Below are 72,089 nucleotides of genomic sequence, written 5' to 3'. Positions count from 1 at the left end.
TGTACTAGTAGAGGATGACACAGTATGCGCCCTGTGTGGCTGCATTTGAACTATGTAAAGCGCCTTTGAACGTGAAATTGATCATGAAAAGGGCGCTATATAAATCTGGTATAATAATAATATAATAATCATACCTCGAGGAGCATCCATCAGTTTTGCCGATAATTTCTTGTATTTTTCTAATGATTTGGCTTTAAATTGTTTATGACGTCCCATTTCATTACATTACAACGTTATAACATTAACAGTTTTAGATCATATGAGTATATGTTTATAATCTTGGGACTATATGACATTAATTATGTGACTTTGTTAAGACCAGTAGATCTGACTATAAATATAGGTTATATAATATATTTGTGATAAAAGTATTGCACGGCGTCTTCACCATGTCTGAGCCAAAAACTCCTGGGTTTAGTAAACGAATAAATGCAGCGAATCTAGGGAACCAGAAACTGGAATAATATATTTTCTGCATGCAAATGTTTTATGCAGACATGTATTTATCAGCTTTTACATTTCCTTGATCACACAATCTGATAGTTCGTCAACCTACTTCGTTAACGGGTTATTGAAAAACTATTTTTATAATGTTCTATGATGATAAGCATTATTTAACGCAGGCTTGATATAGGGTTTCTGCATGCAAATGTTTTCTGCATGCAAATGTTTTATGCAGACATGTATTTATCAGCTTTTACATTTCCTTGATCACACAATCTGATAGTTCGTCAACCTACTTCGTTAACGGGTTATTGAAAAACTATTTTTATAATGTTCTATGATGATAAGCATTATTTAAATGACGACGATGTACGTGTTGTACAGATTTTACATAAATGCATAATATCAACGCAATAAAACTCCAAAAATTCGGAGACAACTATGTAAATGATCTGAAACAAACATTTTGAAGAAACACACGCAATCATAAAAAGTCGCAATATTGCATTAAATTTTACAAAATGTAATAGTGGTATAATATCAGGAAAATAATCACTAATAATATTGTAATATTAAGGGACAAGTGTCCATGATTTTTGGTTTCTAGCATTATGTTCGGTTTGTTTTACAGAAACGTCTTATCTTAGGACAAATGAACAAGATACAAACAAAAGTGTGCCAACCACAAATGCAAAAAGGACAAAGATCATATCACAGCCGCCGTGTCCAGAAAGCATTACGTTCAAAACAAAACTCTATAGTAGTATAGACGTGTACAGTGTAACTTCTGAAACCGAACGACCTCCGGACCAGCCTACAAGTCCGGTATTTGGAAGTTTTCGGAATTCAGAAGTTGTACATAATAAATAAAATGTGGTCGAAGCAAAACATAAACATAACGTGGGTAAAACATACACCAAAATAAACACAGTGGGGAACCTGCCTAGGAACCATCAGAAGTAAAACCACTGCTTATTTCCGCGCAAACAGTTATTCGGAATTTACTTCACGTTTCACCGTAAAAAGTAAAATATCGCCGCAAGTTAAATTCCTCGTACAAGTAATTGTACAGAAATGCTCTATACAGAAAAACAAAAATTTTCGTGTAATTTATTTCAAGAAAACTTAAAGAACCGTATCATCACAAACACCCAAAGCCTAGCAGAGAGAAGCCAGAGAAACATATTTAATGGTCCGACGGAAGAGGCAAGCAGACAAATATTTAAGCAGCATAGTCCCAGTGGACTTTTTGAACTGCCAATCACGTTAGTTGTTTTATCAGACAAGATATGCAACGCTAACGAGTTATCAATATAAATCAAATATTTAAATTGTCCTGTTTTCCCTGTGGGTCATGTTTTCTTCTTAACAAATGCAACTTTATCCCTTCCTTCTATAAATTCAATCTGATAAGCGGACACCGAAACGATCTGAATGACCTTTTACATATACAGGGGATGAAATATTGGTGTCTGAACACACATAACCAGCAATCTGTTGATTATAAAATATTGATTTTGGTCTCAGATTTTACACAGCTTGAATTTTCGATCTGATTAGGTATTCGACCGCATCAGCTGTCATGTTTTTCTCACATCTGTGTGAATTTAATATTTGTTAATCATTCGAAAAACAAAGATGACACATTGAAAATGTGTTTATGATGGTATCTGTGATTAATATCACAATACAAACTTGTGAAATTTCGAAATATATGCATTCAATATGACACAAACACCAGTTTCCATAAAACAGACAAATGAATTACCATTGAGCTAAATTGTATTTATTTTGATCTAGATGATATTATGGTTGCATTTTTATGTCCTCAAATGTCTTTGCAATTTACTTCACATACGTATCTTATATAAATATAATTGAATATAATAACAAAGAACAAGCAGCAGTGTAAGTTTTATGAAAAGTTAAGCAAACGGATAAATACATTTTAGCTGTTAAATATGACTGATCATAGGTAAATCTTTTCATTAAAGTGTACATTCAGCAATATTTTCTGTTTGCAAAAAGATACACGGTTATCCTGTAGAAGGACCGGAAGAGTAATGTATCAGGCACACGGCCATATAAAATTATTTTATGTTGGCTGACAATCCTTCAGCTTTAATGATGCGTTGAAAAATACAGTTTGATAAAAGTGTACATTGATTATCAATATTTGTTTCCATCTTGCAGAACTTCCTAAATTAGACATCTTGATACAATTTTATTCAGGTAGTTACTTTAAAAACAAAACTTGTTTGTGTACTCACGTGCGCTATGTGGATTAGTCTTGCACTTCTGTCTTCAAAATAATCCCATTTACCTAAATGGCTTTTAGGCAAATTTCACTACCACTCATAAACAAATTAGATAAAAAATAGTCTGCAGTCATTATGATTAGTTTCATTCCATGCATCCAAGGCATCTCATAATAGATTTGATTAGAACAATAAATCACTGAAACGTAAAGAGAGTATATCTAGATTAAAGGACTCATTGCAGTGGATACGTTCAGTTTGATGCATAAGTCAGGTGGACGGATAGCTTAGTGGTTTGCACACTGGCCTTCCAATCCTGATGTCGGTGGTTCGATCCTCGGCAGCTACTCGGGAATTTTCAGAAACGCTTTTCAGTGTTTCCCACCCAACTAGAGGTGTACTGGTCAGCAACCCAGGCAATCCTTGCGTGTATCAGTGCTATACACTGGGCACGTTAAAGAACCAGGCTGTCTATTCGCAACAAGCTAGGCTAAGTTAGCCGGACAAGCCTTATCTGATTTCTGATCTCTCTGTCGTGGGGACTTTGTCTCGCTCTGTCCCTCTGGTCAGATCGTTCTGTGTCTGTACTAGTAGAGGATGAATTATGCGCCCTGTGTGGCTGCATTTGAACTATGTAAAACGCCTTTGAACGTAAAATTGACCATGAAAAGGGCGCTATATAAATCTGGTATAATAATAATAATAATAAGTTTCTATATTGAGAAACGTAATGAATTCCTTATGAGGTAGTTGCATGCGTGAAGAGTTATGAAAAATATCTAAGAGATGTATGCACCTATTTCCTATTTCGACAATTAACTGCAGTATATGTTCGTGTTTAAAACTGAAATCTTAAGATGACTTATAACCTTTATGTTGGAAGAATATGATTAGTTTTGGCAAGATCTTTTAAATTTCTAATGTGACGCTAAAAATATTTGGGTATCCCCAACCTGTAAACTTAGGTCCAATATAATTGATGATTGTTAAAACATTGTAACATGCGTTTAATAACCCATATATGTTTGCTGGTATAAGCACTGTGATCAGTTTAACAGAGGTCTGTTTTATTTTTGAATTTCAGCAGTACATCTATTGTAGTCTTAAATATTGTCTTAAATAAATCATGATACATCTTCAATTTTAGTGACATTTTTGAAGACACAACGAAGAAATTACACAGTAAGAATAAACTGTTATTTTTGTTTACACAGGCTACAACTGAAACATAAATAATCATATTAAAGCACTCGAATTATATAAAAAGCAATAATCAATTGTAGCAATTGTATCGTTGCCTGAGCGTTTATACTTTATACACATATACGAGGGGTGATCGGGAAGTCCGTATACTGTTCGTATAACACCCTTATTATTTGTCGCATTACTATGAAACATTTTCTGATAAGCATGCAGTTGAAATGCAAATGCATTTTTTAATTATCAATGTCCATAGCAACGTGCATCGGCATACCCGGAGCACGTAAAAATATGCACTTTTCAATATTATTTTAATTGATTACTATCGCATTTGAATGCGTTTTCTTTTGCGTAAGACTCCGCAAAATCGTCTGCTGTCCAACGTCATTTTTGACAACATTACAGGAAATTGGACGCCTGTCTTTGTTTCCGGTTGAAAGATATAAGCATTTTTAACGGCGTCATCACTAACCAAAATTTCAAAACCATGACGTCAACGGGCGACTTCGAGTTAAGGGCAGCCGTCAAATTTTGCGTGGGAATAGACAAGACACCAAGTGAAACGATAAAGATGTTACAGCACAGAGTTCAAGTACGATCAAGAAATGCAGTAGGGTGCTTGTCTTTCGTCATACGACAGTGACTGGTGCAGTGATACCTACGCTAAATTGTTACAGAGACATATAAAATACATCCAAATCCGCGGTGATTACGTTGAAAAAGTGTGACTAAATCTTTAACGTTATCATGACGACACTTGTTACATACGCTGGCGTGCTCCGGGTACGCCTTTCTGTGTTATTGTCATCTGCTGTAACTTATTTATTGTTGAATATTTTTACCTGATATTTATTATACATCGTGGACAAAATATGTCAACTTTAAAAATATATATATAATTTCAAATTATATAGAGTTCAACTTGCATTTTTATTTCCTAACAACAGTCTACGAACTTCCGGATCACCCCTCGTATAACAATAATGCAAACATATCTAATGGGAGCAGGTTTTTCTATATCAAGCCCTGCTTACGGTCAGTTTGAAAAAAAGGAAAACCACAGGTCGCCCAACATGCTGCAGGCTCGGTTTGTTCATAGACGACAGTTGAAATGCAAGCTACCGTCCTTTTAGCATAAATGTGGCATTTCAGTACACCAAAGAATTTCTAATAGGTCACAAAACCCTGGAAGATCTAAATTCATATTCTGGTGTAACATTTATTCCAAACACTTAAAAATAACGAGTAAGGTATATTTTCAATAAACGTTTTAATTGTGTATCTTTATTATCATTCAACTCAGCAGATACGTTATTTGGTATCAGTTTCTTCTTTAGTCTTATTTGAAAGAAAACACTTTGCCAAGATTTGCAGTTTCATTCTAGTTTTGTAGATTTTATCTGGCAATTTTGGACATTATATTGATCTAATACACATTCTTTGGATGAAATATTGGTTTCCTGGATGTAAACAGAATTTGGTCTCCTTGATGCTCATTTTATAACGCAGGCTTGATACAGGGTTTCAACAGGTTTTACTTGAATGGGCTAGCAAATCGCACTTAAATACACAAAATCACTTATACATTGACATCAAGCAGACAATATTGCCTGGTGTAAATAAGTTTTCTGTGGTTCAAAAACTAGTTATGACCTCAGATAACCGAGTTTCAAACTAGACCTAGATTTTATACATACAAAAAGCATTCTCACCAATTTTTTATATAGAGCAGGGGGAAAATATGGCCTTAAATCCAGAGGATAAAGTTCCGAATATTTCTGAGAATTAATTAAGACAAAGATTTTGATTATGTTTCATATAGACCAGGAAAACTGTATTGCCTTAGGACTGTTAACAAGTCCTTTCTATTGTTTTTTTTTTCGGCTGAGTGACCTAAATCTTGACCTGAGATAAGGAGGTATCAAAATCAACGTACACGGGATAAAGGCAAACATCATGACCTAGTTTCATAACGATCCCGCAAAAATAGTCCTCCGTAGTGTTAGCAATATTTTTCTGTGATATAACTTCGTGACCGAACTTGACATCCAAAATAATTAAGTTTCAAGCTATATCTGATGTAGATATTTAAGAATCAAACATTCTTACCAGGATTCATAACACTCGAATAGAAATCATGACAACCAGAGTGTTAAGAAGGTTATTCCATTATTTGCCCTTGCCACCTAGCTTTTTCTAGCTAAAAAGACCAAGATTTATAAATTTATATATATGCAATGGATTTACCATTCGTGCTTGTGCGATAATAAAAGTTCTGCCCTACTTGTGCGAGTGATTCCAGTGTATTGACTGACAAGAAAAACTGATTGAATGGTACTTGCGAATGGGCATAGATGTAATTGAACATTCGGGATATTTTCATAATGAATTTTTGTAACCTTCATGATTAATACGTATTATTTGTAGACGAAGAAAGGAAATGGGTCAGGTTCAATTGGATGTCTGTGAAATGATTGCGCCCTAACAAGTTAGTAATTGCAGCAGCTTCGCTATTAAATGATCACGATTAAATGTTAGATTAGGTAAATAATACGAAAACATATTTATTATTCGGATATAAACAATATGTTTTTCATCCATAACATGTAAATAACAACATACAAAGTCTAAGTCATATTCATATATTGAAATCAAAGATATTAACGGAATCTAATTACATTTAATACTACGAATGATATCATGAACATAATACAAACCATGCTAAATACACAGTAATCTATCATTCAGTTTAAGCGTACAGTGGAAAGTTTTTGAAACAACAGTAAATTACTCCATTCAAATTATTTTAACTATCTAAACGTTTGTAATAATGTAGAATATCAAATGCAAAATTTTATAGTTTTTTACATACATTTTTAAGCATCACCATTATATTACACCTTGACCTACACAATTGAGTGTGATTACTAATGACGCTAGTCAACCTCATTGTTTAACAAGACCAAAATTAAGATGAGATGCAATCCTCAATACACGAGTAGAAATTATTCATTTTCTGATGTGATTCTTTCAAACGTTTTTCTGAATTAATTTATTGCATGGAACGTGTACACTGTTTTATTTAATCATTCGAAATGTTCTAATAGGTACCAATATGAACAATTTTAACTGAAGATTAAAACTAACAAATAAGTAAACTCTCTAATGACTTGGGAAACATTTGTAAATGCAGTCGTCATCAGTCACTTATAAGCGGAACGCATGTGCAAATACTGAACAAGAGCACCACCTACCGGTGCTATCGCTCGTCTGCAAGTGCTGGACAATATGTAAGAAAAGAGTTATAGTTCAAATTGTCTACGTACAAGAAGGGCCATAATTCTGACAATATGCAGGTTAGAGTTATGGTTCTTGGCTTACATAGTCCCCCATTGATGATAAACAAGTGTGCAAAGACTCAAAGCTGTAGCTTCTATAGTTTTTGAGAAAAGGTGGACGTAACAAAATATTCAACCTAGAAAGTCAAATTATCTAAGTACAAAAAGGGTCATAATTCTACCAAAGTACATATCAGAGTTAAAGTTCTTGGCCTACGTAGTCCCCTAATGATGATAAATAAGTGTGCAAAGTTTCAAACCTGTAGCTTTTACAGTGGTGTTTGAGAAAACGTGGACCTAAACAAACATTCTAACCAACGCCGACACCGACGATCAAGTGACAATACCTCGGTAGATTAACAAAGCTATCTACAGTACAGACTGGAATGCTGCAATCATTAATTTTGTTTGGTCATCATGTTTTGTTTATAGTTGATTAACACCAGCCATGAAATGCACAATGAACTGTATTCTGACCGAATCACAAAACACAAAAGCTCCTTTATACAGATTACGAACTGGTTTTGATCAGAAACACACAAAATATTTCTGTTCCATACTTTCAAAAAGCATCAGATTTCACGATGTCAGAAATGTCATGAAACTTCGGCTCTCATCCCGTTTCCTGTTAAATCCTTTATTTTGCACGTAGATTAAATGATCATACAACAAACTGCTGAGTAACAAATATGTTAATTCCTTTGCTTTACGATTATTTAACTCGAAACAATATTTCAATGGCTGTGTCTCCCATACAGAGCTACTTTTCTTCTACTTCTGCTTCTTACGGCTAATTGCACGAGCCTGAATGAAAACGGCACGAAAACACTATTTACTGTCGGAAACGATATCTAGAGCTGGAGCTAAATAATCTGACTTGAGCTCAATAAAACCGAGCCTTCAACATTTTCGTTTTGTCGTGTTGAGCGACCTGTGGAGTTTCCACTCGATTACGCCGGCGATGCGGCAGCAATTTCGTTTTATTCAAAATTCATATCAGGATATGGAATATATCCTGTCTACACGTGACGTCTATTGACCAATAGAAATGCAAGAAACTTAAATAATTTATTAGAAAAAAATCACTATGGAGTATCGTCCCTCAAAATGAAATTGATTTCATATAGCACTTGTCCCTTTTATCGTCCGAAACCATTTAAACTGCTTAGAGAAAAAAAGATAGCATCGAGTTAAATACATCAAACATGTTCTCGTAGTCAGCAAAAATATTAAATTTTGTATAAGGTAGATCTATAACTGTAATATCGTACATTTTAAGGAATCAAACATAATTATGATGTAGCTGGTTTCAGATATGTATATAATTACGTGACTGCATGTATGGAATTCAATGTTTTATTTACAGTACTACGTTATTTAACACTTGAAATAAAATTACAATTAAATATGATATGGAAATACAAACTGTACGTATTCTGTTGGACGCATAACAAAGCCACATGTATAAGATCATACTTAAACTTCCGAAACATGCATTGGATTCCTAAACTACATAAACAACCATATAAACCTTGTTTCGTTACTAATACAAGCTACTGTACTACTACCAATATAAGGTCTAATTCCTCCAAAAGCCCAAAATGAAAAGATATTGCAATACAATAGGCGAACACTCTGCTTAAGGAGGTAGGTAACCTTGTTACAAGGGTAAATTCAAATTAATTGAACCGCAGCATTCTTTTGTATTTCGTGTAATATGAAGTTTTAACTGCTACAATCTCAATTTCGTTTGTCTCTGTCCCTTCAAGTTAAATTTTTATCCAGGTTTGAAGGTTTGACCTTCCAAAGGTATTTCATGTTGAAAGAAGAAGAAAAATACGGATATTTAACACTTTTCAGTGTATTTTAGTTTCATCGATATCCGTAGAAGTCTGCATAATTGATAATTTTACTAATATGCACGTTAGCTTTCTAATACAAGCTTAAAATGTATATGTCGCGGGGCTCGTGTTTCCATGGTAACGAATTTTCTCTCATTTTTAAACAACTATGTATAAATATAGGGGTTTTCGACAGCCTCAGTGCCATTCTGTTAATGACCAACATGGAATATTTGGGTAATATTATTAGCAAAATACTAAGCACTTTACATGGTACCCTATTTTTTTTAAAGTTTAAAGTAACCATGGCAACAGAGATGTTTAAAAGAGCTTATATCTTGCTTTTTGTCCTAATTTTTTATAAAAAGTATTGAATAAGATTATCTTTCTAGTTGATGTAGCTTTAAAACATATTATTTCTAACGTAAGTTATATTTTCCTGTTATTTGCATTAATTCAAACTAATTTCACAGCTTAGAATACTTACAGCAGTACCCCTCGTCTGGAATTTTTCATGGAAAAATCGTTCAGCATGCTGCTTTTATTCTCATGGATATTGTTGAAATGAAAATAAAAAGCCGAAGCTGTGTTTCTTAAATAGACCAGTGTCAACGCTTTTAAATTTTACATTTAGATACATAGGTCACGGGCTTCGTTTTCATGGTAACATCAATTAAATTCAAGAACCCACAATTTTCTACTGATATTGCAACAATTTTAGATCTTAGTTTTAGTACATAAGTAACAAATTATCAACGGAACCTGAAAAATAAGTATTAGAAATCAAACTGCTAGATTTTTTATTTGAAAATGGCCGTAACAAGTTACCTTTCACCCAACTATATTCCAAATAACATTGCTTATCATCATCCATTTTCTTACATTCCGCATAACATTTCAATATATCTACATAAAAGAAGCAAAATATTGATTATCATTCAGAGCAAAAGACTCATAAAAAATATTTCAGCAAATAATGGTTATTTGAAAATACTTAAAGTAAAGAGAATGCACAGAATTACGTACTTTCATGATAAAAGCTATTAATTTTGCGCGGTAACTGACATGAAACGTCATGACGTCAATGACGTCATTTTAAGGCAACATTGTTTTGAAGCGTTTCTGTGGCAATTTATTCATTATTTCTGCATTATTAAACCATAAAGCATCAGATCGAGGACAGGTTCATGATTAATTTTCAGAAGAATGGATATACAGACACATTTAGTTTGTCGTAAACGCCGTCGTAAATCGTCACGTTAGCTTCCGGTTGGACATGCGCACATACAAATATGAAGGTAACCTACCTCCTTAAGGACGCTCGCTACAGTTTCGTAATTTTTTTCTCAATAATAGATTTTGATGAAACGTTTTGTATTAAAAGATCATGTTATGATGTATTGAAAAATGAAATAAAAATACTAGGTCACCAGCTTTGTTTCAATTTAATTTGCCCCTAGATATGGTGCTATTTTAAACATTTTTCAAAATTTCTGTAATCCTAAAATATATTTCAGTAAAGTACAATAATCAGCATAAATTTGATTATCTAAGCATTTTTATAACGGTAAACAATATATCTATTTGAAACATGCTCAGAGAAATCAAAAGAACATGATTTTGTAAAGAAAGGAATACTTGTTCAGCAGACCCAAGGGCTATTTTTGCATATTTTTGTCAGTTTTAAGTTGGTACTTCTGCTATTTTATCTAGTTTCACATAATATAATTTAATCAAACTCTGCACATACCTTTGGTTATGTCTACCTAATCTAAAACAAAAAGAAAATTGATAGTTCACCATATTAGATTTCGCTTAAATCAAATTACAACGAGGTGGGGTGTGGCGAGCATTTATACCCCGCATGTTGGCACGAAATACCATTTCAGTGTTTGACCAAATGACTTAGAAATGTATATATAAAATTATCAAACGGCAGATTTCTTAATAATCGGATTTTAAGGTGTTTCTGAAGCATTTTGATGGCATAGAACGATGAAAGTTTCCGCCTTTTTTTAACAAAACCTATAGTTTACGAATGTACGGTACGGGTACGGTACGGGATTAGAAACAGCTGTGACTCAATGCAGAGTTGGAGCGTTGGTATAAAATAACAGACTCCAGTATATGTCGGATTGAAGCAATTTGAACTAAAAGTACTTTAAATGTATATATTTTGTAACCATGGTGATACTTACCCTAACTTTTAGTCAGTATATTATACATTTTGTACATTAAATGCATGCGAACGCCAATAATTTGCGAATTTTTGCCGTTCGCGACATTAGATAATCACTTCCGGGCATGCGCAGAAGACCGCACTAACACTGCAGTGAGCTACATAGAAACCAAATTGGCACGGTGTTGGGGTAAATATCGACCCGTCCGGAAAAACTGTAGCGAGTGTCTTTAACACTTATTTTGTTTTGGTTTGCTTTGCCTTTGGCTGTGCGTGTGTTTGTCTTTGTTTGTAAGTCTTGTGCACATTAAAACGTGTTGCGGATTGCTCGTTGGAGAGGCTGTGTCTTTGGAACGTGGCATTACCTGCTCGATATTCATCCTTGCTTATTTTTAAAAAAAACTGATTGTAATCTTGTTTATTTCCCTGTTTTGCATGATTTAAGGAGAGCAAGCAACATCTCCGATAACAGTAAATACCGAGATGACTTCTGGTAAAATGGATCAATTTCTTCAGTTTTCTCGCTGTCAGCGTAAGCGACAGCCTCACAAATTAAGAAAACATAGTTAATGGAGACAAACAAGCTCTACATGGTTTTTTATTTTCTTGCGAAATTATACCAGTAAATCATGATTGAATAGCGTATTTGTTTTTTTAATGAGCATCTGTAAATCAGAAGATAGACAACGCGAAGTCTTTGATAAATACATAAATCAACTCTTATTTTTGTACCTCTCTGGATACGTTCGTCACAGTAAAATTAAATAAAGCATAGCATACAACTATTCATTTGTTTTACGAAATTGTGGCCAAAAGGTATACGCATTTCATCACTGAACTGACTGACAATAAATTATCTCAGCTTTTTGAACTGATAGACATAATAATTTACGATTAAGCCCTTTCGCAGCATAGTTTATTCAGTCATCAACGCCTCAACGCTGTACGCCTCTTCTCAAAGAAAATCAGTATGTTCGCAAACTGTTGATATGACAAAACAAAATCTTTTTAATATATATTTTAGTTCATCATCATCAGGCGAAAGGTTATGAAAATTAATTTTCTTTTAAAAAGCATTTTATGGAAGATCTTTCAGTTACCTATATTACATGTTTATGTTTGACGTTCACATTTTCAAGACACAATGTGATTTAATAAAGTTAAAAATGGTGAAGTTGAAAACTGCGGCTAATATCAGATTCTGAAAGATGTTTTTATGTCACTGTTTGCTTTTAATAACAAGCGTGTATGGAAACCAATAAGGCACTTTCATATTTAACTTAGCATATAGTACGTACACGTATACTATGTTAGACAGTGAGTTCATGTACCACTTTCTATTGCATTTTTGTACATATGTACTACTGCGACAGAAACCGCCTAGATAATTTGCTTTGGTACATGTGATAGAGCATGTAGAGCATAGAAGGGGCAATTTATAAATGATGCAAATTGATGTAAAAATAATAAAAGATAACAATCAAATTACGAGTTGTATATTCCTAATTTAGTAGAGTGCTTCTTAATTGTTGCTTAGTTATTTCAAAACTAAGAAAGAAAATATCCCGTTGCCGAAGTATTTTAACAGTAATGTTGCTGATGTTCATGTGAGACACATTAGTATATACTTATTTTAACCATGCTAAGTACAGAAATCATGTAATATATATTCCTAGTTATTATTTATTAAGGTAACTGGACAGTTATGTCGTATACCATATAAAGTACCTTAAAAATTGTCTGTTGAAATAATTATTTACATATTGTGTTTAAAATATGATTGCACAGTAAAATGGCTTTTAAGAAATTTAAACCAAACATATGATCTTTTTCTACATGCTTAACTGTCCAATAATTACATGTTAAGACTTTTGCATGTTCTACTATGGCTATTTTAATCACAAATAGCAATAAAAGCCCAGCTAATGTAAGTTAAAATATAGGATGATGCATTAAAGATAAATTTGTTCCTACATTTTGATGAATAACTTCGCATTCTCTAATTGAAATAAATTGCATGTACATAAAACATGATAATGATCATTTCGGCCTGGGTGGTTCCAACACTCCCGCTTTAAAAGCTTTGGGTATTGTTTAATCACCCCTTGGTTATGGTGCCTGCTTTTTAATTTTGTCTTTTGGCAGTTTCTGTGATATGCAGGCTCCATAACCTCAGATCCCTCCTTTAAGTCCAGTTTGTTTAGTACTGCCCATTGTTTTCTCGTTAAGGGCACATCCATTTTATCTGGGGACCATACGCCGCTTTTCATGAAATTGCACTCTGTGCATCATTGAAGGTTCCATGAGCACCACCGTATGAATACACTGCGGATGTCTATAAATTACATTCTGGTACTTATAACATGTGTAAATGTTGCGTTCTGCTCAACCCGAGGCTAGAGGGCATGGACGGTAGCTTTCACTTCCACTGCCGTCCATGAACAGGCTCAATCAAACCGAGCCTGCAATATTTTCGTTTATGTCGTGTTGGGCGACCTGTGGTTTTCCACTTTTTTTTTGTTTTTATTTCTAGCAAAATCAAAGAAGCAGTGAATTATAGGAACTGTAATTTCTCAAATGTAAATTTGTTTATATGTTTTTTTTGTGACAGAAACACTGCTATCAATAAAAAGATCGATTTTTGCTCTATTTTATTCCTAACGGATGCAGAATTGTATTTATTTTAATTGTAGTGCGCATTCCTGAAGACCTTTGTGGTTTTATAGCCAGCTACTTTACTAACAGGTACGCTATTAAACAGTTACTATTAAAATATTACATGGGTAAATTCCCTTTTTAAATCTAAATATGTGTTACAATAACACAAAATCATTATTTCCTCTGTGAGCCTTAAAAAGAAATTTCTACTTGAACCTTTTATTTGGTAAAGCAATATGTTTTGCTCCTATTTATTCCAATATATTTTTATATTATAAGTATTTTACATAGTTTTGCTCTAATATTAAACTCGCTCTTTAATATACACTTCAGACGTTAAGTTTGGTGCGGAAGATTTTTGGATAATGTTGCTGGGATAATATAAGCTTTAAAGTGGCATTTAAAATCTGACAAAATACTGTCATGTGAGACATATTAGTGTAAGTATATAAATGTATGTCAAATCATACTCTGTCTCTTACATTAATTCGGCAATTGCTGCACGCCGAAATGTATTTTGTTGTAGTGAAATATCTAAGGATATGAACAAAACAATAACGCAATCTTATTTAAATGTTATACATTTCTAACTTACGGCTTACACGAAGTTATTTTGAAATTCATCCATAAAGGTTGATCCAGTGGAGATACAAAATGTGAATAAAGGTAACAAAACAACAATAAGTCCTACAAAAGTACCTTAATCTTTTTGCAATAATATTTAAACTTTCATAAAAAAGTATTGCTTAGTAATCGAGATATCGACATGCACAGAGAGCATGGCAACGAAGATCGCCGCGCCTCACTGAGGTTAATTGACGTCAAAAATTGATACGTTTGTAAAGCAATAACAAGCCTTAGCATTACATAACGTTGAAAGACACGCCTTTGTTCGTGCGGCGAAATGTCGTCAAGGGTGAACTATGCAGTTCTATATATTTAAAATGAAACAATCCTAGAAAATAACATTTATGTATGTAATCATAATTGAAATAACTTAGATTTTGATCTAGTTTCTATAACAATACAACGATGAATAAATGCGCACATTACTTCTGGATCAACCTCATAAGTAGCTTTGCAGATATTTTCTGCAAAATGTGACAATTTAACGGAACATATTTATCCTAACTTCGATGTATAAGTAGGGCAATGAACTAATCGATTACACTTTATTTATCTGAATAAAACATTTGTCCCTAAGATTAAACAGAATTTTGTCTTCAGGTTGTTCATTTCTTAACGATAGACTGATACATTTCCCCTACTTGTAAGTATTTAATAAATCAAGATACCAATAAAACGTAGCTCAGCAATATAATACGAGTTAAATTAAATATTTTTAAATATTTTACACCCTTCATGCCATGCTCATTTACGCCAGCCTAAGCAGAACTCTGTTACGAAATAGCGCGGAACAGATATCTTCAATTTTTAAGACCAAGTACCAAACGCTGTATGCATCAATTTCCGTAGACTTTAAAATGCTTATTTTCTATTGGGCAGAAGCAATATTAATTGCACTAATAGCTCATGTCATTTTATGTCTTATAATGTTTGCGTCAATGGTAAAGTGTTTTGTGATATATGACACTGGCAGTGTTTGCTGTTTTCTGTACTTCGGGTAATCTATACTAACATTTAAGCTGTTTTGCACAGAATGTGTTATGGCTGTTCAAATTTAACACAAAATAAAACGTTTTCTTAGTAATACAGATGTAACTATTAAGATACATGTACAAGCGTAATATATGATATGCTTTAATCATTTTGCAACTTTCGTTTTAAAGTAAAGCAACTCGAGCGTATCAAGTAAATTGAATAAATACTTAAAAGTATAGAAGTCGCAACTTGACCGCGATGGTTGACCTTAGGCTGATTATTCATATCGATTATTTCATTGTGGAAATCAAGGGCGCTTAGGGTAGCCGTGTATATTTATATGGAATTAGTTTGTATGCAGTGCAGTATCAAAGTATATATACTTACATTTGATCAGTTAAAACTTTCCAATACACTAATTTATATTTACACAAATTTATATTTCCTTTTTCTCGTGCAACTCGTGTTTTACGTACACTCCTTTTCAATAATAGGTTGTGCCTTATTATGTATTATAATGCAAAGGTCAACCATCGGGGTCAAGTTGCGTCCACTATACCTGGTCTAAGGTTAGAATGTATAACGGCTATTTTTAAGTTCAGATATCCTTATACATACACAAACCACTGGTACCAGACTAGGGAACAAACCGTACATTGTAAAGAATGTGACACCCTTTCCCCTACGTATGCTATAGGAACCATGGTCATGAACGGGAAAACTTACTAACCCATTCTCACCTACAACGTGCTTTTCGGTAAATGGGTACTATGCATATTGATCTTATCTGGTACAAACAATTGAATTGCAATATCATCACTATGTTATCTACCAACAGACAGTTGTCATTGTGCAACGGAATTGCTAGGATGTTAGTGCGACCGACCGGTCATAAATCCTAATCACGTGATACACATGACTGGATATACATAGTTATTATTGAATATTTGAGATATTTTCATTCTAAATATTGGGAAGCCCTTGATTTATATTTATATTCGAATGTTTGCCTCTTTTTGTAGACGAAGAAAGGAACCTGTTTAGCAGACTGGGTGTTAATAACACCGTAACAAGTAACAGTTTTAATTATAAATACAAACATTTTAAAATATCTAGTTACGAGTGAAAAATAAAAACAGTAAATACATACACACATTAAATAATTGATAATTTATTACCTTGTGAAATTTTATCAATAAAAACGAATGATTGAATTATAGCGTTTCAACCGAAAATATATGCTCAAAGATATTGCATCTATTACGGTATGACCCGTGTAATAGTGTACCTCCTTTTGAAGAGTATTCAGTTCCTGCAATTTGTGATCCTCTAGCAAGATTGTTCAAATTATGCCCCTGAAAGGAAAAGAGGCCCCGCCCCGGGGTCCCAAGTTTTACATAGACTTATATAGGAAAGTTTATTTTTTGAATCTTCTTGTCTGAAACTGCAAGGCATAGGCTTTTGATATTTGGTATGTTGCATTGCCTAGTTGTCCTTTATTAAGATTAATCAAATTATGCCCCTGAGGTAAAAAGAGGCCCCATCCAAGGGGTCTCAAGGTTTATATAGTCTCATAGAGGAAAACAATTTAAAATTCTCCTTGCCTGAAGCTGCAAAGGCCTAGGCTTTTGATATTTGGTATGTTGCATTGTCTAGTGGTTCTCTACTATAACTGTTCAAATTATGCACCTGGTGTGAAAAGAGGCTCTGCTCTGGGGGTCCCAACTTTTACATAGTCTTATATAGGAAAAAACTTTTAAAAAATCTTCATGTCTGAAAGTTCAAAGCCTTGGTCTTTGATATTTGGTATAAAGCATTGTTTAGTGGTTCTCTAACAAGTTTTATCAAATTATGTGCCCTGGGATGAAAAGAGGCCCCGTCCCGGGGGTCACATGTATATGAGATATATAGTAAAAATGCTTCAAATATTATCTGATCATATTTCCTAGACTGTTTAATTATAACTACCTGATGACCCCAAGTAATTAGGGGTCACTTGACTGTGATCTTGATTTTCTGACATACTTTCTTGTTTTTTAAGATGACATAATACAGTTTTGCACACCGACCTTATCACTGACTTTCAGTGACCATGAATGTGACCTACTTCTTAATATTTCAGCATCAGTTTGACATTTGAAACATATAGCTCATATTACTCAGGTGAGCGATCCAGGGTCATCATGACCCTCTAGTTTCTAGTAAGGTTTTACTTCTTCAAGACTTGTTATTGATTTATTGTACAAAAGTGATTTTTTTTTCATTTTGTAAGTGATTTCTTGCTGTTAGAAATCTTTTAAAAATAAGTTACATGCGGTAAAAGTTCTCTTTTTTCCCTTTACTCTTTAGATTACATATTGTGAAAGAAATGTAGGTAGGTTTTACTTCTGCCCCATGGTTATTTTTGAATGAAGTGAGCAATATTTAAACGACCTTAATTTTTCAATGTTGGAGTTAGAATTCTGTCTATTAAATCCTTTTACTTGAGGCACCCTAGACAAAAATTATATTCACAGTTTTATTTTGTGTTTTATAATTTATACCAATAGTTTGACGTTTCTTTTATTAAAATTAATGGCATAATGGATTCTCTGGAAACTTTTTGGACAGTGGTCAACATTTTTAAATTTGTTTCTACTTGAGCTTGAGGAAATATCATGAATTATACAAAATTTATAAAAACAAAAGTCACGATAAAAGTTGACAAGTCTCTCTCTGGATACAGTATATTGATGTAATATTGGTTTGAATATTTGAAATATTTGATTTATTCACCATTAGGTGGTCATACTTTAAACAGTTTGCTAAAATGTGAGAAAACTAACAAATGGATAGAGTTCTTAAACAACTGTTGTACTGAATTCAGGGAACATTTTCACAAAATTCTTTTGCTGCTTCCTAGGTAGTTTCGAACAGGTCACGAAAACAATAAGGTTGCAACCTTCGAGGACCAGCATTTCGTTATCTTAGACACCTTTACCATTCGGTTATTCGATGTCTTGTATAAAAAAATTTATAATTATTAAAGAGGGTTTGCCAATATTAGAACAAAACGGATACTGTTAGCAAAGGTCATATTGATTTGACTCATGATTTGTAATTACATTAGCGTAGGTATTATTGCATCAGTCTGACAGATCAATCAGTCTGTCATGGGTTGCTGTAAATATGTACTGATGAGACTTTTAACTATGTCACGCTGTTTCATGTGTTTCCTTGTCCTGGAGATGTTTACACTGCAATTTGTTTAAACACTTTTTTCCTTTCTTATTGCGTTTTTGTAAGCAGCTTGGTAGAAAGTTATAAAACCATATTTTGTGACTATTTCTTAGTGGCATAAGTTTGGAAAAATACAGTCCGCTGTGCAAATGGCAGGTGCTCTACTGGCGTAGTTAACCGGCTGTCATACACATACATTTCTATAACTTGACCAAGTTTGCACCGTGACATACACACCTACAGACTAGAAAGTCATTCTCAAATACGAATGACACGCAATTGCTATGGTCGGACACGACTCCATTTTGGGAGTCAAATGACTACATGCAAGCGAAAAGCACAGGCGGCCCGGGGATCCAATCCGGGACGCCACATTAAAGTGCGAGTTTTCTACCGAGTGAGCTTTCCGACTCTTGAACTTAATCTTACTTCATTATTCTCTAACATGACCAAGTTTGTGGCGTGGCACAAGTAAACTAGAACGCGTCAGATAAGTAGGGCATTAATCTAATCTGAAATGATATTTTATAATATTTCCACAGATACAAACTGACTTCATGTTCAATGTTGTCCACTTTATAGCATCGAATTGATAATACAATTTTGTATTTGGCACAACTTCGGTTAAAGCTAAATTGAATCATTCGTGCTTTAGAGTTATAGCGCATTCTGTAATTGAAATTAATTCGAATGTGCATAAAAACGAATGATAGTTCTGTAGCAAACAGAAATGATAAATAGCAGCAGTTACTGTGATATTTCATATGCGATTTATTTTTGTTCATTCTTGACAGAAGCATAGAAGAGAAAAGCTGAATGATGGTTTGGCGTTCATGTGTTCAGGAATAGTTTTTTTTTATTTTACTAATTAAAATCAAAGTACTTAAGGTTGTACTCTGTCTTCCGTCCGGCGTCTGTCATCCATTTTAGGCGATAAGTTCTCTGAAATCATTTTGTGGAAGTCGATGAAATTTTGCCTGGGTATGTCTTAGACGGTCCTTTTACTTCTCAAACGGATCCCTTGTTAGCAAGCAGGAACAACTAGACCTAGAAATAGAGCAGTCTTCAAACTTCCTCCTAAGCCATTGGTTCTATCTTAAAATAGTTTATACATTTTACTTTTTACCTTCTACTAAGATGTTTGAAATATCTAATTTGTCTAAATGATTGCTGCCAGTAGGCCTGGTCCATTATCCCTCTATATAAATATACAAATGTGGAAACTTGCAAAATCGGCTTTCCAGAAAGTAGTGACTTATTTTTAAAGTAGTTTCATGCAACAGATCTTTGAGTAACCCATACCAGAATTATTATAAATTACGGATAGATTGATAAATAATAGACAGAGCCTAACTTTATCCCCACCACAAAGAGGTGTCACAAATAACCAGACCTTACCAAGATTAAAGGCATGTTTCGTAGCAACACATACTATAATTAAATTGCGTTGAGATGATCCCATCGTCCTAGATGTCTAATAACACTGAATAGCCTCCATGATCCTTAGGCCCTGGAGTAACAATGCCACACAGCCAAGTTGAGATGTGTACTAGCCGGTTTCAGACAGGCTTTACAATGCTACATTACCTATTTGCAAGGTTTAATATGTCATAGCAAATATAAGTGGAACCTTTTATCACAACTGTACGCATAATGACATTTAAGCATATATGCAATGGATTTACCATTCGTGTTCGTGCGATAATAAAAGTTCTGCCCTACTTGTGCGAGTAATTCCAGTGTATTGACTGACAAGAAAAACTGATTGAATGGTACATGCAAATGGGCAAGATGTAACAGAACATTCGGGATATTTTTATTATAATGAATTTTTGTAACCTTCATGATTTATACGTATTACTTGTAGACGAAGAAAGGAACTAGGTCAGGTTCAATTGGATGTCTATGAAATGATTTCGCCCTAACAAGTTAGTAATTGCAGCAGCTCCACTATTAAATGATTAGGATTAAATGTAAGATAATGTAAATAAAACGAAAACATATCTATTATTTGGAAATAAATAACATGTTTTTCATCCATACATGTAAATAACAACCTACAAAATCTAAGTCATATTCATATATTGAAATCCAAGTTATTCAAGGAATATAATTACATATAATACTACGAAGGATATCATGAACATAATACAAACCATGCTAAATACAAAGTAATCTATCATTCAGTTTAAGCGTACATTGAAAGGTTTTCAAACAACAATCAATAACGCCATTAACATGGTTTTAACTATCTAAACGTTTGTAATAATTTAGAATATCAAATGCAAAATTTTATAGTTTTTACATACATTTCTACGCATAACATTACATTACATTTTGACCTACACAATTGAGTGTTATTACTAATGACGCTGGTCCGCAATTGTTTAGTATTAATTAGAAAAAGATGCAATCCTCAAAACACGAGTAGAAAATATTCATTTTCTGTTGTGATTCTTTCAAACGTTTGTCTGAATTTGTCATTTGCGTGAAACGAGTACACTGTTTTTTTCAGTCATTCGAAATGTTCTTATAGGTACCAATATGAACAATTTTACTGAAGTTTTCAAAATTAACGAATAGGTAAACGCTCTAATGACTTCGCAAACATTTGTAAATGCAGTCGTCACCAGTCACTTATAAGAGAACGAAGGTGCAAATACTTAACAAGAGTTATAGTTCAGATTTTCTAAGTACAAAAAGGGCCATACTTCTGACAGTATGCTATTAGAGTTATGGTTCTTGACTTACATGGTCCACTAATGATGATAAACAAATGTGCAAAGTTTCAAAGCTGTAGCTCTTATAGTTTTCGAGAAAAGGTGACCTACCAAGAAACTAAAACATTTTAAGTATAAAAAGGGCCATAATTCTGACAAGATGCATATCAAAGCTCTTATAGTTTTTGAGAAAAAAAATAACCAAGAGAATAAAAGATTTTAAGTACAAAAAGGGTCATAATTCTTACAAAATGCATATCAGAGTCATAGTTCGTGGCCTACTTAGTCCCCTCATGATGATAAAGAAGTGTGCAAAGTTTCAAAGCTGTTGCTCTTACAGTGTTTGAGAAAAGGTGGACCTAAACAAACAAATTAATCAACGCGGACACCATAACCGACACCGACGATCAGTTGACGACAATACCTCGTAGAATGTTTTTTAAAAAACAGACGAGCTAAAAAGAATATGTATTCTATATAGCGATATTTGTCATAGTATTAAATTGTAATAATAATAAACAAAATACCTACCTACATCTCCTTGCGACGCGGCTATTACGCGGCATAGAACTATAATTGGGAAACATTGGAATCATCCATTAAATTGGCACCTTTTAAGGAAGAAGAACTTTTTGACATCCCTTTTTACGTTACACATTCATACTCTCAGTCACTTCAATTTTAATATATTTACTTATCAAATATCAAAGTAAATGCAATGCTGTGATTTAAAAAACACACCATAAAATAGCTCAAATAAAGTATTAGAAAAAAGTCACTACGGAGTACCGTTCGTCTAAATGAAATTTATTTCATATAGTGTCCCTTTTATCGTTCGAAATCATTTATTTATACTGCTAAGAGAAAAAAAGATAGCATTGAGTTGAATACATTAAATATCTTCTCGTAGCCAGCAAATTGATCAATACCAACACTGAGATCTTTTGCCTAGTGTATGACTGTAATAACGTCCATTTTAAGGCATCTAATATATGTTGTAGTTGGTTTTAGATATGTATAAAATTACGTGACTGCATTTGTGGAATTTAAAGTACTACGTTTGTTAAATACTGAAATAATATTAAAATTAAATATGATATGGAAATACAAGTATTCTGTTTTAAGCATAACAAAGCTTACATGAATGAGATCGTACTTAAACTTCCAAAACATGCATTGGATTCTTAAACTACATTAATAACCATATAAAGCACGTTTCATTACTAATACAAGCTCCTGTACTACTACCAATATAATGTCTTATTCCTGCAAAAGTCCAAAATGAAAAGATATTGCAATAAAATAGACGAAAACTCTGCTTTACACTTATTTCGTTTTGGTTTGTTTTGCCTTTGGCTGTGCGTGTGTTTGTCTTTGTGTATTTATCTTGTGCACGTCAAAATGAGGATGAGGATTGCTCTTTGGAGAGGCCCTAACCCTAACCCGGAACGTGTCATTACCTGCTCGATATTCATCCTTGCTTGATCATAAAAACTGATGTAATCTCGTTTATTTCTCTGTTTGCATGATTTAAAGAGAGCAAGCAACATCTCCGAAATAGAAAATACCGAGATGAATTCTTGTAAAATTGATTAATTTCTTCAGTTTTCTCCCCGTCAGCGTAAGCGACAGCCTCACAAATTAAGAAAAACACAGTTAATGGAGACAAGAACCTTCTACATGATTTTTTTTTATTTTCTTACGAAATTATACCAGTAAATCATGATTGAATATCGTATTTGTTTTGTAATGCGCATCTGTAAATCAGAGGACAAACAATGCGAAGTCTTTGATAATTTCATAAATCAACTCTTATTTTTGTAAATCTCTAGATACCTTCGTCTCAGTAAAATTAAACAAAACCTGGCATACAATTATTCATTTGTACTACGAAATTGTGGCCAAAAAGTGTACGTATTTCATCACTGAATTGAATGACAATAAATTATTGCAGCTTTTTGAATCGTTAGATATAATATTTTACGACCAAGCTTTTTCGTAACATATTTTACCCAGTTTACCTAGTCGTCAACGCCTCAATGTTGTACGCCTCTTCTCAAAGCAAATCAGTATGTTCACAAGCTGTTAAATAATATGGCAACAAACAAAATCTGTTTAATACAAATGTTTAAATCGGCATCATCAGGCAAAAGGTTAAGGTAATAATTTTCTTTTAAAATGCGTTTTATAGAAGACATTTCAGTTACTTATATTACATGTTTATGCTTGACGTTCAAATTTGCAAGACACGACATGATTTAATAAAGTTAAAAATGATGAAGTTAAAAGCTGCGGCTAATATCAGCTAACGATCACAGAAATGCAAAAGGTGTGCTTGTTTTATGTCACTGTTTGCTTTTAATAAAACGTGTGTACGGAAACCAATGAGGCACTTTCATATTTAATTTAGCATATAGTACGTACACTTATACTATGTCTAGAATAATAGTTCGTGAACCACTTTCTGTGACATTTTTGTTCATATGTAGCATAAGCTACGGCAAACTATTACTATTTCCACAACGGAGACCACAATATTTGTCATTTACGTCATGAAAATACAGTATGGAGCGTGTAGAAAAAGACTGAATGCTGTCAGCCAAATCAATACAGATCCGGTTGGAGCGATGTAGCTAGCTAAATTTCGAAACCCCTCTAGACCCCTAGACCCTATGATACAAAAGTGTAGTATGTATTTTCATTTTTTATTTAATATGCAATTTTACTGCCTGTATTCATCTTCTCTGCTATATTTTTTATCAGTAACATTGCATACAAAAATATGTTCAAGAAATGAAGTTAAATGAATCAATTTGGATTTGTAGAAATTCATAATCTTATATTTACTGCGACAGAAACCGCCTAGATAATTTACTTCCAAATCGGTACATGTAATAGAACATTTAGAGTATAGAAGGGGCAATTTTCAAATGCTGCAATGCATTAATAATAAAAGATAACAATCAAAATTACGAGTTGTATATTGCTCATTTAGTAGAGTGATTCTTTAGTGTTTCTTCTGGTTATTTCAAAACTAAGAATGAAAAGGTCGAGTGGTAAATGTGAAAGCATTCTAAGTGTTTTGTTTTGTCTACATGCACTTAGACTTCATTCGCATTCACCCATCGAAACTGTTGCGCTTTTGCAAAGTAGAGACAATATTGTTTTCTAACCAGTCAAAATATATAATTTATTCTCATGCCATGCCTACGTACAGGAAACACCCAAAGGCATGTAATATATAATCTTACCTAGTTTCATTATCATTACTATAACAGTTAAAACTGGACAGACTTATGTCGTCTACCATATAACAAGACATAAACCTTGATAAGTTGTCTGCTGAAATAATTATTTACATACTGTGTATAAAGCATGATTGTAGCGAAGACAAAGACAGGAAAATGACATTTAAGAAAATTTAAACCAAAACTATGATCTTTTTCTACATGATTAACAGTCCAATAATTACATGTTAAGACTTCTGCATGTTATACTATAGCTATTTTAACCATAAATAGTAATTAAAGCCCAGCTAATATAAGATAAGATATAAGATGTTGTTTGAAAGATAAATTTGTTGAATTCTCTAATTAAAATAAATTGAATGTACAAAAAACATGATAATGGTTTTGTAGCAAAATCAAAGAAACGATATATTACAGGAATTCTAATGTCTCAACTGTAAATTTGTTTATTTGTTTATTCGTCACAGAAGCACTGGCATCAAAATAAAGATTGATTTTTTGCATTCTTTATTCCTAAAAAGTTTTCCCCGGAAACAGAATTGTGTGTATTAATTTTAATTGTAGTGCGCATGCCTGAAGACTTTTGTGGTTTTATAGCCAGCTTCGTCATCAACAGGTACGCTACGTTCAAAACTATTAACATTTTTCATGGGCAAATTCTACTAAAATTGCTTTTAAATGTTTATTTGTATTACAAATACACAAATGCATTCCTTCCTCTGGTGTCATACTGCTTTCATTTTTTTGTTGGGTTTAACACCACACCGACACAAATGTAGGTAATATGGTGAATTTCTATCATTTAGTGGTAGAAAAAGACGATAAATGTCCTTTACTTATGATTTTGGCGATGATGACTGGAGAACCGTAGGTATAAAAACATGGAAACCAATACATCTAATGTTGCAACGTTTTTGGTATTTATGTAGAATGTATGGATTTCAGGAGAACTCATTTTCTTCGCAGGCGGATTAAGTATAATCAATTCCTGATTCATCTGATGCTTTGACTTGTAAAACCAGGAACTGCGTTTATGTTGTAGTGGACGAGTTCCCAAATGCAATTTGACATTGACACGTAAACGTTAAGGCAAGGATTTAATTCAGGCATCATAAATTAGGAAACGTGTCTTTCTGTCCTCTTTCGTGTAAGAAATGGATGTCGGAAGTTTCAATAAATATTATAAAATAATAGATAAAGACAATCAGCTAATACACCAGTCCAAGGCCAAATTACAACGTCAGTAAACATTAATTAATAACATTATAATGTGTTGCCTTTTCTGAAATTTCCCGGGAAGTCTCTTTGAAACAAGAATAGTATCAAAAAAGCCACATTCCTAATGTGTTTAAACGCGTATCTGTCGTTCTTGTCATATTAGACTCGTTCGTTATTATACACTCCAGACGTTAAGTTTGGTATGCCATTGTGAGTTTTGTTGACAATGTTACTGGGATAAACTGAGCTTAAAAGTTGTTTTGAAATCTGACAAAATACAGTCATGGGAGACATATTAGTGTAAGTATATAAATATATATGTCAAATCAATATCTATCTCTGACATTAGATCGGCAATTGACCTTACGACACAGGCTACGTAGCCACGCCCACCGATTTTCAAGAGGGACTACTCTGCTTAGGTCCGTCAAACAAAATGGAGTCGAAAAACGGATCACTCGCTGATATACCGGACGATATTTGGTTAATTTACCTGAAATGCAGCGTTTCATCGCGCAGAAAACAGAAAGCACAAGCTTTTGTATCTGCTTGCTATGTAGAAAAACTCAACATAACGTTAGAGGACGGTAACATTGTGAGATTACGGGGGGAAATCTACCCAAGTGTAAAGAAGTCCGACAGCCGCCATGTTGTCGACATGGATATCAACGTAAAGGAAAAGTGCGTAACGGACGCTTTCTGTAGATGTAAACAAGGGTAAATGATATAAACTTTGTTTTAAAACATATTTTAAAAGTTTGGCGCATTTCACATTCACATGACACTGTGCACATTTTAATAAATATCGTGACTTCTACACGCCATGTGCACAGGCAAATAGTCAGCACCTTAATAGATAATATTCATGTCATATACCGACATAAAAAGTATAAACAAGAGCATCATCTTTATATGCCAGTGTTTCTGTTTTTCCTTTTTTTTCTTTCTTTTATTTTTTTATTTTTTTATTTTTTTTTTTTTATTTTGCAAAAATTATTTCATTGTTAAGCCTGTGACTAGCAAAAAAAAACAAAATGTGGGTTTTCACCAAATACAGGCTTATGGGTGGATTGATTGCAGTTCCGCAAGTGACCGAATGCTAGGGCTGTCTTGGACTGTTCGAATAGTATATTCAATTCTCATTGTAATCCGATTTGTACTTGCCAGCGATGAAACAAGTATTCGAACATTTGTCCGTTTGCTTACGAGGCAAGTGCTCTTATCGGTGAGCTACCGAGACCATCTGTCCATAACACTATATACTCTATTAAGTATTTGAGCTGTGTCATGAGAAAACCAACACAATGGCTTTGTGAACAGCATCTGCGCAGTCTGGTCAGGATCCATGCTGTTCGCTAACGGTTTCTTTTTAGTAACATTAGGCTTTGTAAGCGAACAGCATGGATCTTGACCAGACTCCGCGGATGTTGGTCGCAAAGCCACTATGTTGGTTTTCTCATGGCGCGGCTCATTTGTTTAATTTATTTGGATATACAGAGTGTTCATTCTTTTACCATGAATATTTTCTTACAACTCCTGTCATATTGTCTTTTAGGAATAGTGGAACTTGCTCACATATGTTGGCTGTACTCTACCTTCTTGAACAGTGGAAGATAGCCGGATACAAGGAGGTCCCTGCATTATTATCATTTTCAAGCCTGCCCCAACTGTGGGATAAACCTAGGGGACCACGATTTAGGTCCGAACCAGTTTCGCACATGATTTTTTTCCAGACCTGGAAATGTAAGCCGGAAAAGGAAACCTGTAATGGCAAATTACACAGACAACCGTTAATTCTTTTACTAGAAATTAGACGTAATTAAGCAAATATATTGAGTGACAAAAATCGGAGATATTTGAATAATTATTCAATTTCATTGTTGTGCTATAGTGGTAGTGTCAAACACATAAGCAAGATAAATGTCTCATAATATTTTATTTGTTACTGTATCATACAATATCAACAACTGTGAGATCATATACAAGTTAATTTTACTAGAAATATACTCTTAAAGTATTGCTATAAATGCATTCCATTTAGCACTAAACTGATTCCATAAACAGTAGCGTAAACAGTAGAAAAATATATTTGAGCTGCTTCATGATAAAACCAGCCAGTATGGATCAAAGCTCTGTATCCACAAAGCATTTTCAGACATCTTTTTAATATTTTGTTATATTTGCATGACTTTTCTTCTTTGCAGAAAAGTACAGGTAACAAATGACCAGATTGCTTGTCTGAAATATCTAACAGCAAGTCCAATTTCCTATTTGACAGAGGAGACAACCCCTGATACATAACATGTTGAAACACCAATTGGTCAGCAAGTTATTGGAAGTGCACTTTCTTACAATGTAAGTTTTTTATTTTCATTTAATTAAAAAGCAACTAAAAAAACTCAAGTCAATTCTATTAGATAGAATTTTGAAACTTTTGACCCGAGCACTTGCACGTTCAACATGCACCCTGTGCCTAGCAATTTTTCGTTAAGGCTATGTCTGACGAGGTCATCTGTGTACCAGTGTAAGCAAAGGGTGGGATATTAAGATTAAGGCCCAGATTTTCTATCTCCTCTCTAATTCGAAATCCTTTGTCAACCATAACAGCATCACCTTCTTGAATTTTGCCACACTCCATAACTTTTTCAAGCAAGGTAAGGAAACCACTTTGATTGTGTTAATTCCTTAACTGAGATGGCCCCAGAAAAACATAGAAACTAATACAAAAATGATAGACCCTCGTGGATCAATGCCAACAAGACCCTTCAAAGTGTTACAAGATTTATAATAAGAATAACACTGACTTAGCCTCGTCATAGAGCTTGGTCTTTGAATTTTAAAATAGAGAAAAGTGGAAACTTAAAGTTTTAAGTTCAGTTCCATCAATTATTATCAGTGTGTTTGGAAATTCTTCGCGGAATTTATCTGGCATCATAGCAATAATAACATCACGATGTGGCCATATTGAAACTGAACCCCACCTGTAAAACATAAACTGGATCCAGTTTGTAAAGAGAGTGCTGGTATCCTGTTGTGAAATTCCAAACAGTTTTCCGAGGTGATTGAAGTCAAAGTTTTGTCTTAATGTCATAAGTAACATCAGCAGCTGGTCTTCCATAGACACTTGCTCAAAACTTGATATGTTTCTTGTCATTTTGAAAGGTTTCTTCGCAGGCACAAGAAATTGAAACAGGGTAGCAAATTGCTCTTTATTAAGTCCTGTGTAATAAACAGATTCATCCTTTTTCTTATTGTCTCTAAATTTCTCTGCACTGAAAAGTGTCTTAGTGTCCTGCACATTTTCTGAATTTCTTTTTGGTGTGCATCTCCTTGTAAGGTCTATGTTTTCTAGAATGAGTTTGGCAATTTGTTGTTTTAACGACTCATTTTCTGCAGTCATTGTCAGCATGTCCAGACATATGTTTTCTGAAATATATACAAATAACATTTATTTAACATATGATTTCAGGTCAATCTAATGGGATCAGTGTATGAACCTCGCGAAGAGTTAGGATGTGGGGATATTCAGCTTCCACGCGATATTAATCTTGATCCTGATACAGAACAGTAAATAACAGGACAGTCAGCATATTGGTAAGCTGTGTCAGTTACCGAACAAGACTGTCAGGAAATAGAAAAACAGACCAGATTGCAAACAACTCTAAAGTGTGGCATGCACAAAGGAAAACACGAATCACTGCTTCAAAATTTGGTGCAATTATGAACCGGAAGAAAAAAGTGAATGATGTATTTCTAAGGAATACATTCAGTCAAGCACCATTTATTTCTAAACCAACAACACATGGCTAGGTTCACGAGAAAACAGCAAAAATTATGTATGTAAAGAAGACCGGAAGTTATTTGCATGATGTTGTCTAATGATAAACCCAAAATTTCCATTTCTAGGTGCATCTCCAGATGCAATTGTTTGTTCAGATAAGACTACAGGGTTGGTGGAGGTGAAATGCCCATATTCTGCTAGATATTACACAGTGTGTGAAGCAGTAAACAAGAATATGAAGGATTTCTGTTTGGTTCGAAAGGATGAGAATATATTTGAATGAATCTCATCTCTACTTCTATCAAGTTCAGGTACAATTCCTAGTCACTGGATTTAGAGATAGATCCTAAAATTTTCAGTGATAGAAACACATTAAATTAAGTCTAGATATTGATTTCCAAGTCCTTGACATAACCAAAAATGGTTTCACAAATGTGAAATTTATGATAGTTTTGTTAATATCAGTTACAGAAGTTTAAATATTTAATTTAAAGTTGTGATCCACAAAGAATGACAACTCTTGCCTTGGGCTAGTACTTATAAGCAGAGATATCTATTAGTTTACTTCCCTTGCAATTACACAAATGAGTGGAAAATGAAAACGGTTTAAGACACAATATGATACTTTTTTGCACAACAAAAACATTTAGGATTTATTCATATGTATTTGATTTACCCCTCAAAACCTGGTTCCTATGATTTTGTCAACTTACTTATGGTGAAAAAATAACTTTTAACAAGCCGATAATAAAATGAAATACTTGTAAGTATTTTATAGTGCAGATAATACAGTTTTGCTTGTATCAAAATGTCACATGAGAATCACTTTTGTAATACAGAACACCTGGTAGGATTAGTAAGGTGCAATTATATTGATCTCTATTTCCTATGCCTACTGGATTGCCATTTTGCGACTTTATTGTGTACACGCATGCCGATGACATATTTATCCAACGCATTTTACCAAACCCCGAAGTTAAGTCAGGTTTACTAAGAAAACTGACGGAATTTTACTGATTTCAAACCATTTGTGAATGACAAATAAAATCAAAGTAACCATCAGTGTGAGAACTGAACAATGTCTCTGTTGAATGGGCAGCCTGATCTGCTGTATTTGCACTTTAAAATTCACTGTACTTGAGAGGTGGATGAACAAGCACCTCATTACCATCTTCTCTGTAAATAGAAATGCATTTTAGTTTAGGCAAATTAACACTAACCGTGCTAAATTTCTATAATGAACATCTGTGCAGTCTGATCATGATCTACACTGGTCACAAATGCAGAATCAGTCATGCCCTTGATAAGGATGAAAGCAGTTGTTGAAGTTTATTAGAAATGAGTAGCTTTATATAGTTTCTGGAGATTGTATTTAAACGCAATGTTTTATTAAATAAAAGACAATCAGCCATGATTTACACAAGTCACCTGCATACGGATAATAAGAATAAGGCAACATATAGTCTCTAAAGTCACAAACTTCATGTATGATATGTTGCACCTATTACGTTTGCTTTTATAATTACGAGTCGTGGATTTTGCTCGGCACAATCATATTTATCCGTATATAGCAATTTATACAGTCAGTGTAAAAAATTTCAAACAATGTGTGTGGGGGTGTGTGTGTGTGTGTGTGTGGATTTCATTTTTATTACCAGTGTATAAAATAACCATGTTGACTGAAAAATAAACTGTAAATAAAGTGAAAAATAAATTCAATTAAAATAAATTACCTGAAAGTTTCAATTAACGCTGTTCTTGCTTTCTTCTTCGGTGGCTCAGACAAGGACCTTAATTTTGGAGGACGTCTGACTGGCGTGCATTTGTCATGAATACAGGCTGGCTGCGGATCAGGATTCTCGGCAGTTGGTTTCCCATCTTTAAAATGCTGAAAATTAAATAGTATTGCATACAGTATTTGTATTCATAAAAAGATCATTGCATATTTGTCAACAAAAGTATAAAGAAATAATGTAGTGTAAAACACATTAATTTGTGTACCATCCTCTTTCCGTGTAAAAGAAGTGTGCTTCCTAACCAATGTACAGGGGTGGGGTCCGAAGCCGAGGTCTAATCTGCATAATCTCTCTAAACGAACAATGATCACAACGCCACATAACTGTTCAGTTTTAAGATAAGTTGAGACTGCAGCGAAATAGTTGCTTATGGGTACTGACAGTTTTGAAAGGTCTGACAGTCAAGAAATATCAGATCTATAAATGAGCCGTACCATGAGAAAATCAACATAATGCGTTTGCGACCAACATGGATCCAGACGAGCCTGCGCATCTAGTCTAGTCTGAATCCATGCCATTCGCTAATGGTTTGTCTAATAGCAATATGCTTTGAAAGCGAATAGTATGGATCCTGACCAGACTGCGCGGATGCTGGTCTCAAAGTTATTATGTTGGTTTTCTCATGGCGCGGCTCAAATGGTGTCAACCCCATGATTTATTACGCTAGGTTTCCTTTGGGTGCTACAGTAACTTACACAATATATACTGTAATATGTTATATAACGGTTTATCCATTTCTGCCCTGTTGTCACGATTCAAGATCAGGCAGCATACCCATTCATCATAATATACATGTAGAAATCTGCACTGTTTTATATTCAGTAAATTTTCAATGACCCATTTTTCAGATTAATAGATGGAGCAGCTATTTTGAGGATTTTTGCAATTAAATGTTAAACTAGCTCGATACATTTTACATACGGATGAAGATTTAGATTCGTGACTATTTCGGCTATGTTCTGAATTTCGGACAATGTATATATCGTCTCAAATTTATTCTTTTTTTTTGATGAAACTTACAAAATCACACAAAATATATTAATATGATTCATGAAGACATGAAAACTGTCGAAAAGACGCACCTTTTTTCGGTCGAAAGTTCTAAAACTCCGGAAATCCCAACGCGGAAGTGAAATAACTGGAAAAATGTTTGAAGGTCAATGTCGTCAAGAACGACAAGCGAATTACTTCTTTTCAAGATTTCTTTCCCTTCACTGAAAAACATCCACCATACCTTAAGTATATATATTCCTTACCTTTGTGCAGACATAAAGATGTTTAGCTTTCTGACGAATATTCAGAATTTCCAAATTAAGCTGTTCATGGGGTCTGCCGCAGAGTCTGATCCACCGCTTGCATTTTTCAAGATTACGGGCTGGTTTCGGGAACGGAACGAAAGAAGATTATCCGTAAATAAAATCTGGAAAGTAGATTCCTCCGAAGCACCGAGAACAAGGCAAATAGTACGTAAGCCTATCTAGATATCTAGTATCTGATTTGCATGTGCCATAACAGCACCTTTTGACCATATTTATTGAAAATTACAAAAAAAACACAATAGTTCTATGTCAGACAGGTCAGTCAGTTTGACGGACAAAAAAGCGGATAACAACAAGGCTTATCAGCTTAGATATCTGATTGGCTAATCAGAACTGTCAATCAGTCTCTGTCGTAAGGTCAATTGCTGTACATTGTAATTTATTTTGTCGTTTTGAAATGTCTGAGGATATGAACAAAACAATAGCGGAATCAGATCTAAATGTAATACATTTCTAACTCATGGCTTACACGAAGTTATTTTGAAATTCATGTACAAGGGTTGATCCAATGGAGATATAGAATGTGAATAATGAAAACAAAACAACAATAAGTTCTACAAACGTACCTTAATCTATTTGCAATAATATCTAAAATATCATAAAAAATTGCTTCGTTATCGTGGTATCGACATGCACAGAAAGCATGGTAGCGAAGATCGCCGCACCTCACTGTGGTTAATTGATGTCAGAAATTGATACGTTTGTCGATATGCAATAACAAGCTTTAGAATGACAAAACAAACTTTAATCCGCGAGGATGCAACTAGTTTTCATGTTACTAAAGACGTAATAACACATCGTTATATTTCATTTGAGTAGGTGTGTTGTTTTGATATGTCAGTTGGTGATTGTCTTTGTTTGGTGGGTTTTTTACTGTTTATGAAAGGCACGCTTTTTTCGTGTGGCGAAGTGTCGTAAAGGGTGAACTTTGCAGTTCTACATATTTAAAACGAAACAATCCTAGAAAATAACATCTATGTATGTAATCATAATTGAAATAGCTTAGATGAATAAATGCGTATCAACCTCGAAAGTAGCTTTGCAGATATTTTCTGCAAAAGATTACAGTTTGTCACAACACTTTTATCCTAACTTCGTTGAATTAATCGAGTACACGTTATTTATCTAAATAAAACATTTGTCCCTAAGATTAGACAGAATTTTGTCTTCATGTTGTTCATTTCGTAACGATAGACTGATACATTTCCCCTACTTTTCAATATTTGATAAATTAAGATACCCATGAAACGTAACTCAGCTATACAATAGCCGACTCGGTTCGAGTCCGTACATGGAAAGAAATTAAATATTTTATGCTCTTTCACGCTAGCCTAGCAGAACTCTATTAAAAATAGCATTGACTAGTTTCCGCGGAACAGAAATCTTAATTTTTTTTGTGACCAGGTACCTACCGTTGTATGCATCAGTTTCCGTAGACCTAAAAATGCATATTTTCTATTAGGCAGCAGCAATGTTAATTGCACTGAAAGCTGTACATGTCCCTGCTAAGGCATACAGTACATGTAACATATGGTTGTAGTTTATTTGTCATTTCCTGTCTTATAATTTTTGCCTAAATAGTAGTGTTTTGTGATTTATGACACTGGCAGTGTTTGCCGTTTTCTGTACGTCCTGGTAATCTATACTAAGCTTTGAACCGTTTTTGCAAAGAATGTGTTATGGCTGTTCAATAGTTCAAATTCAACACAAAATAAAACGTTTTCTTAGTTATACAGACGTAACTATTAAGATACATGCACAAGCGTAATATATGATATGATATAATCATTTTGCCACTTCCATTTCAGTGTAAAGCAACTCGAGCGTATCAAGTAAATTGAATAAATACTTAAAAGTACCTGGTCTAAGGTTAGAATGTAAAACAGATATCGTTATACATATACAAACCACTGGCATCAGATTAGAACTGTACATTGTATATGTTATACCCTTTCCCCAAAGTATACTATAAGAATCATGGTCATGAACGGGACAAATTGCTAAGCCATTTCAATTGTACACTTCTCACTTACAACCCGCAGTTCGGTAAATGGGTACTATGCACACTGGACAAATTTATCTTCCATTGTGCACCGGTCAAATTGCCCCCAGAGACAATCTGCGTAGTTATATCCCTAACGTAGTTCCGGTCTGGATAATAAAAGTTGGTCTGATTGGCTGATATGGAAATGTATGTCAACACGTGTACATGCAACATAAATGTGCAATGTGAATTAAATAAACAATACAAATATATATGATTTCAAATTCAAAATTATTTCTTTGATGATTTTCATCCATCATTTCAACCTTTATTGTATAACTGTAAATATTTTACATTCTGTTTTTGTTTGTTTACATTTACCCTAATATGTGCACATGGGCGTGTCGTCTAGACCGGAAGTTCCTTAGGGAGGTTCATTCAAGTTTTTTTCTGTAACGTAAACGAAAGTATAAATATGCGGAGTGTTTCTTTGATATAAAATATCGAGAAAATGTGACTGGTGCACGATGGAAGATAAATTACCACTTGTTCAATATGCATAGTACCCTTTTACTGAACTGCACGTTTTAGGTGAGAAATGCGCGATTTAAATGGGACAGTACACTAATTTTCCGTTCATGACCATGGTTCTTATAGTACACTAGGGGTAGGATATAACATGTACAGTGGCATCTTCTTTAGCTGGTGCCACAAACAACTGAATCGCGATATCATCCCTATGTTATCTATCAATACACGGTTGTCATTGTGCAACAGAATTGCTAGGTTGTTAGTTCAATTGATTACGGTGTATCATCTAGCCATAAATACTAATCACGTGATAATATATTATTGAATATTTGGGATATTTGGGAAGTCCTTGATTTATATTTATTTTCGAATGTTTGCCTCTGTTCGTAGAAGAAGAAAGGAACCTGTTCAGCAGACTGGGTGTTAATAACATTGTAACAAGTAACAGTATTCATTATAAATACAAACATTTTAAAATATCTGGTTAATTAAATAGTATAGAAAAAACTGTCAAGAATTAAGATAGAAACAGACGAATAACTGTCCAGTTATTCTCACTGTCAGCGTAAAGCCAAAGAGTGAAGAAAAAAGTAAATAAAAACACCAATTTTGTACTTGTCTTGCCTTGTGAAATTGTGTCAATAAAATGTGAATAAAATATAGCAATTTGGTTGTAATTATTTGCTTATTAAAGATATTGCAACTATTAAACAGATTGCTCAAATGTCAGATAGATTCCTTAAAAAAATTTATAATGAATTCAGGAAACACTTTAACAAAATACTGTATCGTTTGCTGATTCTAATAAGCCGGGCAGCAACATTGCAACATTCGAGGATTACCGGTATCTTAGACACCTTTACCATTTTGTCGCAGTTTTATTTGATGTGTTATATAGATTATTTATTTTTAACTGTAACAGAGGGTTTATCAATATTACAAAAAATAACAAAGAAGGAACAACACGAGCAAAGGTCATATGAAATTGACCCATGTATTGTGATTTATTAGCGTTGATGTTATAGAATCAGATTGACAGATGAATCAGTCAAAGTGCCCAATGTGCTGGTGAGATTTTTAATTATGGTACCTGTTTCTTGTGTTACCTTGTCCGGTAATTGTTACACTGCACCATGTTACAACATATTTTTTCCTTTCTTAATGTGTATTTGTAAGCACCTTGGTAGACAGTTATACAAGGCCATGTTTTGTGAATATTTATTAGTCTCTTCAGGTTGGTAAAATACACTCCGATGTGTAAATGGTAGGTGCTCACGGCGTTTACCGGCTGACATACACATACATTTCCATAATGTGATAAGGTTTGTACCGTGACATACACTCCTACAATACAGTCATTCTTAAATACAAACGGCACGCAGTTGCAATCGTCGGACAAGGCAATTAAGCCACGACCCCATGTTGGGAGCCAAATGTCTACGTGCAAAAGAAAAGTGCAGGCAGCCCGGGGCTAATCCGGGACACCAAATTTACTGCGCGAACGTTCTACCGAGTGAGCTTACCGACTCTTGTACTTAATGTTACTTGATTATTCCCTAACATGGCCAAGTTTGTCGCGTGGCACAAGTAAACTAGAACGTGTCTGAAAAGTAGTAATCTAATCTAAAAATCTGAATGATATTTAATAATATTTCCATAGAGACAAACTGATTTCGGGTTCAATGTCGTTCACTTTATAACACTGAATTGATAATACAATTTTGTATTTGGCAAAACTTCGGTTAACGCTATATTGAATCATTCATGCTTAAGAGTTATAGCACATTCTGTTATTGAAATTAATTCGAATGTGCATAAAAACGAATGATGGTTCTGTAGCAAACAGAAATGATAAATAGCAACTGTGATATTTCAGGTGCGATTAATTTGTTCATTCTTGACAGAAGCATAGCAGAGAAAAAATGAATGATGTTTTGGCGCTCATAATTTTTTATGTTCCTGCAAATTTGTGTTTTACTGATTAAAATCAAATGCTTAAGGCTGTTGTATGTCTTCCGTCCGGAAAACATTTTGTGGAAGTTGATGAAATTTTGTCCGGGTATGTCTTAGACGGTCCTCTTACTTCTCAGTCCGCGCTTAAGCAAGCAATGGTCACATGATCTAGAAATAGAACAGCCTTCAAACTTCCTCCTAAGTCATTCGTCCAATTTTAAGATAGTTTACAGATTTTTTTACCTTCTACTAAGACTGTTGAAAATTTGTCTAAATGAGTGCTGCCAGTAGGCCCGATCCATTACCCCTCTTTAACATATATAAATGTGGAAACTTGCAAAATCTGCTTGCAAGACAGTAGTGGCTTATATTTAAAGTAATTTCATGCAACAGACCTTTGAGTAACCCAAACTAAGATAATTATAAAGTATTCTAGTTCGTCAAAAATATGGCTGACAATATCCAAATAAATTCATTACAAGGAGATTATCAGGTAAAATTTCACAATAGGAGTTGATTTAAGTGGATAAATATGAATTATAAATGAATGAATTTTCTTTGAATAGCACACTGCCTTCCCGACATAGATATCACAAATTTCTAACAGTAATAAACTACTGAACACCCATTTATGTTAAAGACTTAAATAGAAACTATAGATCACCTATTATTGTTTAAGTTACAGGACTCATTCTTAACATAAATATATGATGTCATAATGAACGATGTAACCTTGTACAATCAATATTTGTAAACATTTTCCCAAAAACATTTATAGAATGTAAAAAAGGAGAAAATATTTGATTAACATATAAGATTAAACTATCTATCACACGTAAATACACACACAAATTTAATATATTCTTCGTATCTTTGTCAGTTGAACATATATTGTATCTGCATTTCACTCGGAAAAAAATATTTCTGTCAACCCATATCCTCAACAAGTTTATATACTGAATGCAGGAGACCTACACTTGGTGCGAATTTCAAAAATATGTAATGTCCTCTGAAAGTAAGATATGAAATCTCAAAATGCATACTGCAAACATGGAAAATGACCGTTTCACTTCTCGTATACTCTGTTTAGGAAACAAAAGTACCTCCCTTGTTAGAAAAATACGTTCGAAATGTTGTTTATTGCAAGCAGCTCCCGAATCCGTTTAATTCCAGTTTGTTTAGAGAGAAAAGGAGATCATTATAGTAATTTTTGAAACTTGCATTTTCAAAAAAAATATAAAGTTATTAATGCAAATCTTTAACAAATATAGTACAGAAGGCCTTACATCTATATCAATATATAGACACAGTTTGCTCATCAAGTTAATACTAATGCTAATATAACTCTATCTTGGTTGGGCGAAAAGGATAGGAAATTAAAATTTTAACAAGTGCTAAATAAGCATAAAATGAACAGATACGTGTAAGTGATTAGGTATTAAACTGCGAACAAATCCGTTTCTTGACCAACATCTGATCAACTACCGTTAAAAAGAACTTGGTATAAAAATACTATAAAAGTATTAAGAAACGTTTTCACAGCTGTCATGCAGAAATTTAATTTGCAATTATTGGACCTCTTAATGTGAATATACAAAATAATCATATAGATATATACGAACATGTAACCACAGTTTTATTATTTTTGTATTTGAATGACTTACCTTCATTCCTTTGTCAATCATTTCAATATCAATTTGGTATTAAAAACTGTATTTTTGCATAGGCATTATTGAAAGACGAATAATGTCGGAAGTAAATTTTATGCTTGTCATACAGGTGTATAAAAGGGTGTCTTCGTGGCCAACTGATATTGGTTTGAGCCTCATTCGGGTAGTTGAATTCTTCATGTGAGGAAGCCATCCCAGGCACATGGGGTCTTCCTCCACCATCAAAGCTGGGAAGCCGCCATACAACACATATAATTGTGTCGGTGGGACATTAAACCTAACAAACAGATGATTGAATGATACATTTACTATCACTCACAAACATTAAAGACACTATAGTCTATATTTTGAAACCTAATTAGAATATCATACAATAAACCATAATACATTAGCCTACTTTTTCTCCGATGATTGATTATGACAAAATGTAGTATTTATTTTCCGTTTGTTTTCATTTGTTATGTATATTTAATTGTTTTTTGGTGATTTTACTTCCTTCAACTTGCCACATCACCTTTATATGCTTCCCCATTTCTTATTTCTCGCCTTTAATACATACCTTTCTCTTTCTTACCCTCCCACTATTCACAGCATTCCCAAACATTTAATTGAAATGTACTTGCTGATGGTCACTTGAAGCAAAAAATGGTATATGGTTTTTCTACTTTATGATGTGTAGCTATAGCTGCTTTTGTGGTGTTTATTGCGCCAGGATGTTTGGTCTAAAACTTGTAAACGATACCAGCGTACTTATATTGATACAATGTTTATGACTTAAGTAATTAGCAGATATATATAAACTATTAAAGTGTCTTACCTTTTCCTATAGCTCATTGCTTCCTTTACGACTAATAAGCAGACATAACAGTGTATATTCATACAAATCATTTACAATGAATGATATATTGGTGTCTGAGCATACGAATTAATTAGTCTTCACTTCTTAATTTCGTGACATTGCATATGTTCTCATTTTAACAAATCGCAAAAATTTGATATTCTACCATTTCGCATTGACAGTGTCACATTTTGTGACATACCGAAAAAAGAAGAAAAGATACAAATGAGCTAATGATGATACAAAAAGCTGCAAAATGGAAAAATATGAAACTGAATGGATGACGAAATTAGAGACCATATTTATTCAGATTATGAGATTTTGTAAAGCTAGAGGTTGGTTTACACGAAAAAACGCAAATCTTCCACCTCTTACCATGCAGACATTTTAAAATACGAAAAATAAAGGGTCATAACTCAAGACAACATTACTGGACCGTAACATTCATACGATATACTAGACTTGGCAGTGATAACTTGTGTGAAGTTTGATGGAATTTCAACCAGTGGTATAGCAGAAGTAGAACAGATCAAAGAATCTGACCAATCAAGGGTCATGACTCCGCTGAAATTTAATCAGAACATAAAGATAATATGCACAACTATGCTTCACACTAATCACTGGAAAGATTTGGTGAAATACAGCCTAACTGTATACAGCAGGTAGTGTAAACGTTATAAAATATGACAAATCAAGGACCGTAACTCTGCTGAAAAAACACTGAATCTGAACATGGTGATAATATGCATGAAAAAAATTGGCATTGAGCACTCTTGTAAGGTTTGGTGGAAATCCATCCTACTGAAATAGAGATGTGGCTAAAGCATCATAAAATTTGACGAATCAAGGGTCATAACTCTGTTGAAAAACAACGAACTGGAACATGCCAAAGATATGCACATCTAGGCTTGGCAGTGATCACTTTTGTAAACTTTGGTGTAATTCCTCTAGGCGGTATCAGAGCAGTTACCCGGACGATGCAAATACTGATCACACTTGATAGGTTTGGCTGGAAATCTACCTAATAATATAAAAAAGTTACCAAAACATCGTAAAATTTGATAAATCAAGGCCCATAACTCCGCTTAAAATCACCGAACCATAAAATCCGGAAAACATGCACAACAAGGCTTGGCAATGATCACTCCTGTGGAGTTTGTTGTAAATCGGATTGATGGTGTATGAGGAGTTGCGTGGACAACTGTTGTGACAAGGGGACAGACAGACGGACAGCACTAAGTCAATATGTCTCCCCCATTACATGCGGAAGACATAATTACTAAATCAATAGTATTACACATTATGCAAAGAACACGTCTGCTAACTTTCATATAATCTATAAGTTAAGGAAATGTTCATTCTAGGAGATATAGGGTAGCACAGGAAAGTTTCAAATCATTGAAATATTACAGTAAATACCGAGGAAATAAATGTCAAGTTCAATATATTACACTTACTACAGACTCGAGAGTGATTCAAATGCATTACAATCGAGGAAGTAGAATGACTACAAAGACGTATTTCCTCTCAAAAACAGGATTACCGAAACCAATTATATGTTATCATTATGCTTAGTTGCATTTTGTACACTCAAGGAATATTTAAAAGAATCATTATAAAACATGGTATCATGAAAAAACTGAGAATAAAGAACATATTTCTGCAGTTTCGTTCTGTTTATTTTGAATACAATTATAACTTTCTCAGAACTTAGTTGCATGTCTGAAAAAACCTATGAAAATATTCAGAATAACCCAACATAACGTTCTTATATCACAGATTTTCATTTTGTTATTTACTTTCGATTCTGACAATAAGCCCCATAAATAAACTATTTTTTACCTTAAGTTGATCAGATGCGGCGTGACAAAGACAAAATATGTATAGAAGCAAACAACTTCAATTTTTGAAAGTCTAAGCTGCTGTATTAAATCTTTTTTCACCGTTTGACATGATAATTTTGATCTATTAATATAATACAGTTAAATTACATATAATCAGTTTATACATAAGTAACAGTGATATTTTAAAACTTCATATTCATCTTTTTTTCGATCAAACAAAGTATAAAGAACATTCGTCCTCGTTAACACTGTTTTATTTCGTCTATGACTTGTGTGTATATATTGTTAATCATGTTAACATCAATCCACACACTGCCTGGGGTCCTGTTCTAAGAGGCTGCGATCTTGAAAAGAAATTCTTCTATTTGCTTTTTATTTTTGATTCTCACGTTACAGTGGCTAGTTGTCAGGATGTGAAATCTACTGTACATACAATATTTTCAATATATAATATTTCAAAAAGGACTTAAACATAACGCAAATGATTCTACAATTTGCAATATTTAGATCTTATGTCTTTTTATAAATAAAACGAGCCAGTTAAGTAAAGTCAATAAATTAGTGAGATTATAAGATACAAACGCATCGCCTATTTTCATTTCGTAAAATCTTAGATCTAAGAAGGGAAATCTATCTGAAATGGATACAGGCTACCAAAGTTGTGACATTATCTAAATGCAATTTCAGCAGAGCTTTGCAATAACAGTAAATAAAGGGATGACAGTAGAAGCAATCAATTTGTTTGTCTATCTCGCTGTCAGCTCATGGTTTTTTAGGAAGAACGGGCAGATAATAGACTAAATGCTTTATTGGAAGAAGTCACACAAGAGTGCTCTTCAGTATAGCACATTCTCTAATCAGCCTCTGTGTCTATTTTTAGAATGACCTGATATAACCCAGGTTTATGGTTTTAGGATTCGGACAAACATTCAGAGAGATGTGTGTTATTTATATAGACTGAATGAATGTTATGTGATGGTTGAATATTGTTGTACACATTATTTTTTTCTGTTTAAGAACTGTAAATGGATTCAGACATGTCCTAGAACTCTGTTGACTGAATTACAGAAAACATTTACTTTACCTGATGTTATTATAACATGCAGTAAACTGTTTTCACACTAAATTAGATTATATCTTATTCGTATTGAAATTTAATTAGATTGACTATACTGAGAGCTATGATATTAATTTAGTTATAAGAAATAATAATTCAGGAAAACTTGGTGAATTAAAAATAACATTAAAAATTGGTTTTAACTAAGATTATCATAAAATCAAATCACATAATATTGTTCTGTATTATCATTGGTGAATGTAAACAAAATATGACACCGATAGGAAAATAAAACATCTGTTACTGAAGCCTTAGATTGAAATCTATATCAATAAAACAATACATATTAATATGAAATTTACATCATAACAAGAGGTCGTCGAACACGAAATACCCCCTTGATGCATTCAGTAATTGCACAAGGAACAGAAATTATATGCTCACTGTAAACAAAATTTCTACCATTCTGGTTTAATCTGACCTTGACCTTTAACCTATTAACCTAACAAGAGATTACAGAGTGATCCTTGCGCCATCCACTGAGCCATTTTTGAATGTTCCAAATTTCAAGACTAGCTCAAGGTCAAAATCAAGGTCAAATTTCATTTTGGTACAAAACAATGTGTATGTGGTCCAAATTTGAAAGCTGTGGCTTGAGAAATGTGAAAGCAGGTCACTATATCAATATCAAAGTCAAAGTTAATTTCGGTAGACAGAACTATGCATTTGCTTCAAATCTAGAGGTTGTAGCTTGAGAAATGTGAAAGTAGGTAATAGGTAAAAATCAATGTCAAATTTCAATTCAGAACACAAAAATATGCATGTGGTCCAAATTTGAAGCCTGTAGCATCAGAAATGTGGAAGTAGGTCACTAGGTCAATCTCAAGATCAAAGTTCATTTTGGTACACAAAACTATGCATGTGGTTCAAATTTGAAGGCTGTAGCTTGAGAAATGTGAAAGTAGGTCACTAGGTCAAAATCAAGGTAAAATTTTATTTCAGAACACAAAACTATGCAAGTGGTCCAAATATGAAGCCTGTACCTTCAGAAATGTGAAAGTAGGTCACTAGGTCAATCTCAAGATCAAAGTTGATTTCAGTACACAAAACTATGCTTGTGGTTCAAATTTGAAGGCTGTAGCTTGAGAAATGTGAAAGTAGGTCACTAGGTCAAAATCAAGGTCAAATTTTATTTTGGAACAAAAAACTATGCATGTGGTCCAAACTTGAACTTCAAATGAAGTCTGTACCTTCAAAAATGTGAAAGTAGGTCACTAGGTCAATAACAAGGTCAAAGATTTTTTCGGTACACAGACCTAGGCATGTGGTCCAAATTTGAAGGCTGTAGCTACAGAAATGTGAAAATAGGTCACTAGGTCAAGATTAAGGTCAACTCATGTCAAGGTTCATCTTGCCATTCAAAACTATACATGTGGTCCAAATTTGAATGATGTAAGTTATGGACATGAAGATTCTAAGTTTTTCCCTATATAAGTCTATATGAACCATGTGACCCCTGGGGCGGAGCCATATTTGACCCTTGAGGGATAATTTGAACAAACTTGGTAGAGAACCACTAAATGATGCTACATTATAAAATATCAAAGCCATAGTCTTTCTGGTTTGGACAAGAAGATTTTCAAAGTTTTTCCCTATATAATCCTATATAAACAATGTGACCCCCGAGGTGGGGCCATATTTGACCCCAAGGTAATAATCTGGACAATCTTAGTAGAGGACAACCAGATTTTGCTACATACCAAATATCAAAGCCCTAGGCCCTATGGTTTTGGACAAGAAGATTTTCAAAGTTTTTCCCTATATAAGTCTATATAAACCATGTGACCCCGGGGTGTGGCCATACTTGACCCCAAGGTAATAATCTGGACAATCTTAGTAGAGGACAACTAGATTTTGCTACATACCAAATATCAAAGCCCTAGGCCCTATGGTTTTGGACAAGAAGATCAGAAACCGTTTAACTGTTCCTGGCCAATGTGACCTTGACCTTTGACCTAATGACCTCAAAATCAATAGGGGTCATATGCTGGTCATGGCCAACCTAACTATCAATTTTACTGACACTAGACCCAAGTGCTCTTGAGGTATTGCCCGGAAACCATTTTACTGTTCCTGGTCACTGTGACCTTGACCTTTGACCTTTGACATACTGACCTCAAAATCAATATGGTCATGACCAACCTCCCTATCAAATTTCATGACCCTAGGCCTAAGCGTTCTAGAGTTATCATCCGCAAACCGTTTTACTGTTAAGGGTCACTGTGACCTTGAACTTTGACATACTGACCTCAAAATCAATAGGGGTCATCTGCTGGTCATAACCAACCTCTCTATCAACTTTCATGATCCTAGACCCAAGTGTTCTTGAGTTATCATCCGGAAACCGTTTTACTATTCAGGGTCACTGTGACCTTGACCTTTGACATACAGACCTCAAAATCAATAAGGGTCATCTGCTGGTGATGACCAACCTCCATATTAACTTTTATGATCCTAGGCCTAAGCGTTCTTGAGTTATCATCCGGAAACGGACTGGTCTACATTCCGACCGACCGACCGACCGACATCTGCAAAACAATATGCCCCTCCTTCTTCGAAGGGGGGCATAATAATGTGATCTGTCAGTATAAAACAATTTTCCTCTTTTTTTTTTTTTTTTTTGAGAACCAGAGTGGGGAGATCATGAACAACTGTCTTAATTTTTTTTTATTTAAACTAAAACATGATCAGTATTTTAGCCAACTCAGTAGGACCATCCAGATGTTGGGAGTTTGATCTCAGTGACACTTTGACTAGAGAGAGTAAATCAGAAATAACTCGATCTAAATTTTGTATGAAAGTTGTATGACAGTTATTATTACTTCAGAGACTCATGATACATATCCTAAATAGGACTAAAATGATAATAATGCCGCAACAAACAATAATGAAAAAAACAAAAACAAGTAGAATCTGTCAGAACAAATGTTACAAATTTATATATGTAACAAAAATTAAAAACAATATATTTTTCTGCATTTTTTCACTATCATTCAATATTATATAAATAATTATTATGTGTAAAAGTTACTAAATTCAAATTTAATTTTCCGTCTTAAACAAAAGCATTGATTGTTACAAAATATAATCCATTTATTATCATTAACAAATATCATCTAATAACATCGTGGAAAATAATAGTTTAAAAGTTTGTCCAGCACCTTCACTAGGTACATTAATTAAGTAGCTTAAAATGGCCTATAAAATTACAACCAATTATTTTTTTTAAGTTATACTATCGTGTATATATAAATCATGCAGATGTTCTTATTTAAACTACCCTTTTCGCCAATCGTTAAGACATTTTATAAGCATTTTTGTACTAAGAATATTGGCAAAAAGTCTCATAAATATGTATACATGATCAGTTATTACATGTATATTCCGTTCATGATTATATAAAAAGATATGAACAAAATGCACCAAATATTCAACCATCTCAGTTAATATGCATTTTAGTGCCTAAATATAAACAAATTTTGCAACACTGGCCAGGTAATCATTTACTGCGAGATAAAAATGTGCAAATGCGATCCTTACAGTAATTAACTCTATGTGTTATAGAATTCTACTGTCCGAAAATCTCTGAGCCATGAGAGTTTGTTACTAATAATAGGGATGACCGCATTGAGTGTGACGTAGTGATTCCTGTAATCTGAAAATTTGCTATTAGTTTCAAATTACTGAAAGCTTTCTTGCTTTTCAGCTTTCTGGTTCGATGAAATAGAGGTGTGAAATACAGAACTATTTGTGAGCCACTCGCCCACTTGTACTGATGCAAACATTTCATTCTGGCAATAGAAATATACTGATTTCTATCATATGGGACACTCCCATGTTCACTGTTTTTAACTTCCCGCATTTATTCGCGATAATTTTTGAAAATTGTGACGTAAGGATGTGTAGTGTATCAAAATGGTAAAGAAGGGGAGGTTTTTTTTCACTTGCAACGAATGAACAATAAACAGCTAGGAGAAAACACAAATTAGTGTATTACCAAACTGGATGAGGACGCTAATCAAGTTGAAATATCGTAATACGAAAAATCGTTTGCTGAAATATCTATGACAGAATTATTACAGGCAATTCAAAAAGAAGTTATGGACATAAAACAATCATTAAAACACAATGTAGATGATACTAACTTACATTATGCACGTTTAGATAACGAAATAAACAGCATGAAAAAAACAAACATCTCTTGCAAATACGCAAACAAGCGGCAGAATTAAAGGAATGCTAGAACACAAAAATACTGCAGTGAGTAAAGACCTACAGAAATGTGCATGTGAGTGAGTCAGTGAGTGAGTGCAGTTTTACGGCGAATCGCCGAGAAAAAGTTATATTGAAAATGTTAATTGTAAAGCATCCCTAAAATCATTTATGTAAAATGTATATGCATATATAATGTTAAAAATATTAGTTATAAACAAAATAATAATTGCAAAAGATGTGAATAAAAATTTATAATGGTCAGATCTTGTAATAAATGCCTATCCGCTTTAAAAAGGATAAAATATTGCCGAATGAAACTTTTTCAAATAAATCCTTAAAAGATGGAACGTCATACAATGTACTGCACTGTTAAGAAATGTGCAAGAAAAGATTTGTCCCAATCTTTGACAACTTTAAAATCACCTCCGAGAAATGGTGTGCAATGAAATGTGCGCTTCCCTTGTACAGTATTTCACATCATTCAGCTATATGAGCCTGAAAACTCACTCAGTATTACGGTATTAGATCACTAATAGAGAACCTCCTTTTTGAGGAGTATTCAATTCCTATCATAAACCTACTTTTACTGCAATTCTTAGAGGGGCGTAGGTTCAAGCCCTACTGGGACCAAATTTCCACCCCCCCCCCTTATTTTCCTTTTTTTCTAGTAAGTTTTTACTTCTTTCAAGACTTATTATTGATTTCTTGTACCAAAATAGAAAAAGATGAATCTTATAAGCGATTTCTTGGTGTTCAACGTGAATTTACTACTTAAACAGAAGGGGTAGAGTTACACATCTTTAAAAATATTGAGTAACACGTGGCGAAAGTTCTCTGTTTTGCTTTCACTCTTAGATTATATATTGTGAAAGAAATTTAGGTAGGTTTTTCGTCTGCCCTAATGTTTTTTTAAATGGAGTAAGCAAAATTAAAAACAGAAACACAGCATACGACCTTATTTTTTTTTAATGTTGAAGTATGAATTCTGTCTCATTAAATCCGTTTACTTGAGGCACCATAGAAAAAATGATATTGACATGTTATTTTGTGTTTAATAATTGTTTCCCAGTAGTTTGATGTTTCTTTTATTAAAATTAATGGTAAAATGAGTTCTCTGCAATCGTTTTGGATAGTGGCTATCACTTTGAAACTTGAGCTTGAGGAGATACCATATGTTATACAAAATTTATAAAAAACGGCACGGTAAAAGTTGTTTAAAAATTGCAAAATAGTGCAAAACACGGTTACCTTTCAGAATATACCAAGCAAAGGCCATTTTGTAAACATTACTATTAGTGATCTAATACCTTAAACACCTGACAATATCCATATAAACAACCGCGAAAAAAGGTGCATTAATGTCAGTCAATTTGGCAGAAATACGAAGAAGCGAACACAATCTGTGTAACTATTACATTTAAAACTTCGACCAATAATTGCAGACCAGCATGCCTGGCAACACTTAGAAGAAATACCAAACAGATTTACAAGAGATCTCTTCAGAATCAGTGACTTTTTATTTTAAAGAAAACAACACATTTTCCTTCAATGATAAATATCATCGGTATCAAATTTGCGCCAATTTATGCCACACTCGTAATAGGATATAACAGATGGAAGAAACTTTCGAAACAGAATACATGGAAACGTTCAAAGAAGACTCGAAAGTGTTTTTTTTTTATATATAACTGTTTCATTCTTTGGAATAAATGTAAATCAAGAGTTATATTGTCTTGATCAAATATTAAACAACCTGAATGAACATATCAAATTTACAATAGAGTACAGTAATGAACGTCTGCCATTCTTTTTATTGCATGTTAATTAATCACGGCGAAAATATCTAGACTAACATCTATTACAAGCCTACTTACAGCCAGCAAAACATACCTATTGTTACAGCCATGTCATCCAAAGCACACCAAATTCAGTATCACATTCTCAATAGCGAGATGCCTAAAACTCTAAAAATAGCATCCGGTAAAACTTATGAAAAGATTCGATTAACTGAAAAAATACCTACAGATCCGGGAATATCCAGACATTTTGATCACAGTCGGAATTCAAAAATCAAAAGAACTAAACCGTGAAGAAATCTTATCAGAAGCCAACAAAATATCACAGTTAAGATACCATACCATACCTTAGTACGTTTAATACGCTTAATTCTGAAATATTTTGACAAATTAGATATGATTTAAATATTCTGCAACGAGACCCATGGCTGAAAGAAGTTCTTTCACACTTTTTATTTATTCAAAGCAAAAGAAAACCATTGACTCAGAAAAAGAAATTATTAACCAAGGCAAAATATGAAAAAACGTCAGAAAATGCATCGGTGAAACCTAAAGCTTTCGAAACATAGTGTCTTTACAAAACCCGACTTTTATGGGGCTGTGGTTTACAAACTTCGTAAGATTTTGGGGCATGGCAATTTTCCAGTTGTATTTGGTAAAGTTATTTAACGTTTTTTAAGAGGTTAAGACCCAACTGTTTTGGGACACACCGCTTGTTTGGTGTTCAGCCCTTTTACAGTTGGACGCTACGCTTTCTTTGATTGTGTCTGACAGAACAGGTGGAGGACTCTATGGCAGGTACATTTAGTTCTTAAATCTGAACGGGACTAAGATATTTTGATTTCTGTCTTCTGGCCTGTTCCGTCGGGCCCTTAAGAGTGTTTCCCTTTTTGCTCTGCAAGAAAAGAGAAAGAAAAACTTAACAAAGGGAAAAGAGCAAAAGGCCTAAAGTCTCACGGGAAAAAAAACAAAAGTGTGGAAGCTCTGACACTGAAGAAGATGCAAATATGAGTAAGCTTTTTCCGGTTACAGATGACGAAATAGAAGAGGAATTCGAAATGTGCCCGTCGTGCAGTAAGGGCGATCAACATCCATCATGATGGGTGAAATGCGTAGAATGCAAAACCCGATAGCACTTTATGTGTGCAAACCATCCAGAGTAAGAATTGCTGGATCATGATGAAAAGAAGAAATTTGCATTGATATGCCCTTTGTGCGAGTAAACATGACTTAGTGTAACTGTTAAAGAAGTTGTTTTATTTTTGTTTAGTTATTTAAACAGAAACTGGTCAGATATTTTAATATAGATATGCATCTGATATTTTGCAGATTATTTTATGAAATATTCCAAGAAAATGCACTATTACATGCTACTGATGCAATTACAATAAATATGTGTTGTATTTTGTCTTTTTTAAACGTTCTCAAGGTGTCGATAATAGGCATAGGTTGTCGATACTATTTTGTATTTTGTACGAGTTTGTCCTCTGGTGTAACAATAAGTGTGATTGGTTTCGTTTCTCACAATAGAAGGTAATACATGACCAAATTAGCTGCTACATATCAAAATGATACCTTTTGGATTCAAATATATGACCTCTCAAAGCTTAAGTGTCGGTAATTGGCAAGATCTATCAGTATTTCCATATACACTAAGAATAGGAAAATATATAAATTTCTAGTAAATAAGTTTGCTTATGATAGTTAATCACACACCTTACTTCCACAAACTAATACGCTGACCGTTCAATAAAATTAGCACTGGGATAAGTATGATCAATACGCGTTTACTTCAATTTTGTTTCGAGAAGACACATGGCCAGTTGAAAATGTACATCAGTATCTTCAGTCAATTATAATAAATCATTTTAAGTAAATAAATAATTTTGTAGATATTGATACATTTATTATTTTACTTAATGTGACAGTTTGACAGAAAACATCCATCCTCGTTTCGGATTTTATTCTATCTTTTGGAGAAGGTATCTGGTAAGTGGGACATTAAATTGATTTAATAACCTTTTTCAGAGTAAGGCAGCGGCTCCAAAAATGTAAACGGAATTCGGTCTCCACGTTTCTATCTTGTAACACGAGATTGATATATTTGTCCAACGATGAGTCGTTGGATTAAAATATATTCATAAATTCTGTCGATATAATCATGATAATATACGCTATGTTTAAAATACATCGAACATTGCATGTTAAACAGAAAATGATTTTCGAAGTATAAAATGATGGAGACGACCAATTTGTGGCAATTATGTATTATCAGCTACAAATAATGTAACAAGGACGAATCAAAATAAGGATCAAATCGAATTTAGTCCTTATTATAATACGAATACAGTTATATATCAGGAAGGCATCATTTAGAGAAGACCTAAGCTGCGTGTTTAGAACGTAGAGTTCGCTGTTGGATAATTATTATTTATTCTGTTTTGTTTGTTTGTTTTGGGTTTAACGCCGTTTTTCAACAGTATTTCAGTCATGTAACGGCGGGCAGTTAACCTAACCAGTGTTCCTGGATTCTGTACCAGTACAAACCTGTTCTCCGCAAGTAACTGCCAACTTCCCCACATGAATCAGAGGTGGAGGACTAATGATTTCAGACACAATGTCGTTTATCAAATAGTCACGGAGAACATACGCCCCGCCCGAGGATCGAACTCACGACCCCGCGATCCGTAGACCGACGCTCTACCTACTGAGCTAAGCGGGCGGGCATATTTATTCTGTTGATCTTCTTGCCTTGAAAGCAAATTATGGAGGATATGATTATACTTGTTAGACAGACGTTATATTTCTGTTTCAGATTTCTATGGTTTCGGTTTTTGCAATATGAATAGCAATGTATTCAATCTAGAAGGGGTTTCTGGAACAAAGACCAATATGTTATCAAACTTGGTCGAAGTTGTCTATTCATAGTGAAGAGCCCTTAATGCCAGGTTAAGCGGAACTCAATATGAACATATAACATTTGATGGATTCCAGTATACCAAAAATAATCGAAACTAATTTCAGCTCTACGGCCTTGTTCATGCTGCTGTATCCATCGACGGTCGTAGATCATTCTGTTTTTGTTCCTTTTGCTTATATACTTTATAATATTAGTTGATGTTACAATGTTGCAGTATAATGACGATAGAAGCGCCTGGCTGGTATAGACTACATCACTTTGGTGTGCAGCACTAGATGGCATAATATTTCGCTCACAGAGCTTGCTAAATCTTAGTTCTAGAGAATTAGATTATAAATGAGTCTCAGACTGGTTAAGGAAAAGTGACTATTATCAAAATTATGCCGCCAAGTTAATGCTATTTCACTGAAGAATGTTCAGGTGCATCTAAAACTGTTTAAATAAATAAGTGTTAACTTATTTACATTTGATATCGTTTCAAGGAGGAAGCCGACGTTTACTTAACAAATCATTCAAATTTAGTTGTTGGCATCGCAAAGTTAATTTGCTATACATGGAGTTGCTGCACTTTTATCTTTAAACTGGCATGTATGCCTTCCTCCTATTGAGTTAGGTGAGTTTGGCTAAAATGATTTAAAATATCGTAGCTTTCATTATTAAGTTTACGTCTGTGCATACCAGATGATTATTGACTTAAGCAATAATTTTGACAATGACAGGCAGTAAATGGAGTATTCAACCTTCTGTTGTGTCTCGATGATGCGTCCACTTTCTATAAAATGTTACCATTGGCTTAACACAACTTTCAATAGCTTATATTTTGTCCTGAGTCAGCACACATTGCAAGAGCAGAAGTAAAGACATTATATTGCAAAATTTTAATGAGATATAACATAACCAATTACTTACACATTCACTACTGGATTCAGGCCTCGTGTTCACAAAACATTTTTCGGTCTCGGCTGAGTTTGAGTTTGAAATTTCAATAACAATTTTACTAAAGCTTCAAGGCTTAATTCCAAATTAGACTGACCATTAATGCTGAAAAGTCACTTGAAAATTTTTATTAACTTAAAATTTAGCTTTAAAATTGTTATTTAGATATAAATGACTAATAAAGTTTCATTATCAAACTCAGCTGAGACTGAAAATGTTTTGTGAACACGGGGCCAGAACTACTCAGTGACTTGTTAAGCTTTCCACTACTGGTAACTGCATTTTGAGTACACTTCTACAACATACGTCATTGAATATGGTAGAATAAGCTCTGTATCTGTCGAAAACTGTGAACAAGACAGTCAGCTGATAGTTATAGCCTGTTCTTTTCATTGTCATTAATATATGGGACACAAACAAGTTAGCACAAAATTTAAAAAAAAAATCAATTTTGATTTTATTACTAAATGGATTTGTATAAAACATTAATGATACCTTAGTTAGCATGAAAGCAACATTTGCGTGACAAAATTTAAAAATCCGGCAAAATGTCTTAAAAAGAATGCAGGATTGTTATTTCCTTTAATCTTTACAATCGTCATAAAACTTACTTTACAAGATATTATGAAAATTACAACTACCCTCCAGCACCTTTAGAATGATTTATATTAGAATCTTGTAATTCATAGAAATACCTGTTGCGGATAAGGTTGATCAAAAAGTAGACTGATGTAGAGCAGAATAACGTTTGTTCTATCTTGTTATAACATCTGCAGAATCCCAAAGTATTGACTGGTTCCCGGGCCCGCAGATGGACGCCTTCAAAGTATCACGAGAGATTATATAGATGTCAAGTCACAAACAGGCATGTGTTAATTCTAGCATAAACAGGTCAAGTAAAAATAAATTTAATGTATACTATGTCAGTCAGTTATTACTTTGTTTTAGCCTTGTTCCAATTATGCGTTACAGGACCTTTATACGTTTACGCAATGGAAACGCGCATATTTAAAATAGAAGTGTGCATACGGCAAGTAGCAAGTGATCTTTCTGCTAACACACATTTGATCTGTTAAAACGACAACAAAACGACAACAAAAATAATTGTTTTGAGCTAGCATATCGTACAATTTAAATGCGATTAATATGCGCCATCATATTAAATGAGATGTACTAAAGCTAGCTTAATTAGGTCGTATCAAATAAATTGGGCAATTCAAGGAAGTCATTAAAAGAATTCAATATATTTTAATACACCCATGCGTGACAGGCAGCTTGTCTCGCGGTTCTATTGAATATTTCATTCGACTTTCCTTTCTGCTAGACTGGTTAAAGTTGTTGATTATCACGTAGCTTTTAATATCCGTAATTTCAGGTGATACAAAACACACATTGATTAGTACGACAAAATGGAAAAATGACCTACTGTAACTAACAATATGATGATTAGTATTAAAGCGATTTCAGCCGGTTGCTACTGCGTGTCAGTTGAGTATATTAGAAATAAAATGGTTTACGGAGAACATCATTTACAATTTTTTCTTTAAAAGCAGTTTAAATACTGTTCTGTATTTTATGCCAAAGCAGTGTTATACATATATTTTATTTCTATTTTACTCTATAGATGAATATCAATAATATGCACTATTTACGAAATGTGATATACTTTGAATGCCTGTCTTTTCAAAGCTTGTTTTAGGCGTTTTAATTATAATTCAGCTTGAATGGCACTAAATATTGACCTACATTTTGTATGATATTCCTTTATCTAATACAAAATATTACTTTTCACATTTCTATAAACATTTGGATTTGCAAAATATCTAGGATATTTCCTTTTGTTTTGTTGGATTTACGTCACATAGACACAGAAGTAGGTCAAATGGCATTGGTGTGTTTCTTGATAGCACCACGGGCCTTCCGTACATCAGCTGGATGACTCCATCACATTTAAAAAATCTACACCCAATGCAGTGAATGGCAAGTTATTCGAAGTCAGCGACCTCAATCATTTGGCCACGGAGGCCACGATAATCTTTTCCATTTGCGTTGCAAGCTATTTCTGTTTTTTTATGTCCCCCGAAATGGGGAGCATATACTAGCAGTCGCCATCTTGTCCTTCCGTCCGTCTGTCCATCTGTCCGCCTGAGCCCACATTTGCATTCTTATGTGGCTATAAGAACAATAGGTGACTGTACTTTTTCTTTGATGTCATTCGTTCCATAAGGCTTTTATGTTTTTCTTTTATGTGGCTAAGAACAAAAGAGTAGCCACATAAATACCCATATATAGGAACGTCCCTCTGTCCGTCCGTGACACTCCTTGTCCGGAAGATAACTAAACATGTATTGAAGTCAACAAGTTCTGACTTTATACAATAATAGAACTCTTTGGGAGAAAGTGCAGCGACAAGAAACCATAACTCTAGGTGATCCTGTTTTTGAATTATCTCCTTTTAGAAAAAGCTTGTCCGGGGCGTTTATATTATAATTCAGCTGCAATGGCACCAAATCTTGACAAGGAATCATAACTCTACGTGGTCCCATTTTTGAATTAACTGTCTTTTTTGAAAACCTTGTCCAAGGCATAACTTGTGATTTCATACTTTACATATTGATAGAGGTCAGTCCGATGGAGTGCAGTGGCAAGAAACCATAATTTTAGGTAGTCCCATTTTTGAATTATTTTCCTTTTCTTGAAAACCTTGACAGGGGCTCACTCGAATATTATGTAAGGTATTGACTTGATACCTTACATAATTTTAGTGATCAGGGAGAGAGAGTGCAGTGTTAAATAACCGTAACTCTTACTGATCATATTTCTCCTTAACACAACCTCCGTGACTAAAAAGCTCCTTCTGCCTCAAAAATTTCGGGGAGCATCCGTCGGTGTTGCCGATTGCCTTGTTCATTTTGTAGCAAAGTATAAAATATAATTTTGTTGATACAAAATGAAATCTATTGTGTAACTGAATGTGTGCTGTTGCTGTTGCTTGCATCTTTCTGTATACAAAAATTTCCCTCTCTGGAACTGTCCTGCTGATGTGTCTTCATAGTTTGTGCTACATATACTTTCGAAAATATTTATTATGGCACTCCTCTGGCATGGCGAAAAATGGGTGTAAAGTGACTGGCTAAAAAAGGCAATTGATCGATTTAGGTTGCAAGTATATTTGGATCTTGGGGCAATTTAAACTGGAAAAGAACTTTTTTCTCGGCCCAAATATACGAAATATGTCAATTGTTTCATATTCATGTACGGACGGCCACAAGTAAAGGTGAAACTTAGCCATATATAAGATTAAATACCAATCATGCTGAGAAATATTTCAGAATTTGTAACATTTTTCCGGAGACACGTAAGTTCAGTTAATAGTGTTCGTATAGAGGGCTCTTTGTCAATACTTGGCAGAGACGAAAGAACACAGAGGCAGTATGTATATTATAAGGCTAGAAGGCTAGACAAACATTCCAGTTTTACTTATGCTTTTAAAAATGGCTGCTACATTTATTTCTATAACTATTTTATGTAGTATAATCTAAATATCATATTGTGTTGCTATAGTACGATTCACGCAATTACAAAGAGTCCCATTATTGTTGTAATATTTTCTAGTGCATAGGGATCATAGAGTAATTTCATTTTTACTATGATATAATTCAGCTTAAGCCGGTGCTAGAGTACCTGACTGGTTTTGCACAATCAAACCGATTCAGTTTGTTGCCTTGTATAATGAAAGGTGAAAGCATATGACACTAATATCTACTCATCATTTTATGCAAATATTGTACTAGAACAAGTTTCAGTAAGGAATAGGCAGTTATATAACGTTACTCAGGAAATAATTTCTAAATTGATTAGGCATTGTACGTCTCTCAGATTTCGATTATTGTCTTCTCAACAATAACAGCTGGAATTTCGCCTTCTGGGAAGGTGTTGCTATGGAATAATTTGCTGTCTGTTTAAGTCATATTGTATTTGCAGTGACTCCCGAAAAGTCCCAAATGTTCTCAATATAGCGAACATAAATGACCTATAGATTACCAAGGATGTTTTTCACTTACTAGATGACACCAAAGTATCCCTGAAGGTGTAGGTGCAATATCGAAAGGCCCATTTACATTATGTCGCGTCAACTTAACATGAGGAGTGATATCTCTACTGCATAAGAGGTCATATGAGATACATTTTGTAGTCAAATATCTTATAAACGTTATAGCCTATCTAATACGTAAAGTTACAAGGGTTATAATATTAAACCAACTGTACTGTGACTCGCTTTTAAGGGCATTTCTATTGATATGAAAACTGTAATGTCTGAACATAATAAAACTGAATATTTATAAGATACCTTAATATTACTCATAGAAACGTACCAATCGCCACATTTCCCCGCCAAGTAATGTAATTTTTTTTAGTTCTATATAGGAAACGGAAACTGATCTTTTTGACTGGTGTTCTATCGTACACAAAGAAAAAAGTGATGATTTTGTTTGAATTATTCTTAACAGAACACAAACGTAATTTAAAATTAGTAAAAACAAGTGAATGGAGTATTGCCATGTAATACAATATCCCCTACTGGAAGGCAACCAATGTTCTCTACTGCAATAAAACATAATGATCTGATATCTGTTAATGATGTATAACCAATATTGTATTATATATTATACAATATGTATTAACAGAACATTTTGGTAACCGACTCAGTAGCCTAATGGTAGAGCGACCGCTTCAAGTGCGGGAGGCCGTCGGTTTGATCCCTGCCCGTAATACCTAGGTGCTAGAAGCTTCCTCTTTGGCGTTTAGCCAAAGTACTAGTACTAGGACTGGTCAGTCTGGTGTCAGTATAATGTGACTGGGTTGGGTATCATGTCAGGTGTCTACGGCGTGATATTCAAGGAAGGCAGTACTAGTCCAATATTCCTTTCGAAATAAGAAATTATGCAAATGTTAAATTTTGAGATAGAGTAGAAATGTGAGTAAAAATGTTGTTGTGTTGATTCAACCGTTTCCTTAACAAATATATAACATACAAATATAGAAACTAAAATTGACAGTCAAATTTTAATCAATCAAGATGATACTAGCCTTAACTAATAGTGTTAAATTAATATATTTTTTTGGAGTACATTTCAAATTTTGTAAAACTTCATTTTATATTGTTATCAGTATAAGCGCTGACAAATTTTGTCTGTATTTTGAAGTATATTGGACTCTTCAATGAATATAATAAATCATGCATTCTGCTGACTACGTAGACTGTCTTCATAGATAATAGAATACAGTAACGCACAATAATGCAAGTTTTCCATTTACATATGATTCGAATTTTGCACGTATCTGTTGCTATCAATATGTAAGCTGTGCAGGAAATTATATGGAACAATACTACTTGGCCTTTATGGTTAATGTAATGGATAAATAAATCCACCTACACAAGTGCGTTTCTGCAAAATAAGCTGTTTTTGATTTAATAGATAGTTACTTATTAACTGACATACAGGTTAGCCTGTAAGCATTTTTATTGATGTTTGTACGCATGCGTAGCCTATAGGATCACGTTAATATTGAATAAATGCACTTTAGGCAAAAAAGTTAAAGTCATAAAACCCATTAGATCAAGAAACTTATTCCTAAATTCCAACCGCACAGAACATTCACCAAAACTTTTCCTAATAGTATACTTCAGTTTTTGCGGTACGTAACACGATAACTTTATTAGTAATATTAGTAAGTCACCATTTTCTTATATGTTTCCTTTGCGAGTTATAGCTGACCACTGCAAACGATCAGACACTTTTTGGACAATATTTAATGGTCACATTTTGACGAGATTTGCTAAATACATATTATCCTGGCACTCGCCCGCTTATCTCAGTAGGGAGAGCGCCGGGGGAGGCGTATGTTCTCCTTGACAATTTGATAAAAGACAATTATATGGGGATGGTGGCATTTACTTATGGAGAATTGGTTTGTAGCCGTTACATAACTGAAATACTGTTGAAAAACGGCGTTAAACCCAAAACAAACATATTATCCTAGCGGACATGACATTTTTTCAGGCAGAAGTTCCGAAGGCATACCTACACGTTAATATGTGAATTCTGGGAGAGAAGGTAATTGCCTGACGATAATATGATTATATGTGCCCTTACTGTCATTAGAAAAAAATAAGCTGAAATGATTAATTTACACTGTTTACACTTTGATCAAATTTAACATCAGCTAAAAGCATGATGGGACGCAGCGTACTCATGAGAGCACATTGTAAAATTGTCTGGCATGTTCTGCAAATATTAACACACAAAACAAAATATCTCAGGAATATTTATGTTTATCTAATGCACTACTTTGAATTGCATGCCGCAATCTCTGCATATGTTATGATATAGACGATACAGCTTGCTAATATTCAGGGTTTAAATTGGAAATGAAAAGTAGTAGTCGCTATCAGGAATATTTTTGTTGTTTGCATAACAACAAACATTCCGTTGTATATTTTAAAACGTTTAGAAATGCCATTGTTGTTATGGGATATAATGAAAAGCAGCATAGAAGTTATATTCGATATATTTTTATCTTGCACATGGTTTCAGCAATTTGAGCTTTAAGATTTAATCCTGGTGCTGGTAACGAAATCCTTCAGTCGATGTGTTTTTAAATGTGACAAAACATGAAAGACAACACAAATTTTATTTCGATTGTAAATTTACTGACAAATGCATTGAATTCCGGAAAAGGAATGCATATACGGGTCACACAATCTAATTACGTGATAATCCTTTTAGGACGCATTTAAATGGAAACTTTAACTGCACAAACGTTATTCTACTCCCTTACGGATTTGCATCAATAGATATTACAGGAAAGATATATATTCGATCATTTTAACAAAAAACAAAATTAACGTGCATCAGTCCATCAGCATTTATAAGAACAGAGCACTGCAGATAATCAATATGTCACTGAATCCAAACTGGACACTAATTTTAAGGTGGTATATCATTTGAATTACACTAAATTACGTACTAACATGTAACATGTATTGAAACTTAAAGAATGAAATAAGAGCAAACTATGGTGTAATATTGCACTTATATTCATGTTTGCAATGTATGACATGTGTTCTGATTGATAATTGTAGACAATCTGTACTCCTTGGAAAATAAGAAAATGAGTTTGAAGCATACACCAAGTAATGCAAACATTTACTGTAATTTAATTGTTATTCTTACTTCTTTTTATCTAAAGGCATCAATATTATTTTTAACTGTGATTCTTTGGTGATGTAATGAAATATTTAAATAACTTATAAAAAGAACGAAAAATACAGTTATTCAATGGAGAGAAAAGATAGGTCGCGGTTCTATTTTATCTGCATGTATTAAAGACTTTTTCCTATAAAATCTTTAGAGGATTGTGTCAAATGTCAAGACGTACAGTAGGCAAGACGTGAAACAAACAGGTCACAAATATTATTTTTATATTTCAGTTAATGCTTAGATCTCCAACTAATCTGTCAAACACGGATTACTGTGCCTGTAAATGTCACATTATAGTGTCGTGTTATGACGCTTTCAGTTTAATGGATTAGATATGTCATATTCTTTTGTCTTGTTACCAGTGCATTTCAACACCCTCCAATATAGATGAAGTGAATCTAATATAAAAGGAAAATTTTAATGAAAAAAGTTGAATTTCATTAAGTTTACGTTATGCTTTTAGTAAAAAATTATCTGACTTAAAATCACTAAACGGCATCAAATAAAAACGTGGAGTTAGAAATAAAAACTTGCACAATAAGGTCATTTTGTTTTGATAAAGGTTAATTCTAAAGTGCTTTGAACGGCAATGATGTGTATTCAGTAAATCATAATATATCAAACGTAATAATGTACTGTCATTCTTAGATTCAATATCAAAAGCAGTCTTTCTTCAAGAATTAGGTTAATCACTTTCGTAGATAAGTAAACTTAATTAAGCAGTTTGAAGCTCAATGGAACATCCTGATAACAGAATACTTAATCGACGTGTATTGAAATCTATATTACCGCGACAAGACTTAGTCATAACGCCACTCCTAAGGAGAACCTCAAGTGGGAAAATTACAAAATGCATGCACTTTATTGCACCTGTCAAATCAAAGCTGCTAAGGATGAAATGTATTAGTCTGCTGACAGGTTATGTTACATGATATTCCTTTTGAAAATGGGATTTTTACTGTAAAGAATGAAATATTGTCTTATTTTGAAGGTGACGGTTCTGTGACTTTTTCTAAGCACGCTACCTTATATCGCTGTATCTGGCCAGGAATTTCGATGTGTTAGAAGTCAACACTGATACAAAGTAGTTTATTCAGAAGCAACTTGATGGCTTTCCAGTCAGAAATTATTTCAGATGTAGAACTTTAGAAACGTAGATATACTCCACAAAAATAATTAGCAGTGTAACAGTGAAAATATATTATGTTTTATAGTTTCTCACTTGGCTTGTATCAAAATGAATGGTATAATGAACTCTCTGCAAACGTTTTGGACATTGGCCATCACATTGAAATTTGTCTGTACTTGAGCTTGAGGAAATATCATGAATTATACAATTTATAAAAAAAAAACGGCACGATAAAAGTTGTTTAAATATTGCATACAAGTCTCTCACTGGGTGCAGTATATCGCTGTAACATTGTTTTGAACGTTTGGAAAATTCCCCATTAGGTGGGTCATACCTTAAATCTTCATGTTTCTGAAAAACAAAATGTTGGCGAATTGGGTGTATTTTCACACTATAACCAGTTTTCATTTTCACGCAATAAAATTACCAATTAGAAAAAGACCGTTGATTTGATACTAATAATAAATATGTTTTGAAATGAATCATTGTTCTTATTCTATGAAGTTTATTTATTTCTCTTTTGTATAACATGTACTGTAAGAACAAGTTAAAGCATAGCAAAAGTTCCTTCTAGGGCATATCTATATAAATATAAAATGATCATCTTGTAAAATTTTGGTTGCAATGTCTGTTTTATACTGCCAAAAAATATCAAGTAAGTATTTACGCTAGTTATTTTACATAAATTGTTAAATCCAACAACAAATTAAATCTGTTACCACTTTCAGTAGAGTAAATACGGCAATAAGACAGTGACCCAGTCAATCCATTACGATTCGATGCGTGAATTTGTTGCACATAATTAGAGGGTCGCAATGGGGTTTGTTTTCATATATTAACTATGCATTTCAAGGTAACGATAATATTTAGTTGTTTACATTAAAATTTGCTGATATATGTCTATCTGGTCGACTGAATATATGTTATGTTCTTCAAGAATGGAGGAAATAACATCCTCGGGTTTAGTAATATGTAATCCACGGAACGCGTTCAGTCAGAGAGTCGCCTCAATTAGGAAAGAATAGTCTAACGTCAGAGGTTATTTCTAAGGTCACGGAGTTTTATTGGCCAGCTTGTAATGACAATAGCTTTCGGTATCAGTAGCTCAGTCAAGTGTGACTTATTGAACTATAATATTCCTTCTCAAGAGAAGGAATGATAATATGAACAAGGTCGAAAGGAATAATTACCGTATATAATCGGCATGATTAGTAGCCAGTTTGGATTGGGTTATAATTGCGTTATTTCAACAGGAGAATCTTGTAATACCGTATTAAGAAGTGTTGCTTTCATCTGAATAATTATCAAATAAATCTGTATTTATCTGAATTAGCAGCCTTACTGTTGTATTCAATCTGTACTTAAACTATTCTCGCATAATAACCGCGTTCTCGTTACCAGATCCGATGACGTCTTCAGATGAGCGTGCGGTTTCGAATTATCCCTCTTTATTGAAACTGGTGTAAAAGGAAATGAAAACGGTGAATTAATTTTATTTTGATACAAAAAATAGCGACACTATACCTTATCTCGTTCGTAAACATCTGCAGCGGTCCCCGGACCTTGTTAACCCTAAGGAGGGTTATAATTTCAGGGCTTGTTAAACTACCGTTTTATAAATTGATGAATCCTTCACTTCACAAGTCTATAAAGAACCATTGATACAAATTCGATTAAATATTTTAAGTAGAACATCTGATATGACAGGGGTACCACCAATAATGAATTTATTGAGCATTGTGCCTGGTTTGTGTTTATTCAATTGTGACATACTACGTTGCCATGCCTTTGACAATTGAAAACCTTTTAAAAGTCCACATTCTGAACATGTTTCAATCATCAAATCGAGTTAGAAATCTAATTTCAGCCAAAAATAGACGGAACCGTGGAGAATCTAAGCATCACTTGTCTCCTTTGCTACGTCATAGGTATTATATTTTTGTATAAACCGCAACAGATTGAGACAAATGAAATGCAGGCAACCTAATCCATATACCGAGCAAAATAGATTTTGTAGCACTACATTGAATATTCAAAGGAAACATAAGTCAACTTTATTCGTTTCAAAGCGTTTTATGTCAGCAGTTTTTGAGCAAAGAACGAACAAATTTGATATACTCATGTAGTACAGCAGCAATCAGAGCTGTTATATTTCGATCCTCTCAGATCTTTCAGCACGACTTTTATGTTTTCTCGTTTAGAGCAAACCCATTATTTCAACGGGGGATAATACGCCGCTTTTCATGAAATTACACACAAGTGTATCATTGAAGGTTCCATGTGCACCGCCGTATGCGTCTGCGGATGTGTCCAAATTGTTTTCGTACTTGTAGCATGTGTAAATGTTGAGTTCTACTCAACCCAGGGCTAGAGGATGTGGACGGTAGCATGCGAAATCACCACCTCCACGAACAGGCTCAATCAAACCAAGCCTCCGGCATTTTCATATTTGTCGTGTTGAGTGACCTGTGGAGTTTCAACTTTTTCTATTTTAGTTCAGATCAGAAGGAATGTCCAATTGAATTTCTGTTATCATATATGTTTTTATGTCACACAAGTTTACCTAGTAAGTTAAAGTTTAGCTCTAATCGCTACATTATGACGTGGCTTGCCATGTCTGACGCATTTACATTATCAAAGAAATCTCAAGACAAGAGGGCCATAATTGCCATTTATCGATCACTTATCATTTGCGGTTCGACTGAGTAATTTCGGAAAAATAAACAATGCTGCGAAAATATTTTGTTATCGTGCCAATGGTTTCAGCAGAATTTCAAACTTTTCCAAACAATGATATACTGTAGTGAATACTCAACCATCGAATGGCATATATTTAAACAAAATGGAATGATTGGGAGGAAGTTAGTACCTCCAGGCAGCCAAGTTCTTTTAAATAATCAACATGGCCTGAAGGAAATTGGTTGAGAGTTACCCAAGGAACATTGCTGTCCAAGGTATCTTGAAAAAGGGATAGCGCTTTGAATATTTCCAAAGATTGGTGTATAATTATATAGGGGAAATTAGCCCCGCCCGTGGCAGTCATATTTTCAATGACATGAAACAGAGTAATTAGAAGGAATTAAGTAGATGTTTACCAAAGAAACAATGCTGTAGAACAATTTTGAAATCGAAACAACACTTTAGGCAGTATCAGAGATACGACTGTTAAAGTTGCTCATATAGTCCCCTGGTGGCCATGTTTTTAATGAGACATTTTTTAAGGAATTTGGTCGGTCAAAGAACATTACTATAAAATTTAAAGAGAACATTTTTTAGAATTTAGGTATACCCAAATGGTAGGCCATGTTTTTAAACGAAACAGGTAATTTGAATAAATCTATTAAGAGTCACCTCATGAAATAATTTCGAAATCGGGACATTGGTTTCTTAGGAGAACTTTTCGAATGATTTTCCTTTTAGTTGCCTTGGCAATCAGAATTCTGCATAAATGACCTAGATTTGAAAATAATCTAGAAAGTGAGCACGAGAGGAACATTTCTGTTGTTGACTGAAACTGGAAGTGGTTTAGGAGCAGATGTTTTTTACTAAAATTGTGAACGACAACGGAGGGACGGGCGACGAACGGACGATAAACTCCAAACGATCCTAAAAGCTCACCATCGGCACTTCGAGCTCAGGTGAGCTAAAGAACGTCGGATCTAAGTCGTTATTTAGTTTAGTTGTTCGTGTTGCTCTGGTAAGGTCAATAGCGTGCAATGATGCATACTTTGCAGATAAATCAATTCACTGTCCTCATCATACCAGGGTTTAATAACTTTCTAGAGTTTGCTTCCATAAAATGTATAAGATACCATGCCATATACTTAGACTAAAGTTCACTACACTGACTGCAACACATCATTTCGTAATTATCCGGTTCTCTATGAAATCAGTATATGGAATAGAATGCGGAAGTCAATGAAAAAAACTAATAACTATTAGTACATAGTGTAAGATAGACATACAAGGTCGTGATTAAACCAGCAGTATAATTGCGTTCCTGAAATAGGGATTAAATTTTACAGACCCGTATCATTTCGAAAAAATATCGCACTCATGTAAATTAAATGATGTTTTTAGCAGAAATTAATGACGAAATTTACCAGCATAGATAATGATTTATGATGTTCCCAGATAAATGCATCATTTAAGACTTGAATACTTTTGGGGGAACGAACTAATGGTTGAACGTGAATACCATGACCAATCTTAACAGACATCATTAAGTCAATGTCATTTTGTATACTTTAATGTTACTTATTAGATCGAATTTATCGCGACAGCACCCCTCAAAGTTTTGTAATTTTCTGCTTTTACGTTAATGTGACAGACAGAAATTGATTTTGTAATTGAAAGTTAGACATCCGTGCTAAACTGAGAAAAAGAAAGAGATGACAGTTTGTTTGATGAACTCGGAACGACAAGCAAACGCTGTTGTATAATAAAGCGAGACAGATACTGGTAATCGAGAAAGGTCTACGTCTTATACAAAGAAATAACTAAACGTTTGTCTCAGATGGTGCAGGCTGTTTTACGAATATTTCAAGGAATATATATATATGGAAACTACCATTTTTGTATATTTTAACATCAAAAGCACTATGTTATCCCACATACCTGGTACTTTGTGAAGCAAATTTATAAATTTCTGGTCAGGAAAACTTTTGTCCATAACACCTAATAAATATAACAGAATTTCAAAGAGGTGTTACCTAGAAGGTGCCTCTAAACGGATGATTTCAGACAGTTTATCCACTACTTAGCGGTCTAGACATACCGGAATAAATTACTTGTTAAATGTCATTTACCTGTGATAAGTATTCAGTGATAACAAAAGTTAAACAATGCACAGTCTTTTATCACCATTTGCCTAACGTTATAAGTATGATATAATATATCCGATACTTTAAACCTCCCAGTTTAAATTAGGTCACCACAAGACTTTGCAGATGTCCAAATCTGTTGTATTGTTGTTTTGAATCAATACTAAAAACGCATACTTAGGTCGTATATTTTCTATTTAAACAGACGCAATTTATGATACTTTTAGATAAAATGTTTAAAAAAATACAAATGTCCTTCCGCTTTTCCATAGTTTTCAAAATTTGATACTCAAACTATACGTTTGACTCTGCGACAAAAATTATATTCCTGTAGTTAATTGCAGGTAGATTCTATTCTTATCATAAATATCCAAGTCATATAGTACCCATATTCCGTCCTCATCTCCCACCGCCTTGCATTTTACTCTTAGAAATTGTGTTCCCTACATGCGCAATCTGGCTGGGATAAATTAGAAACGGTTGCGATTAAGATTGAGGTTTAGTGAGAAATTGCCACGGATAGTTCCAAGGCGGAGTCCTACAGTGTTCTGATTATGATTATTCCTTTTCCGTCGTCTTTGTGATCTACTTTAGTATTTTGCTGTCTATTTACCTGTTGCTTGGAAGCCTGCCAGGTGTATTTTTCCACTACAGCTTCCATTTGAGGTTAGCCTACTTTCAGAGGTGTTATTCTGACTGTGTTTGCTGTGCTTAAAGCTTACAGGGAGTCTACCCTTACATTATACTTATACACGACAGGTGTTCAATTTATTATGAAACAGTTTTAAACACAGCTTAATTATTTACTCGCATACGTTTTATTGCAACAGATGCTCAATCTGGGATCCATGGCAATAGTAAAAACAAAGAAAAATATCAAACAGGGAGTGCCACGCACCAACAGCGCAGCCTCCTCAAAACGAACCCCCCAGCACGCAAACGCGTGCACCACACACACACTCAAAGCTTACACATCAGGACAAAACGAACACACACACACACACACACACACACACACACACACACTCAAAGCCAACACATAAGGACAAGACGAACAATAAGCATACACACACGCGCGCACACAAAGTCAACACACAAGGACAAAACGAACAAACAAAGGAACAGAGTGGGGCACCGCCTTGGAACGGCCAGTGGCAAAAACACCAACGGGGAGCCTAAACCGGTTTATGGTGCGCACCCAACCTCACTCTTACCCCCACCATGTTCCAAAGACATGGGACAGTGTAAATAAAAGTAATCCCCTCCAGGTGAATCTCTAACACACGTAATGGAAACAAAAAGGCATGGCATGTAAAACACAAAAATGCTCGTGTATAAATATATAAAAAGCAAACCTTAAGAACCAAAAACGTATGTACTCAGTGCCTTTTCAGAAGACAGAGCAACAAGAGAAACACCCTTAAGGGCCCGACAAAACAGGCCAGAAGACAAATATCAAAACAGTTCAGTCCTGGTAGGATTTAAAAACTGCTCATCATAGAGTCCTCCCCCTCTTCCGTCAGACGCAATCAAAGAGGGAAGCGTAGTGTCCAACTGTAAACGGGTTGAACACTAAACATGCGGTATGTCTCAAAACAGTTGGGTCGTAACCTCTTTTAATAAAACGTTTGATAATCTTTTCAAATACATTTGGAAAATTACCATGACCCAAGATCTTACGAAGTTTGTAAACAACATCCCCATAAAAACGGGTTTAGAAATACCTTCTCGCAGAAGTGTCTTTAAATTACTATTGAATTCTAAAACTAAATCAGAATTACGATAATAAAATTTAGTAAAATATTTACGCAATTTGTAATAACGGTAGCCTTGCTGAAGAAGTTTACTTGTAATATATTGATTACGTTCATTGAAATGCTTGACATGACTACACGCTCTGGCAAACCGAATTAATTGAAAAATATATACCCCATAAGATGTAGCCTGAGGTACATCCCCATCCAAATGGGGAAAATTTACAATACTAAAATTAAAATCATCCCTCTTGTCATAAATATTGGTATGTATAATATTGTCATAAATAGAGAGATGTAAATCTAAAAATGAAGCATCAGTATCCGAATTTGTTAGTTTTAATTAACTGAAGCTCCCTAGGATAAATAGTACCCACCAAATGACCAAAAAACGGATTATCCATATTAAGAATATCATCCAGATAGCGTGATGTATTATTAAATGCAGTTATAATATCTGCTTGAGTATCTGGAGAAACTGCGTATCTGGAGAAACTTGCGTATCCTCTTGCGTATCTGCTTGCGTATCTGTAAGTCATTCTGCACATTCTTGGCCAGCTTTCTAAAGTCCGGTTTATGCACGACTGCTCAAGCTTGTTCCATTTGTCTTTAAGAGCCTTTTTAAGACCAGTCATGGTATAGATCTTACGTTTTTATAGCCTACGTTTCAGTATGCCCCAAATACCAAAGTCCATGTGAGCTGCATCTGGGCTTTTTGGCATCCATTCTGCAGGAGTTATATAATTTACTTTGTGTTTGTTGAGAAAATTAATGGTCATTTTAGCAGTGTGACTAGAAGCCGAGTCTTGATAGAACACCATATCATTCTCTCTTCCAGGAAAATGGCGCGGAACATCTTTTTTTCAGAAATGGCTTTAGAACCTTGCCTATGAAATACTTTGCATTGACTTTCATCCCTTTATTGATAAAAGTCAAAGATGTCTTGCCGTAGAAACTAACACCGGCCCAAACCATAAACCAAAGTGCAAATGCATCTCGTTTCACGATCTTCATTTTGTTTAGGTCTGTCTCATTAGAACGAACGTAGCAAACACGACGTCGACCATAATTTCCGCCCATATAGAACATAGCCTCATTAGTGGTGACTAAAATTTCCATTTTCCACAGTTTAGACGGAAATATAAACGTCATGATCGAGCACGTCGTTTAAGAATCTGGGCCTAACTAAGCCTATGAACATGGCATTCTTTTCTAAGTTTGGCTTTTATAATTCTGGCTATAATTCTGTTACCAGTGCCTACTGACACCACACTTAGCTGCCATTTCGATTAGTGTTGGCGGATTCACCAATTAAATCATATTACGGATTTTCCCTACGACTTCAGCAGTAGCTGCTGTACGATGTTTGGTAAAAGTTCCACTTTTACCTGTTTTGCGTACGTTATTCGAATAACACCTTTACCATGTTGAATGCGATACACAGTAGCAACAGAAATATTATGTCCAATCAGTTTTACTTGTTTCACAATGTTTCTGTAGGACATTTTTTGCTTCAAAGGCCCTAAGATAATGCCCTCAACTAATTCAGTTATTTTGGGTCTAAACATACTGAATTTGAATTCAAATGTGTTGAGTATGTGTACGAAATACTACTTTACATGAATTAATCGCTTTACACGAGGTTCTGGAAGCTGAAAAATCTTAAAGGTGTGCTTTGATAGTGTTTCATAATAAATTGAACACCTCTCGTATATTATTATATTAATGTACAGGTTTTTCAAGCATACATCTTTACATTCATGGGGGTGCTTTCTTTCTCGGAAAATCATTTGTCGTATTTGGTCTTTTGACAATGAATAATGACGATATTAATTGGCATTATGTTTTATCTTGTAAACAAGTCAATATCAATATACTTTAAATATCATCAATTTGAAAATAGAACATTTTCCATAGTTAACAGTTGGTTTGTAATGATTCGTCATCAATTGTATTATGTTATATTTGTTATTCTTGCCATTATAAGCAAACCGAACTGGAACTGTTTCATCTATATAAGCACTACAGTAAAGACATAATTTCATTATATAATTAAATTTAACTCTCTTCAATCTGAAATTCATTTCTTCCTGAAAATATATCACTTACTTCGTTCCGGAATTCAAACAGCCAAATCAAGTTCAATATAAATTAGAATGTTTTCCATTTAACAACGAAAAATTATCGCTGTATCCCTGCTTTTCAGATTAATCAGTTACACACGAATTTCTCAGTAAGTTGAAGATGACTAAACAGTAATGTTACGTTGTTGTTCTAACAACGTTCTTTGGATGACTTACTTTTACTAAACTTTGTCGAGGTCAGCAATTTATCATGACACTGGTGCAAATTTAGCTCCGTCAAGAATGAATATTAGTTGCTCCTTTATTGCACAGGGTGAAATTTAATAATTTACAAACGTCTTCAGATTGCTTTAAAGCAATAGCTTTTCTAAATTGCATGATTGTCAATAGCAACCCAGGTTATCCTGAATAAACACCAAAGTACTTTGTTGATTCTTTAGAAATGAAATGGAATTAACAACACAATGTTGCCATATTAAAGTTTAATTCGGTCATACTGAAATCAATAAAATGCACTTGTTGTGTTTAATATATCGTACATGCGTTTAAGACACGTACGTCTAGTAGCGATCCTATCCATTATCCTTTTCTTTTTTGCTAGATTATTCCATTGTGAACTAAACATATCTATACGAAGCATTATAGTTTTTCAAACAAAGATTGATATTAACGTCTTTACAGTATTTTAAGGAAATGACATATTTCAGCTAAAAAAAGCCACATTGAAAAGCCCCAGCAACCAATAAGAAGTATTAATGTAGGTGTTGTCTCAACAAGAAGTATTATTGAACCCCTATGGAGAAACAGTTTGATATAACACGACAGATTAAAGGTGGCAATTTTTACAAAATGTAGCCGTCTGTTTACATCAAATCAAATGTAACAGAATGAGATTTATAGACTTCGAAAGATGAAAACTCTTTAAACAATAAACATTTCTAACTTTGAAATCAATGCAACGTTTTGATTACTTGATAACGTATCAATTTCTAGCAGTAGGAAACGAAATCCTGGTAAATGTAGTCTTGAGGCTACAACGATACATCTTTCTATTGGCATTTTAGATTTATTGAGATTTTGTTTTCAAAATATTATTTCTTCGTGTGTTTGATTCTTATTACAACGTTGTTTGCCCGTGATAGTAAATAGGGCTGTATAGGGCTTTGAATTCGTTGGTTCTTTTTTTCCGCTATTTTTCCAAAATGGGCGGATTCACGGTTTGTTTAAATTCGCGCATTTTCATAAAACGCGAAATGATATAGAGTATACTTAATTGTATTTCTTGTTGTCCGCATTTTAGCACATGTTTTGAAAATTGCGTCACCATAATCGTGTATAATAAATAAGGTTATCATAAATAATTCGATTCGCTTACAACACAGGGGAGTACTGTAATATATCAATTCATGCACACTCGCTTGAAATTATATTAACTTTTTTGAAACAGTTCAACAATTACTCAAATGTGTATTGTTAGTTATTTAATAACATCCGATAAAAACTGTTAGTGTAAGCGCTTGTGTTCGTGCAGACGGCTATTATGTATATCAATAAAAGAAATTATCAAGTATGTAGAGAAAAGTCAACAACTTCAAACATAACATAACTCCCGTGTTTTCCTGTTTTAAAGGACTTTGCAAAATTATTATCCACGATTGTTTGGAAGTAAACGACTTATTGCATGTTGCGTTTCATATGGATACATTTCTGTATTTACTTATAATTTATGAGTTTGACAAGGAGATTCTTGACCAGTTTTCGTTATTATTAATATGAAATAAGGTGTCATAAAGTGACATTGTAAGAGTGGGCGCCAACACGTTGTAGATCTGTGCGTGTGTCTTTTTAAGAGGATACAATTTAAGATCTTCAAAACACCAGAGGTGGGATAAAGAACAATGTAGTTTGGTATTTTATAAGAAATAATATTTGTTTGATTTTTTCCAGAATTAGCATTCGAACTCAAGGCACACCTATTTTACAATGATCTGCCTAGTTTTGTTGCAAGATATTGAGAAAATCGAGAGAAATGAGCATTTATTACAGGTCACCCCTGTTAAAAATACGCAAAATTAGCCCTGTGTAACTATATCTCAAATGTTATTACATTGTTCATGCAATTTTGATTCAAGATCCATTTAATCGTTAAGATTATTGGTATTTTCAATCAGAAACATGTTCATTTCAGTAACATTTAGACATTTGCATTGCTAAAATGGTCGAAAATTGGGACTAAATTCTAAAATACAAGAAATTTAAGGGTTTTCAGCCATTTGTCCCATTTTACATCATTTAGAATAGATTAATGGTATTTTCATTGATCTTCGAGGAGTTTGGCAACAAAAACGTGTACTGCCCCCCAAAGGCTGAACACAACTAAATCCGGCTGTTCTTGATTTCATATAAATC

General features: G+C 33.9%; 1 long non-coding RNA gene across 2 annotated transcripts; it reads right to left on the bottom strand.

The window, feature by feature from the left end:
* Positions 1-27,842: 27,842 nt before the first annotated feature.
* On the bottom strand, positions 27,843-32,668 carry LOC123523733 (uncharacterized). Of its 2 annotated transcripts, none has more exons than XR_008372446.1 (3): positions 32,585-32,668; positions 31,440-31,594; positions 27,843-29,351 (listed from the first exon to the last, which is right to left on the bottom strand). It is a non-coding gene; the product is annotated as an uncharacterized LOC123523733 (long non-coding RNA). The 2 variants fall into 2 exon arrangements; XR_008372445.1 differs by having other exon boundaries at positions 32,523-32,662.
* Between the last annotated feature and the right edge of the window lie 39,421 nt (positions 32,669-72,089).

The sequence above is a fragment of the Mercenaria mercenaria genome, chromosome 9 (assembly GCF_021730395.1).
Source record: "Mercenaria mercenaria strain notata chromosome 9, MADL_Memer_1, whole genome shotgun sequence".
In the NCBI taxonomy this organism is placed as follows: Eukaryota; Metazoa; Mollusca; class Bivalvia; order Venerida; family Veneridae; genus Mercenaria; species Mercenaria mercenaria.
This window is presented reverse-complemented; position numbering and strand designations above follow the sequence as displayed.